General features: G+C 35.3%; 4 protein-coding genes across 10 annotated transcripts; all 4 read right to left on the reverse strand.

Annotated features, from left to right (window-relative positions):
* Nucleotides 1-8324: 8324 nt before the first annotated feature.
* LOC136224850 (putative glucose-6-phosphate 1-epimerase) lies at nt 8325-12106 on the reverse strand. 2 transcript variants are annotated; one of them, XM_066013282.1, is made up of 10 exons: nt 12031-12106; nt 11840-11948; nt 11010-11084; nt 10632-10688; nt 10395-10552; nt 10026-10166; nt 9812-9914; nt 9596-9695; nt 9050-9287; nt 8325-8622 (listed from the first exon to the last, which is right to left on the reverse strand). In XM_066013282.1, the coding sequence occupies exons 2-9, from the start codon at nt 11930-11932 to the stop codon at nt 9076-9078; spliced, it is 939 nt and encodes a 312-aa protein (XP_065869354.1). In that variant the 5' UTR covers nt 11933-11948; nt 12031-12106; the 3' UTR covers nt 8325-8622; nt 9050-9075. The 2 variants fall into 2 exon arrangements, with proteins under 2 accessions (XP_065869354.1, XP_065869353.1); XM_066013281.1 differs by having other exon boundaries at nt 8332-8616; nt 11840-12101.
* A 4826-nt stretch (nt 12107-16932) lies between these two features.
* LOC136224153 (fasciclin-like arabinogalactan protein 14) lies at nt 16933-18024 on the reverse strand. Its single transcript, XM_066012417.1, has one exon. The coding sequence runs from the start codon at nt 17885-17887 to the stop codon at nt 17060-17062; it is 828 nt and encodes a 275-aa protein (XP_065868489.1). The 5' UTR covers nt 17888-18024; the 3' UTR covers nt 16933-17059.
* Nucleotides 18025-24268: 6244 nt separating this feature from the next.
* On the reverse strand, nt 24269-35460 carry LOC136223123 (serine/threonine-protein kinase BLUS1). 5 transcript variants are annotated; one of them, XM_066010949.1, is made up of 22 exons: nt 35240-35460; nt 34887-35134; nt 33605-33859; nt 32642-32766; nt 31814-31858; nt 31637-31718; nt 31462-31530; nt 31209-31379; nt 31041-31106; nt 30247-30315; nt 30036-30155; nt 29865-29932; nt 29072-29311; nt 27733-27824; nt 27493-27587; nt 27385-27426; nt 25838-25873; nt 25684-25726; nt 25488-25549; nt 24862-24923; nt 24723-24774; nt 24269-24567 (listed from the first exon to the last, which is right to left on the reverse strand). In XM_066010949.1, exons 2-22 carry the CDS (start codon nt 35043-35045, stop codon nt 24523-24525), a joined length of 1998 nt encoding a protein of 665 aa, XP_065867021.1. In that variant the 5' UTR covers nt 35046-35134; nt 35240-35460; the 3' UTR covers nt 24269-24522. The 5 variants fall into 5 exon arrangements, with proteins under 5 accessions (XP_065867021.1, XP_065867017.1, XP_065867018.1 ...); XM_066010945.1 differs by having other exon boundaries at nt 25838-25960; XM_066010946.1 differs by having other exon boundaries at nt 24269-24341; nt 25838-25960; nt 35240-35459.
* A 10806-nt stretch (nt 35461-46266) lies between these two features.
* Nucleotides 46267-52040, reverse strand: LOC136223733 (probable ubiquitin receptor RAD23a). 2 transcript variants are annotated; one of them, XM_066011876.1, is made up of 12 exons: nt 51829-52040; nt 51399-51560; nt 50668-50703; nt 50513-50580; nt 50398-50442; nt 47840-48017; nt 47617-47742; nt 47464-47535; nt 47026-47073; nt 46820-46929; nt 46664-46742; nt 46267-46570 (listed from the first exon to the last, which is right to left on the reverse strand). In XM_066011876.1, the coding sequence occupies exons 1-12, from the start codon at nt 51892-51894 to the stop codon at nt 46454-46456; spliced, it is 1107 nt and encodes a 368-aa protein (XP_065867948.1). In that variant the 5' UTR covers nt 51895-52040; the 3' UTR covers nt 46267-46453. The 2 variants fall into 2 exon arrangements, with proteins under 2 accessions (XP_065867948.1, XP_065867949.1); XM_066011877.1 differs by lacking the exon at nt 50668-50703.
* Between the last annotated feature and the right edge of the window lie 20049 nt (nt 52041-72089).

A 72089-nucleotide genomic window follows, 5' to 3' on the forward strand; every position in this document is an offset into this window, starting at 1 on the left:
GATTTTGATTTTGTATTTTGAGAGAGAGAGGGGAGAAAGAAAGAAGAAGAAAAAAAATTAGAGAGAAATGGAGAAGAAGGTGTATTTGATTTTTATTTTTAATTTTAGGGTTTATTTGTGATAATTAAATAATTAGATGGGTTAATTTATAAAATACATAAATATAAGAACCAAATTAACTCTTGTCCCTTCGATTTTTAACACCGTTAGTCAATTTGGTATCTGTTTGCTAACAGAATGAACCTCAATGTACCATTTTGTAAATTTTTAAACCACAAGACTGCAATCGAAAACCGGTGTAACCACAAGATTTATTTTTATACTTTTCCCTATGAAATTTAGTGAGAGCATATCCACTTTCCTAGTATTGTATGTCGATGAGATACTGCTCATTGGAGACGATATACCAACACTGCAAAATCAAAGCAGTGGTTAAGTAAATCCTTCGCAATGAAAGACTTAGGAGAAGCTGAATCGATCTTGGGGATCAAGATCTACATAGATAGATCCAACCAACTTCTAAGCTTGAGTCAGGCGTGGTACATAGACAAAGTTCTTAAAAGGTTCAGTATGGACCAGGATAAGAAAGGTTTCTTGCCTATGCGACATGGGTTGAAACTTGATAAGGAATATTGTCCTCAGACAAAGTAGGACATAGAGTAGGACATAGAGAACATGATGAAGATTCTTTATGCATTAACTATAAATCTCTCATATACTCCATGTTATGTACAAGGCCAGATGTTGCGTGTTGCACCAAACATGACTAGTCGGTACCAATCAGATCCCAACAAGGAACACTAGAAGGCAGTCAATGAAATCCTGAAGTACCTTAACTGTACCAAGGATGTTTTTCTTAATATTTGATGGTTAGGAGGAATGGAAATATCAGGTTACACTAATCAGGGTTTTAAGGATGATAACCAGCCACAATATGGTTATGGTTTTTCTCCTAAATGGCGGTGCCATTAGTTAGAGGTTCTCAAAGCAGTCAACCATTGCCGATTCTACAAAGGAAGCTCAGTACATCGTTGCATGCGATGCTGCAAAGGAAGCAGTGTGGATCAAAAAGTACATAACCAATTTAGGATTAGGTAAAACTATCCTAAGCTTAGTTGATGTTTTATGTGACAATAACAGGACCATAGCACAAGCACTGGAGCCCTAGTCAGACAAGAGATCCAAACATGTACTTAGAAAGTTTTCATGTTACTCTGAAAATCCAGAGTAGAGTTGACATTACATTGTAGAGGGTTGACATCGAAAACAATGTCGCAGATCAATTTATCAAGGCACTTGCATAATGCCTACATGATGGTCATACTAGATCTATAGTGATTAGGGAAATGCCCGCTTGGAACTAGTTCAAATGGGAGACTATTGGTGTGCCCTAATTCATAGGCATTGGTTCTTGTATTTTGTTTATATACACTATTTGTGTCGCATTTAATAAAGGCATTAATTTAGTTTATTTATATCTTATGCTATAATATGATTAGAAAATCCATTGATTAACAATCGTAAAACCATATCTCAAGTCTATTCTATCATGGGAATGATTATAACTATAACCTTATATATTCGATGACTGTATGGTAGTAATATATAAGCTTAATGCATCAATTGCCTCCTAAACTTATCCAAAAAGGTTGATTGGCCCCTGAACTTACATGATGTCTCATGAGCCCCCTAAACTTGCTTAAAGTGTCATGATTAAGTCCTTAAATCTATAAGAATGCCATAAAAATGTACAAAATAAAAAGTTAATTTATTTTAAAGACTTAAAATCACGAATTAAGCCTTTACTTTTTAAGGTTTGATTTTTTTTTTTGTTGGATTTAGACATTGCAATGTAGGTCACTTTAAATAAGTTTAAGGGAAAATTGATCACTATAAGCAAGTTCATGGGGCCAATAGGTCATTTTAAACAAATTCAGATGACCAATAGGTTACTTTAAGCAAGTTGAGAGGGCTAACGAGATATTATGTAAATTTAGGGGGTCAGTCTATCTTTTTGAACAAGTTCAGGGTGTTTTTGATGTATTAAGCCTAATATATACTAGCCATAGTACTTGTTAAGTCAGTTGTGAATATGGATACATGTTGCATACATATGACTTGATCGATCCGCCCGAGAAAACTACATGGTGGTTGTGTCATAAGTTTTCTTAAATAGATCTCTAATTGTCTTCAGACCAGATTTCATTATAATATCAATATGGAATCCGATTCACTTTGACATATGCTTAGAAGAATGCCAAATATGGGTATGATTAGGTGAATATGTGAAAACATTGGCATTTGATAGTGAAGTGATGGAATAACCACTCATGCAGAAGTGAGATGATATCACATGCAACTTGATAAGTGAGACTGAGAAGTGTATGGTCATACCATGATAAGTAGTTTACTTATCCAATTCATTAATCTACTTAAGATCAAGAAATATCATAAACTACAGAGAGGATAATATTCGTCATGCCTCTAGTTTATAATATATATATATCAAACGGTAAAAGAAATTAAGAGATAACTACGGGATTACTGCATCTTTAAACTGCTGATACTTTGTTTTGGTGAAGGAAAATAGACAAGTCTAGGTGCATCAGAAATATAAAATGTTATCTATTTTATCTATTTCCCTTTTCCTAAGATCCGTTAATCGTTATTTCATATAAAGAGTGATTAAACATATGTACTTTGGTTGACAAACTATCTGCCGTTGCAAACAAAGTGCCCACGTGGATATCACGTCGATCATGAACACAAACAAAAACTAAAACCACAAGTTGGTAATCAACCAAAATAATAATCAAGTATAGATTGCCTCTAATGGTATCTACATGAATTAAGAAACAAATGGAACAGAAGAAATAATTTGTCGAATGAGAGACGAGAAGAAATCCTATTTCTTTATATGTGTTGGCCAAATTCTATAGGTAAGGGGGTCTATTTATAACCTTTAATTTATCAATCCTAATCCCATTTGGTTTAGTTAATTAGAATCCTAATTATATTAGGTTTTCTAATTAGATAATAATATGTATTCATTAATTATTATCCATATAAAATATAATTATATTTAATAAATACTATCCTAATCTCATTAGAATAATTAATTAGTTTATTCTAACTCCAATGGTTATCTAAATTCTCTCTCAGCTGTAGAGTCCATGTCCATCAGAATTTCTCGCTATTGTCGAGCGGTCGTTTCTCCGTTTTGGTACTATTCCCGTCATCTGCTCCACCACCGATTTATCATTGTTATCATGTCTGACGTTGTTGATCAAGGCGCTTTGGTGACAGTTGAGGAAGAGGCTATCACTGGACTAGTTTTACAACCCAGCGCACTTGTCACACAAAACCGACCGCCATCCTAGAGTTTGCTAGGATCCTACATCACGGACCGTGCTGTTAAGGTCTCGTTTATGAAAAATACCATGGCTGATGTCTAGAGGCCCTCCAAAGGTATGTGTGTCAAAGAACTTGGCCCTAACTTATTTCGTTTCAAGTTTTTCCACCCGGTTGAGTGAGACAGGGTTCTAAAAGGTGGTCGTGGATGTTCGATCAACACCTCCTAATTTTGCAACGAATGGAGTGTGAGCAGAACCCGGTAGACGTTACACTATCACATGTTGAGTTTTAGGTGCATGTATTTGATCTTCCGCCAGGTTTTATGTCTGAATCTGTCGCGTTATGTATCGGGAATTGTTTGGGTTTGTTTGTGGAAACGGATCCTAATAACTTCAATGGTACTTCATGAACCTACATGAGGATTTAAGTATCGATCAATGTGTTCCAACCTTTGGAATGCAAGATGAAAATAAGTAAAGTAGGAGGAACCATCTCCTGGGTACTATTTAAATATGACAAGTTACAGAGCTTTTGCTTTGTGTGCGGATGTATCGGGCATGCCGACAAGTTTTGTCCTGCCTTGTTGGATATTGATCACCATGCCTCGGTGGAGAGGGTATACGAACCACAGATGCGTGCCTCGCTAAGACGTACGCCTACAGCCTCGACGTCTCGTTACCTATTGTCGGCCCCTCTAATATCAGGAAAAGAAGGTACAAAACTGGGAAGTGGATCGCGAGTGCCGATGACTAGTGCTAGACAACATTAGGTCCCTAAGATTGCTCAGGTTGTCCGTCAAATGGAAACGACTACTATAACAGAGCCGATTATAGCGCCCAGTACAGGTCAATCGGTAACGTCAGTAGAAGCATGTCATAAGGGTGATCTCACGGTTGCATCAATGAATGTGGAAGAGGATGGGGTGGAAATTGTTGATCTGAAACATCGTAGGCAGGATGGAGGAAAGGGTACAAGGTCCTAGGGATCTAATATTGATTTTGTTCAACGTCTGTCAGTGGGATGCCTACAATGGAAGTGGATAGTCTGACCAATGATTATGCGGGTACTGGGGTCCAGTCCCGCAAGGTACTATGAGTTATTTGAGCTGGAACTATAGAGGGTTAGGGAATGCCCTTACAGTTTGACATCTAAAGAGTTTTGTTTCCTATTTTTGTCCTATTATTCTTTTTTTGATGGAGGTTAAGTGTAATCGAACCAAAGTTGAATTAATAATAAAAAAAAGGTTATGATGGTTTGTTTATTGTCGAACCGGTTAATTTTGGGGGCGGTCTTGGTCTTTTTTGGAAATTTAAAGATTCTGTTAGACTACGTTCGTATGCCTGTAATTATATTGATGTGACTATTTTTCTTCAAGGTTTGTCGGAGTATCGATTAACCGATTTTTACGGGTTTCCTGAGAGGAACCAAAGGAGTGAGTCTTGGCGGCTACTCTGCTCTCTGTATGGAGTTTCTAATACCCCATGGGCTATTTTAGGAGATTTTAACGACTTATTATCTCAGGAGGAGAAAATGGGTGGTAACCGACAACCGACGTCGCTCTTAATGGGCTTCAATGAGGCAGTTAATTTTTGTGGGCTTTCTGAAGTTAAGATAATGGGTCATCCTTTTACCTGGGAAAGGGGCTGAGGTTCGGCAATGTGTATCGAAGAGAAATTAGACAGGGTATTAGCATCATCTCAGTGGTTGTCCCAATACCCAACGGCTTCGGTTCTAAATGAGGATGCAGTATGTTTGGGCCAGTCTGCGCTTATTTTCACACTTAGCGATGTCACAAGCCCGTCCCGTCATGGTTTAATTTTGAGAATGCGTGGTTGGGAGAGGCTGATTGTGGGTCGACGGTTAGGACTGCCTGGGGTATTTCGTTGAGTTCGGGTTTATTGCAGCGTCAACGTGAGTGTGGTGCGGCCTTATTCGAGTGGGGCTCCAAATACGGGCTAAATTCAATGTTCGGCTTCGGAATTGCAAAAATCGGATGTATAAATTTTAGCAGTGCACGGATTTATTCACATAGGAGTAGTTCAAATCGACGAGAGCTGAGTTTGATGAAGTTTTTTTCAGTAGGAAAAGTTCTGGCAACAGTGTGCGACGAAGATGTGGCTATAGGCGGGGGATCTAAACTCCCATATTTTCCATGTTGCGGCAAATAACAAACGGAAAAACCATCTCTCACCTAGAGAATGAGAACGGGGAATATGTCGATGGTCCACAGGTTTGAGCCCGCTTCTTTTTAGTTATTTCCCAGACATTTTTACTGCTGGTAGTTGTTCTGCTGAGAGTATATTCTAGAGAATGTTCAAACCAAAGTTACTACAGAAATTAATAATGAACTTCTCAAACCTTTGGAGGCATGTGAGATTCGAGAGGTGGTCCTCTCTATGCACCCGGATAAAAGCCCGGGCCTTGACGGCTTTAATCCTTGCTTCGATCAGCATTACTGGGACCTGGTGGGTCCTGATGTGGTCACATCATGTCTACATTGGCTAAATGAAGGTGTTTTCCCTTCTGACATCCATGAAATACACTTAATCCTCATCCCAAAAAAGGCTAAACCGGAACAGGTTACTAATCTTCGACCTATTGCATTGTGCAATGTGATTTACAAGATTTTGGCAAAGGTTATCACTAATAGACTGAAGGGCATACTGGAGCTTGTTATCTCCCCTTACCAGAGCGCTTTTGTTCTAGGCCAGCTCATTATGAAAAACATCATGCTGGCATATAAGATTAACCATTTTCTTCAGCGCAAAACCCAGGGTCAGAACGGGTTTGCTTCACTAAAGTTAGAATGGCTAAAGCATACGATAGGGTTGAGTGGGACTTTCTGAGATTGATGATGAGGAAATTGGGTTTTGCAGATCCATGGATTGCTTTGGTAATGCAGTGTGTTACACAGGCATCGTACCGTATTGTGAGCGGTTGTCATTCTGTGGGCCCAATTCAGCCATCAAAAGGATTACGCTAAGGTGACCCGCTCTCTCCATATCTATTTCTCATATTTGCAGATGGTCTCTCGGTGTCACTTTAAAAATTAGAAGAGCGGGGTTTAGTACACGAATGCAGGGTTGCACGTCTAGCCCCGCCTATATCCCATCTCTTCTTTGCAGATGATAGCTATCTGTTCTTCAGAGCGACTATTGAGGAGGGTTCACATGTGAAGAATTGTCTGATTAGCTATGAGCTTGCATCAGGCCAAAAGGTTAGTTATGAGAAAAGCTCTATCTCTTTCAGTAAGAACTGCTCGGCTAGTACTCGTGCCTCTGTTGGTGCATTGTTTGGTGTGACTATTGCTACTTGTCCAGGGAAGTAACTGGGGTTACTAATGCACGTTTTACGTATACGTGAATGTGAAGGCAAGTGTACCTTAGTTGTGTATCAAGTAACAAAGTGAAAGTAGAGTATCATTCCCACAAGGATAGTGACTATAAGTACTAATCTCTTTACTTACTATCTATTATTTAAACAATCAAAATGTAGAGTTTGTTGGACAACCAAGCTAAGACTTAAGCAAGAAATGAAATGAAAATTATAGAAATTAGGTGAGAGATTAGTTATATTGAAAGAAACTAAGGCTTCTAGCTTCACTTAACCTCTTTGCTTGGTAATAAAACTTAACCCCTTTTAAGTTGTTTTATCCTTTTTAAGATGACGATTTTTCTTATTAACTAATAGATTCTCTAGATTGGCTCTAAACTCTCGATTAATTACTTTCCCTTGGTCCGGCTCAAGTAATTAATCTAGAGAAGCATTAAGTTAAATAATCTAAACCTTTTTAACCTACTTTACCTTAGTCCGGCTAAAGTGATTACTTAAGATTCAAGAAAAACCGCTCGAGTAATTAGTTCTAAACTTTCGATTAGTTACTTTCCTTTGGTCCGGCTCAAGTAAATAATCCAAATAAGCATTAAGTTTTTTTATTTCCAAACCTTCGATTTATTACTTTCCCTTGGTCCGGCTCAAGTAATAAATCTAAGGTTTGTAATAAGATTCATGAAAAACCATGGAAAACCAATAAGCCACACTAAATGGTCATTAAGTCCAACTTATGAATTTCGATTAATCAATTTAATCACGGTCAATATAAACGATTAATTATATTCAAGTAGGAAGTTGACCCATCTCCTACAAGCATTAAAAAACATAAGTTAGTTCTCAAAAAGGATAAACATAACTTAAATAGGTTAAACGTAATTACCATGTAATTAAGGTTAAGATCCGCTTTAGCTTTAGTTAAAGGGGTTTTAGCCCATGATTAGATTAAAACATACCTTACAAAGATAGATAATGGAGTTCATAGTAATAAAAGAGATTGAAGTTTAGAAGAAACCGTAATGACGATTGCCGAACGAACTTCTTCGGTAACTTAAAACTTACTTTTATTGGATGAACTTTTGCACAAACAACAACTTGAGCACAACAACATCAATCACAGCAACAAATACAACTGATCTTTGAAGAGAAAAATCAACAAAATAACATTATAGAAGGAGGAATTTAGCCTAAGCTTGGTGTGTCTTCAAATGGCTCCCAATATCTCATTTTATAGTAAAACGGCACACATAATTCCAAAGACCAAGTCTCCTTATGGCCTCCCAATCCTTAATCTTCTGAATTCAGCTTTTAAGAGAAGGTGGTGGAAGACTTTGACAATTTAGAAATTGAAATGTGTAAAGATGGAAAAGGAATCACAGGTTTCAACATATTCAGCAACTTGGGATAATTGTCTGGGTCATATATATTTTTAAAATTTTAGAATGCATGCATAAAGAGTCCAAATTTATTATTTTACCCGGACCTATAGACGTAAGTACACTGGGTGAGCATCCAGCACAAAATCATAGTGATTCAAAGGTATGAAAAAGTATTTTATATATATAACATAAGAAGAAACTTTCAGAAGGTACGAAATATAAGGGAAACTAAGTCGAATACTTCTCTTCTATATAAAACAACTAATGATAAAAGAAAGAAAGAATCTAAGGAATTTGAAGAAACATGAGCGAAAGAAACAGAATAAACGGAGAAAAGAAAATTAAAAAATAGAAAGTGAAAGAAACAAAATAAATAAATAAATAAATAAATAGATGTTTTCTTTATGTCCTTCCTTCTTAGAAGTCATTAAATGACAAATTAATCTCTATACATCATCTTTCTCTTACTTTTCCTCTTGAAGCTTCCCTCCAAAATATCCAGGCAAAGAATAATCAATCTCATGGAACCAAAATCACAATGCTAAATCAACACCTGCAACTATTTATTTATAATCATTATACTGGTAGTTGTTGCACAAATAATCAGCACAAGCTCAGATTTTTTTTTTTAGACCTTAAACTTATTATGATAATGAATTAAAGCATCCGGAGGTCCTTGACCTTTGTTGCTTTTACAGTTTAAGCTTCTGATCTTTTATTTTCACAACATATTGAGCCCTTGATTAAAAGGTCAGTTAAGATTTCTAAGGATTCAATGTGTAGATTTATAAATGATCAAAGGATCAATGTGTACAATAGAAGAAAGGATGGGTTTAATGACAAGTTAATAAATGATTAAGGTCCCATCATTTTCACAGGACCAAAGATGCACTTAAACTTGTACAACTAATTCCTACCACCTAAAAGAGTCAATGTATAGAATAGTAAATGTTTCAATTTAAAAGTTGTTATTTTGAGTGCATTACCTGTAAATGAGATGCAACAGAATGATCTAAAAATTTAGTGCTATTCGTGGATCAAGTTGTCCACTGCAATAACTGGATGGAACAACAGAAAGCTCTTGTCTTCCTTTCCATTCTTCGCCAGGTTTTAAAGTAATAGGCTTTTCTATACAAGCTGCCTCTACGCAGAGCATATGCTTGTAATCACCATCACCAAGATCAGACATGGTCTTTGCTTTCTTATCCCAAGGATTCCAGACCACTGCACAGTAAAACAACTGAACTCATAATTATTGCATGCTATCAAGTTTTCTACACAAAACCTGTGTTCCATATCCCAATGATGCTTCATGTTCAACCATATGTGACCAATAGGGATATGATTAAGACCAAAATCAGTAGAGAACATAACCAGTAGAGAACATTGTTTACGACGACATACTTTGCCAATATATTTCCTATGTAGTTACTATCTCATTACGAGCATAAAATAACACATATTACTCACAGAATCATACTTGTTTAGCATGAACACATGAACGGAAAATTAAATAAGCCAAACTCACAGACCAGCATCAGGAAGTCCATCTTTCCGCAACACAAACGTTCTTTTCCTTTCATGGTCCAATATAGCAATTTTGGTAGGTGTACTGAGATATACTTTATCTACCTTCACCGTTCAAAAGAAAAGATGAAAATAAATGGTGAATATTGGCATGAACGGAAGCAGAAGTAACAGTGAAAGAAAGAGGAAAACAAAATTGATTCATGAATATAGATACTAACTTCTGATTCAAATGTTATTGCATCCCCCTGTTCAGTGAAACGCTCTCTATCCCTCAAGTTATCTAGATAATCCAATGTTTCAAGTCCTTCTACGCGTACTTCACTAGACACAAGAAACATGAGACCAAATGATCCAGAAGCAAAGTTTAGGAAGACCAAATCAATCATACATAAACATAAAACATGGTTGAACAAATTGATCTCATCAAAGAACCTGATATCCGTGACATTAAAATAGGTGTTGTAGGCAAATGCAAACGTGAATGACTTCCCATCAGTATTTGTATTTCGAATGCGTGAGGTCAACATTAAATCTCCTGCTGGCCCTAGAGTTATCCTAAGACGAAACTCATAGCTGCAAATGATAATAGCAAGCATTCTATCACTGCATTGGTTAACGAAAATAAGAGAATCCAACATACTACTAGAGTGTGTTTCTGTAATGTTAAGTGGACATATATGTACATGAAAAGTAGAGGAATTTGATTAACTTGTCTAATTATTTTGCTGCTGACATTTCATTTAAGAAATGAAAGAAAAATTGATCCCTATCAAGAATTAAATCCCAACTTGAGTTGTGCACCTGTGAGGCCAAGTCTTAACTTCTTCTTCAGTCTGCTTAAGTATTAAGTCAACGAATGCCCTATGGGAAGAGCTTGTTTGAAAAGGAGGGGGATCTTTATCAATCGTCCACAACCTGTTCCTAGCAAATCCATGTCGATCAAGTGGACCAATACCAAACTGCATATGACAAACAAAATATATTGTAAAGGTAATTTAAATATACAAATGATATGATAGAGAAAAGTTAAGCACATACTTGAGGAAAACAGATTGGAATACCACCACGTATCGCCTTGGGAGGCTTAAATATTGCCTGTAAAAAACACCAACCTTTTAAAATATATGATAGGCATGGCATGTTAAGGAATAACCATTGTACTTCCAAAAAAGCAACTTCATCAAGAATAGCGACACTGAAAAAACAAACTAATTGCAAAAAAGTAGAACCAAATTGAATCCTCCTAGATATAAATGCAATCAATATATAGACAAAGTACTTTTTACTTGTAGCCAACACAACCGAATAAATGATCTATTACAAATATAAAATTAATGTTTTCAAAGTTTCTTACATTGAATTGATGAATTACTCCACTACATACCTTGTTGAAACAATATCAATTAAACTACATACCTTGCTACTGACAAAAAGCAATTCTTCTCGATGCTCATTCTTCCAAGATGTGACTTGACCTCCATATAAGTACACCTGTTTGGTAACATATATTTTAAAGTTATAAGCCTTGTAGCCAACATAGTTTCTAAATCAATTTATACTCTCTTTCTTGGCCCAATACATGAATTCCACCTCCAAACATGTTCTCAAAATTCATTCCTAAAAATGAACCATCAACCAGGACAACTAAACTTTTAGATTCTATAATTTTGAACTCTTTATAATATCATAAGTGTACAAGGTGTCATTTTCAAAATTGCCAGGTAGTCATTTTCAAAATTTGAGGGCTATTTAGGTTTTGAAAACATATTTGATTGTCAATTCAAATTATCAGGTCTTTTTTCGTTAAATGATTAAGTAGGGATCAGCATATAGGGAGATATTTAATCATTGAGGTGAGGTTTTTGAATGTTAATATAATGAACCACGAAGCTCATCAGTCCCATAAAGAACTGTTAAGGAAAAATTTGACTCGAAATAAGATCCATAGGTAATCTTGCTATATGTTGAAATGTTCTTCAAGTCTATTTAAAGCAAGCATGAAAGGCAAACTAGAAAAATAAGTCTTTAAGATATGTCCTGGTTTGGAATTCTTATATGTTTCAGATTTCTTGTTTTGTGAAATGAACAATTTGATGAAAAAAAAAAGAAAGAAATATTTATCGGAGATAAGGGAGAAATTGACAAGGCATGCATAAATCCTAATCTCAAAAAAAGAAAACAGATCTAAGATAGAGGCAAAATTTGGTTGATGAAACAAGATTATTTAGAGTGAAGGAAATACATACCTCAGCAGAGCAACCACGAACCTCACGCAAGATTATCTTGTCAAGACCATTAATGCCCTTTATTTGCTCCACAAACCTGTTGTCGCTAGACATTTCTTCTTTACACACTCTATAATTGTAATAAAAGAATCAGAAATTGGAAACAGAAAAAGAAAAAGAATAAAAAAGATGGTTGAAGGTAGAAAGTCTACAAGGGATTTTCAATCAAAGCAATGAAGAGAATGGAGGAGTGAGTGCGATCATCGCACTTTTCTGTGTCATCTTTTATATTTCTCAATTTGATTGTATTGTTACGTGCTATTTATATGCCAAAAGGCTTAAATTCAAGGGTTAATTACAAAAATGGGTCAAATGGGTGTGACTTTTCCATAATACCCTCAATATTTACGCACGGCTGTCTTCCTTCCGTCTGATTTCGCAGAGGTTAACATATGCGAACCCTGCGAAGCTAATGTTTTCGTTTGGTTTAGTTGATGATTTTAGTTAGCATATGCGAAGCCTGCGAAACGAATGTTTGGTTTAGTTGATGATTTTAGTTAGCATATGCGAAGTCTGGATATGTTTTTAACAAAATTCGCTAAGTGGTATATAATAAAAAATGGCAAACAACAACGGATTCTAACATTATTTAATAAAAAAAATCAGAACATTGCAAATAAATACACCAACAATAATTCAGTGAGATTTATAAATTAGGTATTTTCTCTACGTTTCCCAATCTTCCGCCTCACAGAACGAGGTTGTCGTTCGCTCTAAAATCACCCTCCTTTTTCCCTTTTTTCTGTTGTTCGTCTTCTTCCTCATCTTTTCTCTCACTGTTCATCTTCTTCTACCGTCTGTTCGCATTCTTCCTCTTCTTTGCTCTCACTGTTCACCTTCTTCTACCGTCGTTCATCTTCTCTCAACGTCGTTCGCCCTAAAATCGCCCTCTCGTTTTTCCTCTACCGCCGTTCGCTTCCCTTTTCTCTCACTGGAGTAGGAGTTGCTAGAGAACGCCGTCAAACAACAACGGATTTTGCAGGTTAGATCCATGTGGAATGAGGATGAGCCATTTTGGGTGAAGAGGAAACCGTAAGGAAGAGGAAGATGAAAGATTGGAGGTATTATGAGAAAGTCACACAAAAACAGTCTAGATATATAGTAGGTTGAGTAAATGGGTTAAATATGTAAATGAGCTTCCCATTTGACCTAGTTTTGTAATTTACCCTAAATTCAATTATTTAACTCCTCGCCTATCAAAAATATTATGTTTTGATTCTTAATTTTTCAAAATTAATAAATATCAATTAATTTACACATAATTATTACACAACTGCAAAATTAAATTTTTAAATGTAAATAGTGAAACCAAACAAATGTGTATTATGTGTGTAAAAATATTTCACATTTAGATTTTATTTGTAACGTAATTTTTTTTTAATTTGTAAATTATTAAATTATTAAACTTTATTTTTTTTACATATTTTGTAATTTTTTTATTATACGGTCCTAAAACAAGCTCAATTTCACTCTTGATAATGAACTTTTCTAAATTGATTTATATTTTATTAATTTTGATAGGTGATATATAAATAATTTGGCATAATATTCCTTTGTCTCTCCAAACTAAAGCTTGGAAATCAATTAAAATTTTAAACTATCAAAATCATTAATCAGGTCATTGAACTAAGTAAAAGTTATTAATTGAGTCTCTATTTTAAATAAAAATCATCAATTGAGGTTTAATCGAAAATCATTCGGTTGAACAATTTCACACTTTCTTCTCCAGACTCATTTTGAACCAACACAAATATTATTACAGTCTATATCAAATAGTCACGGTTTCTGATTTTAGGGTAGGATGATGATTCAATTGTTAATTTTTACTTAATTCAATAATTTGATTGATGATTTTAATAGTTTAGGATGATTATTAACTTTAAAGTTTTAATTTTGGAACTAAATGAGTGTAATGCCAAATATTTTATTAATGATTCAAAATTCTAATTAGAATAACAATCATCAGTTGCGTTCACATGGACCCTGATGACCACGGAAATTTGGTCATTCACTGTTAGATCTAGGCGGATTAAAATCCTAAGGTGGAAATTCAAAATATCCTAAGGCTTATATTTAATCCGTCTAGATCTAACGGTGAATTATCAAATTTTCGTGGTCATCAGGGTCCATGTGAACGATCTGTAACAATGATAACTATAAATGATATGTCATTAAATGGGTATATGCATAATTAAGTTTTGAACTTTGAGATTTTAAAAATTAAGCTTCTAGATTAAAATTTTAAAATTTTAAAGTTTAAAAACTTAACCGTTTTTCCACCTCAACATGTTGTTTTTCAAGCTTTGGAATCTCTCTATGGCTAATTACGCACCAAACACCTAAAGTGTGTTGTCCATCCCCTATCCAATTCAAGGAGCGGGACTACTACCAATTCTATGCCAATCTCACACAAGTACCAAGTTCCAACCGAAGACCCATGTTCACATGGTGGCCATTTTTCACTGGGAAATTGATCTAGTAAGGTCATTTCCAGAAAGCAAAAGTACCTAGTGATGGTTGTAGGTCATTTCATAAGTGGGTGTACGTACTGTCGAATCCTTCTCATCCATAAGAGCATCTCTAGTGGAAGTAACAAACTATTGTTACTTCCACTTGCCACATAGGCAAAAACACATCCAATAAATAACATCTCACTATAATCTCTCTTACTTTCCAATTTTTATAGGACATACTTATCATAAAATATTATATTCATCCAATTACTATACAATTAATCATTTTAACCCAATATAATAATTTATTCAATATTTATTATAAATTTCATATAAACATATTTCTCCAACAAAATAATTAATTTAATACTTAATACATTTTCATAAAATTAAATAATTATTATAAATTAAAAAAATAATGAATAATTAATCTGGATGTGGACATGATTTAAAGGTATCATCGCGGTGGTGCGAACTCTCCAGGATTACCTCGTGATTTGATCGAAATAAGAGTAACGAGTAATTAATTAATTTTTTGTAATATTTATTTTTTAGTTTTCAAGTATTTGTAATGTTTAATTGTTAATTTCCATTCTTCAAAAAAAATTGTTAATTTCCAATGTTTAATTGCTGATGTTTAGTTTTTAATTATTATTTTTAATTTTTCAAGTATTTTGTAATGTTTCAGTATATTAATTTGTGAAGTTTTAATATAAGTATTTGTTTTAAAGTTAATAGGCTCAGAAATGTATATCCAAATTTTGTAAATTAAAAAAAAGTAAAAAAAGAAGATAATAGAGACAGAGAGCAGCAGGTACTAGCTGAGGGTTTAGACGCGCCTAATTTTGAGTTTGTGCTACACATGCAGGATTTGGGCCAATTGGTGCTCCCGTGAGTCTGACGCCTCTTTTTCTTTTTTCAATATATCCAATCCTCTCTCCAGTAACTGTTTGTAAACAAAATCAATAACAAACTAATATTCGTAATATGGTCTCTAATGGTTGTGTACAACCAATTCTTCAAAGTAACAAAGAAGTTACATCCACTAAAGTTGCTCTAGTGCTGGAAAGGATGATTGAGCTTATGATCGAGACTCAACATCATCTCAAGCTTCAAAATTCCCCAATCTATTGTATCAAACAATGGAAAGTCGTTCAATGAAGAAATGTTTTGCATCTATTGTATTGGTCTCTACACCACCAATCATTTTTTCGATGGCGAATCCACAATCCAACACCATAATAACTGAGGTAACGAAAAAAATTGTATTGGGATTTAAGAAGAGTCTAGAAGAGCACAAAAAAATATTGGGTTGATGAATTATACGATGTCTTATGAAGTTATCAAACAACCCTTTAAGCAACAACGTGTGAGACTCTCTTTGAGTCGACATATTTTTTATTTTATTTTATTTTTATTATATTGCTTTATTACTCTAGATTTCAGTAAATTATTAAGAATAATAATAATAATGCACAATAATAAGAAAAATAAACATAAATATCCAACATATTGGCGATAATTAATTATCTTTAGTTAGTTAATTGAAGTGTCATGCGATTGTTAAATTGAGAGGATATATTAATATTTGTGTGGCTATTTAGAGACAGGTTTTTGTAGCTAAAAATGCCATTTCATTTGATCATAATAACTTTTTAATGTAGCTAAATGTAGATGTTTGTATAATTATATATATGTCATAAACTTGGAGATGTTTTTAAATTAAAGGGCCGTGGTGTCTAAATCGCTATGAATATTTTCTGAAGCTTAAGAACTACGTAACAAAAATTGTGTCATCAACTTATTGTGACATTTAATTAAAATGTAGTGAAAATTTTAAAAATTAAAAGTAAAAATAAAATGAAAATTATGACGCTGAAAATATATTGTTGGCATATATGTGGAATGTCTACAGATCGAATTTACCAACCATAAAATTACCGATGCGAAATTTAATAACGTTTGCGATGACGTTTTGAAAAATATGGGTAACGCATAGAAACAACGAAAACTATTGTTAAACCATAAATTTTAACGTCGTAATAGACTTGTTTTTTTTTGTGTGTGTGTGTGTTATCAATTCCATAATCTCTAAAAGTTGTTAAAATGCCTTGTATTTCTATATATTTTTTTTTTTTGAAGTTGTTCAGTATGTTAATGTTATTTTTAAAATAGTTGCTAGTTGGTTTACCTGTTTGCTGTTTGCTGTTTGTTATTGCTGATAGGCAGTAGATATTAACTTTTATGTTAAAAACTGTTGTTTCGAAATTTGAACACATATTTTTATATCTCGTGTTCAAATTTAAAAGGCAAAAAGTAGTTCCGAAAAATGGAAACAAAACGACACTAACAATTATTACGTACCTACCACAAACAGCAAAAAGTAAATAACAAACGGGAATGTGTGAACTAGATGGACTCTTAAACTACATTCGTAAACAAAATATTGGTTAAAATATAAAGTAATGTTATACCTTCGCACTAAAGATTAACTTGTCTATCTAGATAGGGATTGAGAATAAAGCTTTTAATGCTTTAATCAACGGAAATTAACAGTTTTTGCTATCTATTATTATTGTTAAGCTAGTAGAAGAATCAAATAAATCATTTCTCATTTATGATTCCAATTGTTTGAAAAAAGCTTATTACAAAGAGAAATAAGATGAAGAGCAATTGTTGGAAATGAAGAAGTAATTTATTTCCCTAGGCCTATCAAAATCAAATCAAATCAAATCGTCTTGGCCACAACCCAAGCTGAAGAGATAGCAACAAGCAGCATAGTAAGACTAGTGTCCTTTCCAACAATAGCCCAACTCTTGGCGGAAGGAGAATCCGCCGCAGGACCATCTGCTAACGGCCCCGGAGGAGATGCTATTGGAGAATCTAGAGATCCTGGTGCCATAGCAGGAGCAGGAGGAGATCCTGCGGGTGTGTCCGCGGCTTCTGGTGACTCAGCACTAGCAGGAGCCGGACCACTAGCCGGAGCCTTTGATTTGGAGGGCGAAGGTGCCTTAGCGGGTGCTTTGGATGGCGAAGAACTTATTGGTGGAAGAATAGCGTCGCTAATCTGCAAAACGGAAATATTAAAGGGTTGGGCAAAGACAGATTTAACGACGGTAATATCGATATTTGATCCTTTAACGGCGGAACCCAAAAGAACTTTGCCGTCCTTTTCGGTGACATTGACGAAGCCTTCTTGACCCTTGGCTAAGCCACTGGATTGGAAAAGAGTGGTAAGAGTAGAGGTTTTGTTAGGCAAACTTTTGAACCTATCTGCATCAAAATAATCCAAAATGACATGGACACTCAGTATCTTTCTCATCATTTCTGTTGATTTTCCTGAAAGAGCCGATAATTTGCTGTTGGCAACAACAAGAACAGTGATTGTTTGGCGGTTATTGATGTCGGCTGCTAATCTGGTTTGTGCTAACGCAGCATTGAAGCTGCTGAAATCTGAATCATCACCTAAGATCTTACTGATATCAAAGGCTGTAACAGTAGAGAATAGAAGAAAGAATGAGAAAAATAGAATTAAAAGCGAACACAAAGAAGACATTTTTCTTTTTTCTTTTTTAGTGACAACACAATTAAGAGAAGAGGAAGATGATGATGATGATGGTGATTAACTGATTTGGAAAACAAACCTTTATATGGAAATGAGTGGACAAGAAAAGGTTTCTATATTTGTCAGAAGAGCTGGTCTAGCTACTTGTCCGATTTTTTGGGAAGTTTTGGTCATCAATTTATTTTTATTTATTTATTACCAATATGATATATATGATATATGGTCAGGACGTGTTTTTATTTCTTTCTGAAATTACTTTTTTAGTGCCGCCTGCTAAGTTTATATAGTGGAGTTCACGGGTTTTCCAAGTAGGGCTCTCTTTTTTGAAAAATCATATAACATTGCCTTGCTAATTTATTTCATGTTCTATAACTTTGTTTGAACTACACTTGGAAGACAACTTTTTATTCATTTGATGAAATACTATTATTAATTAAATTCTCTAATCATTTTATTTGAATCAAAATGGCGACTTATGTTCAATACAGGATTGAAGAGGAATAACTAGAAAATGTTAATTTGCGTTTTGTTTTAATTTCATGGCATGTTAAACAAAGTTTGTAACTTTAATTAAATGGAGGTAAATCCTTTACCAAATTGTTCTTAAGTCTCCAACTTGAAATAACTCAAATGAGCAGACTCCAGATTACAATTTGATGTGATGTAATCTGAAGGGGACGTCTATTGAATGTCTGAAAGAAATGTCTGAAATAAGATAGAAAAATGATTAAGGAGGGCCGGGGACTGGCGACCCTACTCAAATGTCTAAGTTAGTGATGAGAATAAATATTGAGTACGAAGTTTATGTGAGCAATAGAAATAAAATAATGTACCTTTTATATAGTGTGTATATTGTATTTATAGGAGAATTAGGTTATGTGCCCTAAATGACACATGTAATTCTGCAAATCACGGTGTCGGATGCGGGTAGGAGCATGTGTGATATTAAGGTCTCATTTGACTAGTCCATATGGCTCCAACTGTTAAATTTTGGGGAAAATATGTCTTGTAGGTCCATGTGTATTTACAATAAATTGTGTAACGCCAGGTGTCCCCCCATCTGAAGCCTCTAGACCGAAGTGATTGAGGGCTTCATTGTACCGGATGACCGCATTTCAAATCCTTTTGGTTGTTGTCTTATGTGAGGATTGAAGGCAGCATTTGATTGACAATGAGGTAATAGGTGAAAATGTATTACAGTGGCATTAATTACTGACAAGTCATGCGTGACTCAAATGTGACGTGGTTTTATTGCTTTTATAGCGGACGCTCTAAATTCATGATATGTGTCACTTTAACATGTCGTTTCTCGTCAATCGATGTCATTATTACTGTCGTTTTAGACTTTTCAACTTCTTTGGGATAATGTAATGATTAAAAATCCAATTATTAATTTTGTTGCCTCATCATCTTCCATTGGTAGCCTATAAAAGAACAACCATCATAGGATTTTTTTTCTGCTTTTCCATGCCAATTTCTCCAATATTTGAAATAGTAAGTTTTCGTGCTTTCTTCTCTCTTTTATTTTTGTTGTGTGAGACGAAAGAACTCTTAAAATCTCCCTTTTTGGAAAAACTTGAACATTCGACCATGTTCTCAAACATACAAAACACGATAATGGCTCCTCAAAATTCCAAATCCACTAAACATGTTGAAAAAACTCAAAACATAGAAAAATAAACCTCATTGAAGCAAGTAAACCAATTTTTTTACGATCAAACTTCAATCTTGATTGCAAAGGAACCGATAAGGGTTGTGGCTTCTTATTCCAAGCTAAATAAGATGGAAGACAATCTTCCCTCTATGGAGCAGAGAGCGATTGATCATCCAAGTGTACTTGTGGTTTTTTACCCAACTTTTAAAGTGGGGGTTGTGTTTTCCTCTTTCCAATGATGTGTTGAAGGACTTCAACCTCTGTCCGTATCAAATCTCTTTGAACGCTTTGTTGGAGTATCTTGCCTTTGCCAAGATTTACGAATATCTAGACATTAACCTCACCATGCCCTTATTGCGGCCTTGTGGGAAGCTCGTAAAGAAGATAATAGATGATATGGAAAATGAGCATAGACCAAAGGGCTTTTCTAGTGGGTAAGACGCACTGTGTGAAAGACTTCAAGCCAAAGTGGTTTTGGCTGAAGGGTGACTGTCATTCCCGAAGGTGTCTATGCCAGTGCTTTTCCTTTTCAAACCACTTGGAACAAAGATCCTTGTAACTCGGGAACTTAGGAGCAATGTTTTCAGAACCGGACCGGACATCGAACCGGATTTATATTTGGGTCAGGGGTCACTTGGTTCAACCAAATGACTCGGAATGGTCGAACCGGATGACGTAATAAATAATTAAATAAAAAAATAATATTTATTAATTATATATATATATTAATTATATAAAAAATACTCTAAAAACCTTAGCAAAAAAAATTCATTATCTAATGTATGCATACTTCAACAACAGTAGCAGCACCAAAAATTTACTTCAACAACACAAAAGCACCATCAACAAAAAAAAATTTATGTAATATGCTGCACTTCAACAACATTAGTTTTTGTCTTTTTTTTTCATATGATTTGTTTCTTTGGAATTGGAAGAGTTTATTACGTTTAATTAGTTTTTGTCTTTTTTTTTCATATATAATTAAAAAACCGGAGTCAATCCGGTTCCCGGTCCGACCGCCGGTTCCCGGGTTGACACCGGTTTTACACGGGCTGTTGTAATTTCATAAACCCACATCCACCCAACCCGGATGGCAATCCGGTTCCCGGTCTGTCCGGTTCGACCGGCCGGTCCGGTCCGGTTCTGAAAACATTGCTTAGGAGTTAGTACAAGATTTGACTGAAGAGGAAGAAGCCGGTTGTAAGCTTCTAACCAAAAATTATGTCCAGTAGGATTATCTTACCATGATGGAGCTGGTCCAGACGAATATTCCCTCGGCCGTTCGTAATAGAAATAGGAAGATTGTCTACGGGCTACTAAAATCTCTATGGATGTGAGTGGTTTCTTAACTTCCTTTATGTTTTTGGTTTTGGATGCGGGTACTTCTGGTAACATGTTTGTTTGTGCCATCATGCTAACGCACCTTCGTGCTTTGGAAGAGGCCAATCCAGAGGAAGTGAACGTTAGAGTTGAACCTCTAATGTTTCTTTATTTTCTTTTATTGTTACTCACATGTCTAATTCCATTACGTATTTTTTGTTTCTTTCTCCCACTTTTTCTATTTGGATTATTGACGGGCTACATCACATATGAGTTGATAGTTTGCTTGTTTAACTTCTTATAAATTTGTCTTTGTTAATAATTGGGCTCATTTACTTTGTGGTTCTGAAAAATGTCAATGATAATGTAGGTACAGTACATGTTAGATCTAATTTTGTTCTCCAAAATGTACTTCACATATCTACTTTTACATATAATTTGTTATAAGTGGAAAGTTAATTTAAGATTCACATTTAGAGATTAAATTCTTTCATGATGTTTGTTTATTTCAGAGCCCACATTCTGTTATTGCTATCGTCATTGGCTTCTTTCATATACCTTACATCACGATCTTTCACATCTACTATTCTAGCTCAATATTCATGTAATAGTGTAAAGATTCTTTACATTTTACTTCCTTACAAACTTCCAATGTTGTACTTAGTGATAATTCTGCCCAATTATGGCACCATACATTAGGGCACGCTTCTATTTCTAAGTTGCAACATACATTTGTTATCTCTCAAACTAAATAAGTTTTTCATCAAAAGCTTTGTGCTCACACGCCTCAATAAAATGACATTGTTTAGCGTAAGCATAAGCATTTACTTGAAATTACATGTGCTCTTTTGTTTCATGCTTCCATACCTAAATTTTTTGTAAGGATTAAGTTATTTATCTTATAATATTTTACCCACTCCTTGTTAAAATGTTACATGATAAAGTTCCAAATTACAATTTTCTTAAAGTGTTTGGGGGTATAAATTACACCAATGGCTACTGAATTTCACTCATTTTCATATTATGACCATTAAACTTCAAAATGTGACATAAAGTTCACTTAACTTTACATTTTCTAACATTATAGCCACTAAACTTTAATTAACACCTCAAAATAATTTATGATTTCAAACTATAATTGTCCAACTATTGATGATATATATTCTAAGCAACTTTAATTCTTCAACCTTTTTGTTTTGAGGTCATTTAGGCGTTTTCTGGTTAGGAGAAAGAAAATGAATGTTTAGAGAGAGAAAGCTCCAGAAATTGTGATTTTGGAAAATAAAAATTTTGGTTCCATGGAAAATGTGGTTCTAAAAACTTTAATTCTTGGAAGTTTAAATTTGAAATCATTAACTGTCATTTTAAGGCGTTAAAATGTGAGTGACTTTTATGTTATGTTTTGAAATTTAGTAGTTATAAGTGGCCATAAGTGTCACTGTTATTTTTGTGAATCTTGTATAGTCTTTGTAGCAATAAAATAATTTTGACAGTTGATGTTGTATTCCATGAATATATATTTCCTTATTCTTGCTCTAACCCTAAATGATTTCTTGTTCCCATACCTAGTGCTCTTATTACTTCTCCTTGGCCTCCTACAGATCCTGCTTTATCCTCTAACTCTACTAATGAGCATTCCTATCCCAATTCGTCTCCTTGTTTCACACAATCTTGTTTTAGCTTTGACCAAGATTCGTACTCCTTTAGCTTCGCTCGATCAATATCATCGATTGATTGGATGTGTATTATATTTAATTTTACTCAAATCCTATTGATTGGATGTGTATTATATTTAATTTTATTCATATTGGATTTGTTGTTCAACAGCTTAGTCAATTTATGCCAAATCCTTGCTTTCATTACCTTGATGTTATTTATTATCTTCTTCGTTATCTTAAAGGTACCCCTTCATTACGGTCTTTTCTACATCGCTTCTATTACCCTTTTGCCTCTCCACTTATTGTGACGTTGATTGAGATCATTGTAAAAGAAACCTCCTGCTCCGTTAGTGGCTATTGTATTTAGGAACTTGCTTAATCTCTTGGAGCAACTCACTGTTAGCAAATCTTCTACTGAAGCGGAGTATGGTAACATGACTAGTACGTGTTGTGAACTCAAATGGATTTTTTATTTATCACTTGAACTTCATATTCCCTTTTTTTTTTACTATACCACTTTATTGTGATAATAAGATCGCTGTTTATATTGCTTTCAACCCCATTTTATGAATGCACTAAATATTTTACTTATCAATTGTCATATTGTTTGTGAGCATCTTTATTCGGGTTTCTTTACAAACCACACATGTCTATCAAACTTCAACTTATCGATCTTGTCACCAAACTGTTATCCTCACCTTCTCTTCGATTTTTTCTCTCCAATATGGGTCAGTTTCATCTTCACCTCTATCTTGAAGAGGGTATTAAAGTATATAGCTTTAGGGTATTATTGTAAATTCAATAGTATAAAATGGTCTTTAAATAATTTCTCTTGTAGTCCTATAAATAGTCCTTGACATCATTTAATAACGTATTGAAAATTAATTTTAATTTGTTTCTCCCTGAGACCTCTGGATAACAATAAAATATGAATTGAAACTGTCTGTACAATTTTGGGAAGATGAGATTTTGCTATTTGTATATTTTGATCTATGTTTTAATGCTTCATGATATTGCTATTTGCAATGGGTGAAATCCTGCAGCTGCTTCTGTATATAATTGAAAAAGATCAAAAATTTCATCAATTCTCACATTATTGTATTCGGAATCATATGAAATGGGAAATGATTTGTAGATACAATTTAAAAAAATAAAACAGAAATGAAATAATTTGAAGTTTGTGGGTTTAAATTTGAATAATTGGTTGACGGTGATTATTAGGTGCAAAATGTCTATAATAAAAAAAATACAAATAAATCACAAATAGCAGCAGTTTAAATCAACCGCCGCTGAAAATATAGGGGCTGTTTAAACCATGGCATCATTGGTATACCTCTACCATCGACAATGAACTTCGTCCCTAATCTATAAGTGTGGTTCCTGCTTTTGGCGACAGATTTGGATTGGGGACAGTTTTAAACCACCCCTAGATATCGGTCGTAAAAGGATTTTTTTTATTATTGCCACACGGGTCCACTATTAGTATAGAAAGCGCATTTTAAAACACAAACTGATAAAATCGGAGATTTATTTGATTTAGTGACAATTGTTACATGGACAAATTATATTAACCACAAATTTTAAACTAATTTATAGAGAAACCGACCATCTCAATTTTATCTAGTACTTGAGTTGAGACCTAAGTAAAGGGAAAAAGATTTAAACTATATACTATATTTGTCTCTGCGTTTATGAATTAATATCATGTTGAGTTGACAACAAATTCAAAATAGAGTAACATTTTCTCTAAATATCATTTTAAAAAAGAAAAGGTAGAAGAGTTGATTGAGACCACCATATACATTTACAAAACCTGCACAAGTAAATAAGTTTCTAATGCCTACAACGTACCAAAATAAACCTATGCTACAATAAATTCTATATTTTCTTTTTCTGGTCTCTTTGAACTTCATGCGGTTTGGAATTTTTTATACATCCATCCATCCAGCTGCAATTCAATGCTGAAATCACAACTGAAATTCAAATATCATACTTTAACCGTTGCCTCCCTGTAGTTGGCCAAATTTTGAGATGTGACCCTGAATTTTGATTTTTCTTATAATGTTGTACCCAGCATTTGACAATATCATTACAATTAATGTCCAGAGGGTCTAAGTCAAGATTTTGCCAAGCAAAGAGGACAAAAATATTGCTTTGCTGATAAACCAGTGCATATAGTATATTAAATATTTACCTGAGCATTTTCTGCCTTGTATTTTTGCAGTTCCTCTTGGGAACGAATGAGCCTGAAAATTTTAGAACATGACAAATTTAAGAGTTGGTAGAACATTGATAGAATTTCTGTGCAAGTAGAGATGCATTTGCTTGTATACCTCCACTGCAAATCAGTTATTTCATTAAGCATCTCTTTCTCCCTTTCACTAGACGCTTCTAGCTGCAAAATTTCACACAACATATGCAGCTCAATGATTAAAATTCGACTTTGTCAAAGATTTTTTTCATGTAAGATGCAAGTCATAAATCACAACTCTAGTAAAACTGGTAAAACCACCTTAAACTAATTCAAAATAGGGGAGGAGGAAAGAGTAAGAAAATTTGCAGGGTAATTGATTGCAAAGGCTGTTATGAACTTAGCCATATATCTTCAACAAGAAAATCCCATTTTTTGCTGATCCTTCATTACTTTATATAACTTTCAAAAAGAATTAATAAATGCACAAATAAGAAATGATCAACTTCTGCCATCAGAAATCAAAGCATTATCATGTACAAACTTAAACGTATGTCTATATCATATTATCTATAACTAACATATGCAATATCAACTCTTTCTATTAAATGATATACTCTTTTTTACTAATGCTTTAATACTTAAACTCATTTGTAGAAAGCAGACTATAGCTTTTCTTATATTTACCAGAACTAATAGCATTTGGAGTTGCATCATAATTTGGTTGGAAATTCTCTAAAGACAATATGAAGTGCTAATGTTACATACCAAGGATCTCTCTGTGAAACACAATTGTGCCTGTGCGTTTCCTCCATCAATGCTACGGTTGGCTGGATTGACAGAAGAAGAAGAAAATCAGACTAGGATTCCAATTTCTAATACAACAAAATCAAACTTTCAAACAAAAAAAAAAATTAAGTGAAAAGAAAAACAAAAAGGAAAAGAAAAAGAGAATTAATTGTACTTGAAGTGTCACAGAGTTGCCTCATTAGATTAAGGATATTATCCTGTTTAAGGGAAGAAGACCGAGTAGCAGCACAAAAACATCAACAAAAGAGCAAAATCAATTACTAAATACAGAAAGAGCAATTCATAAAACTACATTGGATGATACCTACCCTTTGGACAATATTTGTCTGCAGAAGAGCATTCAACTGTGTATATAGAGAAAGACCGTTAAGAATTGATGAAGAAATATCAGGTGATGGTGATATAGAAAGTCCAGGAGATTGGTGAAGCACCTACATAACCAAGCATAGTCATAAGAGAATGAAAACTAAGGTTTGAATAAAAAATTTATTTCAAGCATGTATCTGTACATGTTTTTTCGTCAAACCTTAGTTTTTCTTTAGTGAATTAATATTTACACAATTTTAAGTTGCATTCTTCAGCCCCATCTGATTGTGGAGCTAAATTGATAAAAGACAAACAGCTAATCATGAAATACTATTCCAGATGAACTCGAACTAAATTCAATATTTAAACTCAAAATTGGTGAAAGAAGCCAAAACACCTCCTTTAAAATACAAAAAAGTCTACCAGAATTTTGAATCCTTGTTCCCTACGAATTCATTCAAGAACAGAAAAATATTTGGTAGCATGGAAGGGAGGTGGAGGAGAGGAAGCAACAGGGCTACATAATCCTCCATTCATCCGATTCCTTAGAGCAGAAAGAAACCATAGTTCGATGGGGGAGAAAAGCATTGGTGATGTAGAACCTTAGGTTCTCACGTGAAAAATACTTCAATTCAACATAAAAAGGTAACCCTAATAGAAAGAAACAAAATAGAAAAAATCATAAATGGTCCCACAAAAAATACTAGCTATGAAGATTCCTGTTACTACAATTGTTGAAGGGGGAATGATAGTTGCGCATGTCTTTTTCTCCCAGATGGAGTTGGGTCACAATCAGGTCCAAGCTATGCCAATGGAGCCCGAAGTAAACAGCATCAATTGGTCATAGAATTGAGAGCGTGGACCACTTCAATGAAATTTACTGAAGGTAGGATTCATGACTTCAAATGGCTGTTCTATTTAAGGGTGGAAAAAAGAAAAGAAAAGAAATAATAATAAAATAAAATAAAATAAAAAGCAAAACATATATAGCAGAAAGTGGAAGGAGAAAATGAAAAGGAGTTTGAAGTGAAAAAACGCCCAACTATCTGAACTTATTTGAGGCCTTCTTGGAAAACTTGCACTTAATTGCTAGACGTTTTGTATTGCTATTCCAAAGAGAAAAGGCAACTTATCTCAAATTGTTTGATCTTCCTAGAACTACATTTTTGTGAGATCAATATTCATGTGTTCTTCTTAAATAAAAGGCAGAAAAATTGAAAGGTAACCGAGAGCTGGAGGAGAGATATGAGAAGCTCGATTATTTGGTTTGGTTTTATTTTGCTAGATAATTATGAACTTCTCACCAAAATTGGCAAGAAATATTGGGGAACATTTTATCGAAGTAGAGCATGCAAAAACGTGCTGAGAAAGAGAAGGTAAGAGTAAAGTGTTTCGAATTTACTTTAGCTTAGAAACAAGGAGGACCAAAGGCAATCAGCTATTCTAGGTTTCAAGAAAATGGAAGATCATATTAAATCTTTTTAATTGACTGAAAAACAGAAAATGTAATGTAGACACGGATTTGTCACAAATATGCTGAAATACGAACCTGCATACTATGACTCTTTTGCAGTACAGGCAATGGAGGCACCTGAAAAGGAAAGGTAGTTATATCCTGTCAAGACAAAAGAATGAAGGCTAGAATCCTTCAAGTCACCTTTTCTATACCAACATTCTCCGAAGTAACTTTGAAACGGCCTCTTTGCTGAACTATTGGTGGTTTTGTTTTCTCATCCTCATCATTGTTTGGTGCTGCAATTATACTTTGATTAAATGGGAAATGAAGAATTGCCTTGTCAGAGTTAAAATTAAAGTTATAAAGAGTTCAGATCAATGAAAAGCTTCGAGTTGCACATTAAAATAAATCATAAAGAGTGAAGACAGTTCATATACTCGCCTGCTAATTTAGGTGCTCTAGGTTGAATTTCAGAAAGTACATCATCATCTTCTGGACTTGCATTATTTTGTGATTGGTTTTGAACCTTATCACTGTAATCCAAGAAATTTTGGTCAGTACAAGCAAAGGAGCATATTAGTATAGGTGCATAATAAGACAATAAGATCACATAATAATAATAATACTAAGTGGAGGATTCTCTCCCCCTTCCGTCCCTTTCTTGCTCCAAATTTCATCATGAAAATAAATATTTTAATATTCCAAATCAACAGGGAAAAGATTAAAATCTGCTTTTAGTAGCCTAAGAAAAACTACCAGAATAACTTAGGTTAATTATTTTGGCCAAGTGGTCCCACACAAAGAGCCAGCGGAAGTTATGTTTGTTGGATCTCCAAAGTATTTCTCAAAGTAAAGTAGCATACCCATGCTTGAGTTAACATGAGAACTATTATAATTGAAGATGACAAGACCGATTAACATTGGTGGTCACAGTCAATCACGCAATCTGCCAGTAGAGCGTTGTTATAAGAAACATCTTCTCCCAAGATTCTCATGAATGATTGATGATAAAGTAGAGGTTAGGACACTGTTTTGTCTTTTACATTCTTCACTAGATAGAACAAGCATAAAAGTAGATGTGACTTAGAGGTCCCAGATGCGTCTTTTCCTCCTAGAAGGGAGAGGAACAAACAAAAACTGACAAGGGAGGTTCATTTCCCGCACTAGTCATGTCAAAGTCAATTTGCGGATTGATTATGTTCTTACACGTCTAGTATTAATCAAAATTGTTACTGATATTTGAGAAGACTATATATATATATTATCATTGTGACAGTCATTCTAATTATTGTCATCTGTGTCCATATCACACATTACATCAATATTCTCTTTGTCAGCATTTATATAAACTTCTCATTCTATTTTTGAATTTTTTTTTTCTTGAAAAAAATTATGATAAACATTTAAATTAGTAAGAGACAATCCAACTCTAACCCCAAAACTCAAGCTCCATTCATTCAACTCTTGGGCATGGTTCCACAAGAGTTGACATGTATTGTTGACAGGGAAAAAAAACACCATGTTTATGATTAACATTAACCACTGTAGTTAGATGTTGATATCCATTTGTCAACATCCATTAGTTGCAGTGCACATTAAACAACTTGAAAGACCCAATAGTACAGACACCATAGCATATACAAGAATCTTATATTCAATAACTAGATAAACATCTGATTAGTAATGGCAAGTACTTCATATAATCAATTCAAGCAGCTGTCAACAAATTTTATGCAATGAGTCTTAAAACACAATTATTGTAGAAGATTCAATGTCTAACCTTTCCTCTTTGATAGGAGGAACTGCATTCTCTGGTAAGTTAGACCCACCCATTTGACCTCCCGTTTTGTGTTGACAAGCAATAGAATCCAATTGTTTACCATTGATCTCAAAAATAGGTTTTTCAGTTACACTGCTATCCACGCTAAAATCAGGACGGGGTGAAGGATTAGATGAACTAAGTTGTTCGTAGCATGGACTCGCAAGAGAGAAGTCATCATCGGATTTTTCACCTCTAATTCTGGAAAGCAAAATGTGATGGTACTACGTCAATGTAATGAAAAGCACTTCCCATAACAATCGATTGAAAACAAAAGACATTCATCTTAAACTCTAAGGCATTTTAACTTTTTCCTTGTGGATGCACTGTTATTCTAGATTCTGACCCCTCCCACGATGAAACAACAACAGAATCCAATTGTTTTCCATTGATCTCAAAAATAGGCTTTTCAGTTACACTGGTATCCACGCTAAAATCAGGACGGGGTGAAGGATTATATGAACTAAGTTGTTCGAAGCATGGACTCGCAAGAGAGAAGTCATCATCAGATTTTTTCACCTCTAATTCTGGAAAGCAAAATGTGATGGTACTAAGTCAATGTAATGAAAACCACTTCCCATAACAATCGATTGAAAACAAAAAGAGATAACATTCATCTTAAACTTAAGGCGTTAATTTTTTCCTTGTGGATGCACTGTTATTCTAGATTCTGACCCCGCCCATGATGAAACAACAATAATAATTAAAAAAAAAAAAAAAAAAAACTGTGTGTTAAACATCGGTTGGAACATACTTTATATTTACAAATGAGTTGATCATTTGAAGAGGAGCAGGTCTGCTTCGGGTCATACCATTACCATCCTGTTGAGTTTACGACCAGAAGGAACCCACAGAACCCATTAAATCAAATAAAGATCATAACTCAAATATATTACAAGATTCCAGAGCAAGAATGCCAAAATACCACTTCTGGAACTTGTCCCAGCAACTGAGCCTCTAATTGCTTTTCAGGAGCATCAAGTGTACACAATGAACTTGAGCTTCCTCCCAGGGTGTCAGATGCAGAATCCTCAACATCTTGAATCTGATTGGAAAAACAAAATTTGATCTAGGAAAATCTACTCATAGTTTCAACTTGACAGTTTAACCAGAAAAAAAAAGGATATTCTACGTACCAGAGAAGCTTGAGCTTTCATGTCATCGAGATTAAAATTCCAACCACTGATTCCTCGCTTGTACTCATTCTTCACAAGTTCAATAAGAAAAAATATTAAAAGCTTGGTACTAAAGAAAGATGAAACACTAACAAGCAATACAATAACATAAAAAAGGAATTCTGATGGAGTAAAATATTATTCTACTTGGAAATAAATAAGGTTATCCATAAGAAAAAACTAAGATGATCTTATTAAAATAAGCATATAGAAAAAGTGCACAAACTATAACCAAAAACAAATTAACCATTAAATACACAACCGCATACCAACTTGTAATACAATCATGAACAACACTAAATTGTATAGAGTAGCTGTTATTTATTTGCCAGAAGACCAAATTTCTACATAAAATCATATATGTTGATCTAAAACTTGAAAGGTTCACAGGAATTCAACAATATACCAGAATACAGGGAGGAAAACTTATACTACATTTTCATTCTTCCTATTGTATGGTCACAATTATCTTGCAAGGGAAGATACATTTCACATTCATTTTTATACAACATAAATGATTGCTAATGACAGCACAAGACTTGGGTAGAAAAGAGCGAGAAGGGTTCTATCTATATTTGATATTTCAGAAATAAAAAAAATGTAAAATACAAACCAGAACCAAATGTAAGCAATTTATGGAAAAACACTAACTTCATAAAAAGGTTCAGTTTCTTTACATAATCAATTAAGGGAAAAAGGAAAGAGATGAAACAATTTTAATTTTCATCATGTGATCAAGATTGAAAGTTCCAAACCTGTGATATTTCCTCCTTTTGCCCATCCGGCATCTTCTTTTGTGCAAGCATATCCTCTTCCTTCCTCTATATGCCAAATGACACAGGTGTTATGTTTGCAATGCAAATCAAAAGAGCTTATAAAAAGCAATTCTATTTGAAAGACCATCCCCATAATTAGATAGAAACCTTCAATGCCTGTATACGATCGCCAAGAGCAGGCAATCCTTCCAAAAGCGTCCTTGCTATGTAATCATTTGACCTTGCTTGCTTAAAAAAGGAGTGCTTTAACAACTTCTTTGCTGAAGGCCTTTTTGACGGATCTTTTACCAAGCAACTAGCTATCATCTGCTTAAAAGACTGAAGAGGAAAAACCAAAAAAGAAATACATGAATACAAAAGATACACCAAAAGATGATCAACTTGCTTGCAGAAACCACACCTTAGAAAACTTCTTGTCCCTTTCATAGTCCAAGCTAGGGGGTGCATTTTGCAAAGTCATAAGCAACACCTTTTAAGAGAAATTTACTTCAGACTGTAACTAGACTAAGAAAGCTTACGGAAAAAGCTGCTATAATGTCCAAATATAATATAATATAATATAATTATTCAAAAACCTTCATTGGAGGATATTTTGAGAAAGGAGCATGCCCATGAGCAAGTTCCAGACCAGTTATCCCAAAGGACCAAATATCAGCCCTGCAGGAAATTTCCGAACAGAACATCACAAACATGCTAACAAACTAGTAATGACATGGAGGGGGGGAAGAAAGAAAAAAAAAAGGTAAACTAACTTGAAGTCATATCCATGCAACTGCTCCATGACCTCAGGGGCCATCCTGCAAAACAAAGACAAAATGAAAAATCCAGCTGAAATAAACCTTGAAAACAGATGTTTATAGATTAAGCAACCAAATAACTGAAACTGATTTAGCTTCCAAGAATTCTTCTAATATCTTCTGTACAAAATAAAATGGAGACCCGAAAGTCATATTCTAAGAAAGATACCCCCGAAAGACAACAGGCTTCCACATCGTAGTGGGGAAAAGAACGATTCTAAGAGGAAAATTTCTATTATAATTCTGAACCATAAAAATGATAAAGTTAGACTCTTAAATTTGGATGTGAATGAATTACTTCAGTAATTCTTGCTTTTTTATAGCTGCTATTTTGTAAGATAGGTTGATTCTGATCGCATCTCTTCTCAGTAATACATACTCCTATATTCTGTTCTGCAATACTAAATAAACTTTACAAAAGTTTATAATCTCTTCTCAATGATATTGTGAGATTCTGATCACATCACTTCTCAGTTATACATTCTCCTACATTCTGCAAAACTAAATAAACTTCACAAAAGTTTATAATTTCTTCCCAATGATATCATGAGGGTAACCTACTACTAATTTTGTTGCTGCTACAACTATAATCTTGGAATATAGAATTTAGGATGTGCATATAATGCTACAGTTTAGATGCCTGCAGAATTCAGCTTTAAGCATGATAAACAATAACTATAAAATGAGTCTGGTTGATTTATAATAAAACTCAAGTTACATTTTTATTAAGAAGAAAACAATTCAACTTGTTAATGTTTGTGAATTCTTAAGGTAGAATCATACCAACAAGGGGTTCCGACAAATGTATTCCTCATACGTTGCCTATCGCCCGAATCAAAAAGGCAAGCAGACACGCCAAAATCTCCTAACTTGACTGCACCACGTGCATCCATGAGAATGTTTCCTGCCTTTGAAAACCAAATATTAACAAAAAAAAAAATTAGTTAATTAATATTTTTGCAATATATTAACAGTTAGCAACCTCATAATTCATTCAATTGATATGACAGTATTTAGGCTTTCTGATAATACTAGACCAAGCAAACTTTTGATCCAGTAGTAGAACTTATTAACATAACGTACTTCCTGACTAACCAACTAATTTATAATAGTTTTCTACAAGTTTACCCTAGCCACCAGTCATCGAAATATATTCCAATCAGCTTGCATGCATGTTCATGTAGAAATATGTGATCCTATCTGGATCAGGAAAATGATTTATAACATCACCTCCTTTTACAATTGCATCCTTAATAAAATATCCCTCTCCTACCATGGTTCATCTTAAACATAACCTATTAAATTTGAAGTTCAAAACTATAACAATCAAACTGAACAATTGCACACCTTAAGCTCCTTAGAGCATCTCCAATGCAAGCAACCTCAAAAGTCGCCAAAATTTAACACATCATTCCAAAATATGGTATTTTATTTTCTCTCTCATCCACATCACTTTAACCAACTTTTATTTAAAAAAATTGCTCCAATGCTAAGCAACTCCAAAAGTTGCCACTATGGTCCCACAAATCATTATTTTATTGTTTAAAATTATATTTTTTATTGAAAAAAAAAAAAAAAAAAGAGATGGCAAAGATGCCAAAAAGTGGCAACATTGCCATAAAAAAGCAAGCACCCCTTATCTCTCCAATGCATGACTACTCCAAGCACCCTCCACCTCACCAAGCACTTTTCTAAGCACTCCCCATTGGAGATTCTTTTGTGGATAATTACAAATCAATAACTCACCTTAACATCTCGATGTATCTGCCCATGATGATGAAGATACTCTAAGCCCTTCAATACCTCACGGAGTATTGTTGCTATCACCATCTCCTCAAATCCATCCGGATGAGCAGCCTTCAATATGTGAAGACAAGAACCCCCAGACATGAATGGCATAACAACCCATAGATTATGATCAGAAACAAAGGAGCAGTGTGATTTGAGAACATTGGGATGATCAACCAAGATCATTGTTTGTACTTCACGAGAAATATTACTCTGTGGCCAGCAGATTTGAAAAGAAAAAAAAAAAGAAATGAGCATCAGAAACAACTTATGTGGATTCAACTATGAACAAATATGCAAAATAAAAATTAAGCATTTTAGAACCAACATAACAGATACAGAACAATCCAGATGCATAACTAATTCACATGAAAAAATCCGTGACTTGCAATTTAGAGCTAACAAAACCGTGTAGTACTTACTACAGAAAACATCAAATTAGAACAACATTGGATGAAGGAAAACACTACTAACATGCTTAAACATGTAAAATATGAGAAGCTCCATCTCTCTTGACAACCGTTTTATGTATTGCTTGTCATTAACGTACATAGTAGTACAAACTTGAGATGCAGAATCTTTTCATAATTCTATAAATTTGGGTTTTCTTGCAGCTCTAGTTTTTCTTGATAGCCCAATTCAAGATGTAATTATATATTATAGGTTAGTAACGCCAAGCCATTCAGCAAAATTTGATGGACCCATTGCTTTAGCATTTAATAAAAAAAAATAAAAAATAATAATTAAAAAGATTGCAAATAGCTAACCCTGCCTTCACAAAATCCCATTTAAGTTTAATGGCACTGCTAAAATACTTTTCATCACTATACTATTTAGCAGAATCACGATCACCGAAATAAACTGATGCATACTTCCTCTTTTGTACAGTAGAGAACTTTTCAAAAAAAATTAAAAATTAAAAAAGAAGAAAAAAAAAAACTGTCATTAAGTTATTAGTTTCCATGCGATGCGGTCCCCTAGCTGAAAATATAAATGTAAATCTGTACAATGCTAGTCTCCTCACTCTCCCACTCCTCCCAGTTCTTCCCATAAATTGAAATCTATTTCCCCTATTTCAGTACAATACCCGTGCATGCTATTGTTTCACCACCATAACTTTATACCTTTATAAAAAACTTTAAAACAAAAATGAAACTTTTTGAAAGTTCCAATGCGAAAGGTGATTCATAAAATGAGAAGGAACCAAATTATCCAAGAGACAAAAAGAAAAGGGAATTACCAGATCAATATTATCGCGTTCGAAGTCGAGAATTTTGATTGCAACAATCTCAGCGAAGGGAATACATAAAGCCCGATGCACAGCGGCGCTTACGCCCTGGCCAACTTCTTCGTAGAGAACATAAAACTCCGCTCCAATCGGATATTTCTTCTTCTCCATTGTTAACTAGAAATCACGAAATCTCCCTACAAAAAACCTCAAACCTTCCAGCTGAAAAACGGCAGGCAAATCCCAAAGTCGACCAAATTCTGGTTATAATCACATAAATCGATTTAAACAGCGAGTTAGAAAGCAAAAATGGAATGAAAAAAAAAAAGGAATAAGAAGAAGAAAGAAATGAATGGTGGTGTTACCGTTGATGTAGTGGGTACTATTATATCCATTGACTGGAATGCAATGAAAAGAAAAAGTAACGGCGAAGATATGTATAATGGAAGGTCTCACATGAAGGAAAGGAAAAAAGAAAAGAAAAAAAGAAGAGAAGAGAAGAGGATCAGGATCAAGGATGTTGGTGTTCCCCGTGAAATGTGAGAAAAAGCGAAGATATCGGATAGCCGCTCAACTTTTGCGTCATGTCTATATGTATCATTAAATTCTTTCTTTATATAATTATACGTATCCATGGATCCCGCCACCTTTTCTTTCATCATTGTCTTCACTTTTTTAGTCTTTATCATCCTTTTTTTTATTTTATTTAGGGTAGGGAACTTCAACCTAAATAAAAATTAGCAAAGAGAATGTATTTAACTAACCCCTTTTCATATCAAACCAAATCAATATTTTACCTCATTAAAAGGAGAATTCCCCGTCTAATATACCCAACCAAAAATAAATAAACATCAATTTATGAAGATTATTGGTATTGACAAATAATTATATTTAAATGGTCTCTTTTAATTATTCGAATAAATTGCACCGAAAATATAATAAAATTTCTCTATTAGAAGTTACGGATTAATTTCTTCCAAAAAAAATATTAATAATTAATTTTTCAAAACGAAAAGTAACCATTAAATGTATTTTTTTCTCATCAGAATTTATGCCAAAAAATGATTTTTTTACAAAAACAATTAAATATATTAATGCCATAAAAAAAAATCAACAACTCGATAACACAATTTTGATCGCATGGATTTTAATAACTATATAGTATTAGAATTTTAAGATGGAGATTCAAAACAGTTTAAAGCTTAAATTTAATAAATCTAGATCTAAGGGTTTGGTCATTAAAGTTTATGTGAATACTACTGTTGAATAATATACATAAAAAAACACCATTAGAAATGTTTCGGCCACTAAAAAATAATAACATGCATTAAAAAATTATTAAATTTTATAAAAACTATTATAAAAATAAAATAAAAATAAATTACTTGCATGACCGTTGAGGTTCGTATAGTCAAATTCTAACTGAAGAAGTTATTAGACAGATTCAATCACAATTATAACAGATTTAGGTTATCGGATTACCTCTTGTAACGCAGATATCCGTAGATGTATTAAAAAGCAAAAGATATGATCACCATGATCTTGTATTACTAGTGACGTTCAACTACACCGATTAACGGGAGAAAAAACGATTAATCTACGATCTAGATGCGTTGAACAGAGAGATTGCGAGGGGGTGACGGCTCACTCAAAGGGAGAGAAAGGCTAGGTTAATTTCTTATTCTCTTCTGATGTAACAATTGCTGGTCCCGTGTAACGTAATAGGATTATGATAACAACCCGAATTATTCTTGAATAAGGAATAAGGAAAAATTAATAGAAATAATGGCAAACCATTAATTATTCCTTCTAAAAGAGATATTTATGCATGATTAATATAGAATTAATGACAATTATTGCAGAATTAATGCAGGGTTGAATATATAAATAATGAAGAAAATGAAGGAGTTTCTAGCATTATGCCACATCACGTGGACCATGGCGAGATACGCCATAACAAGATACGCCCGATGAGAGCGAGTAGTGGAGACCCACCATAGCTCTCAAGGAGAGCGTACATACGCCTTGACGGATCAAAGAATACGAAAAGGCGCCTTTATTACCATCCATGAATGGGAATAAATACAATTAAATGGCAATGAATAGCCATTAAAGGGGAATAAAGACTTGACTGTTCGAATACCTCAACTCTGAGGGTTTTGATACTAAATGCTGGGATTAATGGAGAATTGATAGCAATTAAAGATGAGTAATGACCTGACTCTTCACCTGCTTCCCCATTAATGCTGAAGGTTACAGAAACCTATATAAATACCCCAGCTTCCTAGGATCAAAGGTACACTTACTGATTCTCTACTTTTGTACTTATATTTTATTCTCAGAAATATTACTGACTTTGGCATCGGAGTGTCCCCGGCCGATCCCAACGGCGCCTCACAGGGAAGTGCTCCGATCAAGGATTTTTCCACAAGTTATCAGATTAGTTCCAAGGGGGGGTTAGGAACTAATATAACTTTTTCGCTTAATAATGCTGACTTAATTGAATGTCTGATAGTTTAACTCAGTTTTGGGTCAGCAAGGTTGAGTGTGATGTGAGACAGCTTTAATCAGATGCTGACTAGAGCTATTTCAGTTGTGAGTTGGGAAGTAACACTTAAGTCAGTTTCCAACTCAGCACTCAGATTACTCAGCTTCAGCTTGTAAAGATTATTTACTGAGTAATTTTAAGCAAGCAACACATACACATATATATATATATATATATATATATCAAGAGAAAGGGTTAGAGTTTACTAAGCAGACTTATCCTGGTTCGGCCTCTCCGCCTACGTCCAGTCCCCGGAATCCTTCCGAGCTTTTTCAATCCTCTACTGATCTCTTTAAAGGTAGAGCACAAACCGTTTACAATAGCAACTGGGTATGCAAGAGTACCATCCTCTATTCGTCTGCTCAATCCTATCTACCACTGAATACTATAACCGAGTACTCAGCTTCTCTCTACCACTGAGTACTATAACCGAGTACTCAGCTTCACTCTTCTAACCTTTTACAAATGATAAGAAATTGTTCTTAATACAACAAAGAACACTTTAGATGACAGAATCAATCTAGACTTTTACACAATGATTGGAGGTTGGTGTAAGAGCTTGCTTTTTCTATTCAGACATCTTCTATTTTGGATTATCACTTCGTGAAGATTTTGCTTGTCTGTATGTATATCTCTTGTATATGTCTTTTTTATCCAAGTGATGATTTGGCCTATTTATAGCAATCTTTGGGGTGCCAATGATTTGAATTCTGACATAGCCGTTGTGGGAAGAACGGTCTTCTTCGTCATCACGTGGTCAGCTTCCAGAGCTGCAGGTCAATCCTGTCTTCTGTTTTTACCAGACGCCAGGTTTGCCAGATTTGTCTTCTTTCGCCAGGTTTGTCTTCTTGCACCAGGTTTGTCTTCTTGCCAAAAGCCAGATGGTCCATGCGTCTCAAAAAGGTCCTTAATACGGATTTCCAAGACTTCTGATTTGTGTCAGACCTTGTCTGCCAAGTTGACGGATTATTGACGCTGACTTGATTATTACTCAGCTTGACTCAGCGGCTTCGCCTTCAAGCTTTTCTGAAGAAGACATTTCTTTTCTTAAAGCTGAGTTGCGTTCTTACTCAGCTTCTGTAGTTTGACTTGCTTATGCTGACTTTGTTCTGTCTTTCTTTTATAGACTTTCAGTTCATGTTCTCGTTAGTTAACTTACTCAACATTGAACAAACTCATTAGTACAATTAAATCAAAGCACTTAGATTTAATTGTTTTAATCATGGGAATAATTTTGTCAAATCAAAATCATGTGGAAATGTGTTTCAACAACAATAAGCTACTACGCTAATCCTTAAATATAGGTAGTAATTAGGGTGCAACCCTAATCACTCCTTATAAGAATCTGGCCATGTCCATTAATGGGCAGACCCTAATATTCTATCCATTAACGAATATAATTCTAACATCCCCCCACTTGCATATAACTGAACTCATTCCTTATTTTCCAATGGAGCTCGTTGCTATCTCCTTTTGCCTCTCATTCCCAATCTCTTTCTCAATCATTTTCATACTCGTGAACTCGTAAATAGCTCGTACGACCGACATACACTCGAGTGTTCTAGTGTTATATACTCATTAGAGACATATAATGGCTCGATAAACAAGTGTCAAACTCGGAACTATACACTCGTTGGAGATATATAGCATTCACGTTTGAAAATGTGCAGCTTCAGATGTGATGCCTTCTCCTAGAATCAATCTCACATCCACATGTACTTCTAATGATCTCATTTACAATTTTATATTTTCACAAATATGCAAAAATGCATAAATTTCTGACTAATGACAAATACAAAACTCTTAGATTTCATCAAATGGAGTTATTTCCCTCCTGCTCGGTTCCTTCCATCATGATTTAATTCACTTAAATGATCGGGTCCTTTTACAGTACGAATTATCTCACGACCTTTAGGTGTTTCCTTCCAAGATAAGCAAGACCATATCGTAATTTCAAAATGAGTTCGGGGTCCTAAGGATAGATAAAGGGAAAGAAACCATGGTTTCGGGTTGTGAGTCTCACATTAGAAAAAGTCGAGATCCATTATGTATAATACTTTTCCATCTCATGGTCGTAAAGTAAACATGGTATAAAATTCATGTGTCATGGTGTTCAATCCTTTTGTTGCAAATGAGAGCATGTCTTTCTCAAAAACACTATGCAGAAGTTTTAATTGAGATGTGTCTAAACATCTAATCTCACTCTACTACCTATCAGCAATAGCAAATAGCTAACAAAAACATCAATACCAAACGTGTCCTTATCCATAATTGGTCGAGGAGCCAAGTAAGAACCCAACAACCCAATAGAAGATTTATGGGATTACGTGGACACTAAATCGGTTATTATGAATTTATTGTGGCCAGAGCAAAACTTCAATGACTTTATTGTCACATTTTAAAGTTTTATGATCATGTTGTGACAATGGCCAAACTTGAATGACCATGGGCACTTTTTTCACGAAGATTTATATGGCTCAGGCCACATTAGACTAAATAAATGCCTCCAATGGTATTTTAGACCTTCAACACTCCTCCATAACTTATCAATAGAAGGTTTAAGTTCTCTTCAAGGGGATATGATGTTCATAATATACAACCTATCTCTCTAGACTTGTATGCATATTTACTTAACTTAATCTTCGAAGTGTGTTCAAGTGACCATCCTTAGTCTAGGTCAAAAGTTCTCATCGCAACAGATCATTCAAAATTATTGATTCGTCATCATTTGGTGCGGTGAGCGTGGATCAAATAGAAAAGTTGAGTTCATCTCCTAAAAAAAGTATAAAAACACATAATCATGATGGGGAAATCCTCCTCCTATTGGGACCTACATGCATGAAACAAGTGATAAAAAATACTAAAGTTATTAAAAAAAAAAGGATGGCACTTCGTTGAACAACGAGTTTGACGACACCATACATATTACAGGTGAAAATGACCCAGACATCACAAATCCAGTGATACTGATTAAGACCTTTCGAAGTTTCCCAGCCACCCAATGCTAATATGTGGAGGCATAAAGATAGATAATCGAGCCCCAAAGGTGATTCAGGATGATAATCGAAAGCTCTAGGCATTCCTCAGGAGAAAAACTCCACAAATACTTGATCGGCATCCTACAGATGAAGTCTGAATGGCTTAGCATAATGATGGAATGTCTACTGGAATTCAGCCCCAATTGGTTACCGATAGGAATGCGGTTATAACCATTCCCCAAGTTTCAAAAGCATAAAAAAAGATTTTTACCGAGGATAATGATATATGAGAAGCAAATTTTTAGATATTTGTAGACAAAAAAAAATTGGGTGGAGTTGTCATATATCAGGTCTCAAGAAAAACACCTCTGATGTAGTGAATCATCCAATCGAATTTTCCTCCTACCTGGAAAAAACCTAAGCTTCTCGCCTATACGTGCGTGGAAGATCCTAATGAAAATTGTGCTACATTTATGATTATGATCAAACTATACTCCAAAGATGATTACTTTATATGCAAAGTCTTCCCAATGGCATTGGTAGGGGTGGCACATGAATGGTACAAGGGGCTAGAGGCTGAATCGATCGAATCTTTCGACCTACTCAATGATTTGCCATTGTCAGGTTTGTGGGCGTTGCCAAAGATAAGAGGATTCAAATCTAAACAATGTTCAACAATGTAAAACTAAATTGTTTGTGGGATTTTCTAGCTCGTTTCCATAAAATTTCATCACGAGTTAAGCCCGTGGAACTAATTGTGAACCACTGCGAAACAAATGTTATACAGATCCTCCTCGCACCTTTGAAGAGTTGATGGAAATTGGACAAAGCTTTGTCAGATAATAACAAAAGTCATATGGATTATATGGAATGCGAAAAGGAAAAAGGCCGAAGAGACCAAGCTAGCGAAGATAAGGGTAAACAAATAATTGATTACACAGACTATAGTGCTCGACACGGTGATGTACCACTCCCATATCCAACCAAAAGAGATGACACAAAATGAGCATAATATGACAATTACAGACCATGACGCCTCCCTAGCAAGGAACTTCACTATTCTGAAAATCCTCGTCTATTAGCTCTTATTCAAAGCCATGATCGTTCCTCTAGAAGCAACAGATTTTACATGCCATCGAGAACCGAACAATCCCTATAGCAAGTTCCTACAAAATACAAGTATACAAGTTCTAAAATAAAAATGGTCATGCTACACATGAATGTAAACAATTCTCTCAAGAAGTCAATAGGCTGCTCAACCGAGCCCAAGTCCAAAACCAAAGACACGACAAGATAATGATCGTCACAACATGGAGCAGACCCATTGCCACGATGAGCCTAAATGTGTTCGATATCAACCCTAGAAGGTGCACCCACTTTTACTGAAAGCTCTAGTCACCATAAAAATATAAAAGGCTTGGCTGGAGAATCCCTTATAGTGCACGCACCATTTCGAACACCCCACAATGAATTTTTGGTTGACTCGTTAGTGATTACCAACTTTAAAGTATATTGAATCCTTGTCGATGCACGTAACTTAGTGATTCTCGTATATTCTAAACAGCATCATTAGAGATAAAAAAAAATATAAAAAAAAGTGGTTATGGGAGGGAACTTTTCCCTTAATCAGTCTGTCGTATTGAAGTTTCACTATTACGACTCATCACACTGTTAATCATCTTCAAGGAAAAGCCACGAAGGATTAAGGTGAAAAATGAGTTTGTGGTGGTTGATATTATTTTTACTTACAATGCCATTATGGGGTGGCCTTTGATTTTAGCCGTAAAAGCCACTAGCAACATCAGTAGTCTCACATTTTGCTTCCTAATGTGTAGGCCTCAATAACTGTTTTTGGAAATCGAAAATTGGCCAAGGAGATACATTGGGCATTCATTAATACCTCTTCGTCTGCATTGATGACGAATACTTTACAAGTGTAGGACTACATGTGCGGATACACTCCACAATCGCTAGAGCCATTAGTTTTTTTCTTCTTCAATGACAACCACGCCTTGCAGCTCAAAATGTTGTTCCCCCACTTTGGCTGATGATATCAAGAATACTCAGGCTCAACATGATGATGTATTTGCTTGGACTAGATTTGGCATAATTGGGGTCTCGTCATGTAATATTGAACAGTCTCAGGTGTCAGTTAAACAAAAAAGAACACATTCACTCTCGAGGGGAACAAATGGCAATCAAATCAGAGATAGACAAATTGCTCGTTGCATGGCTTATTATAGAATTGTATTACCCAAACTAGCTTTTTAATGTAGTTCTTATTAAAAAAATAACAAAACGTACTGTGTGCGTAAATTTCACCGATCTTAATAAAAAAAATGTCATGAAGATTGTTATTTTCTGTCTAACATTGATCAGCTTGTTGATCAGACAACTAGTCACAAAAGTATATCTATTTTCAATGCCATAACAAGTTACCAACAAATTCACATGCATCCTGATGATGCCAAAAAGACCTATTTTATTATCCATGAGGGAACATTTTGTCACCATAATAACATTTCTAAAACCTGATGGTGCCACTTATCGACAAATTATCAACAAGATGTTCAAAGAGCACATCAAAAGTAATATGCAAGTCTATGTGGATGATACAGTTGTAATGAGCACGCGAGAAGATCGCCCTGGAGATGTGGCAAATGCTTTCGTCATATTTAAGAAAATATTAGTTGAAATTTAACCCGAAAATGTGTATGTTTGGTATTTGATCCTAAATTTTTTGGGGGTATGTGGTATCTATTGATTGAGCCGAATTCTGACAAAGTTCATGTTGTCTTCAACATCGCCTAAGGCCAAACTTATTGATTTAGGACGCTTTATTTCTTATCCGACATAGTGATGCCTTCCATTCTACAAACATCTGAAATAGGATCATCCTTTGCATTGGGACATAAACTGCTAAGAAGCTTTTGAGGCCATCAAAATTTTGTTAATTAGCCTTCCTTTGCCGACAACCCCCAAGTGAGCAACATTCTCAATGTGTACTTTACAGTAGCCGAAGAGACAATGACAATAGTATTAACTCGTACCGAGGATCCAAATTCTCCCCATTTGTTATCTCAATGCAATATTGCACGATATTCTACAATCGAGAAAGCAATTTTAGCAATTGTACATGTTATTTTATCTCTTCGCTCATATTTTCAAGCCACACTATTTTTCCTTAAAAAAGCTATTCAAAGACCCAATGTTTCCCCTAAAAAGTAGAAGTCACTGTTGCATAACAGATTAGGCTATTTGAACCACGAACTGCAATCAAACAAAGCACATGATGAATTCTCTGATTTGGTATCATATAGCCCACACAATATAAGTCTATATACTTTGTTAGACAAGTCGCCAATATTAGAATGATTAGATCCTGTCGATAAAAAGAGTGTATTTGCTTCCTAACTCATAATTAGTTGTATAAGAAATTTGAATAGCCAAATATAATCCAATGAAAACTTCAATTAGTCCTCAACTCAGAAGACTGATACTACCACCGGAACAAATAATATTAAGGTGACTTCTGTGCTGGGCATGCAATCAAATCCGTTGACGTTTGGCAAAACAAAAGTGAAGTGCACCAGTTTAAGAAATTACCATCCACTACTCTCAAAATATAGGAAAAATTACAAAACTAGGTCAAATGGAAGACTCATTTACATATTTAACCCATTTACTCAACCTACTACATATCTAGACTGATTTTGTGTGACTTTTCCATAATACCCCTAACCTTCCCACTTCCCACCACAACGCGAACGGACGCTCCCCCCATCTCCTTGGTTACGCAAAAAGTTGGCTCCTCCATTAATGATTTCAAGACTTTTGATCTTCCTTTCTTCCTTTAAATTGCACGAAATCTGCACCATTTCGCCAAATCACAATGAATTTCTCTTTTTCCTCTCTTCATCTCTTGATTCTGTAACTTCCTAATTCTAGAAAACGAAGCCATGGTTCTTCATCTTCCTGTTCGTTACTTGGTTTCTTTCTTCTTGTTACCATCAAAGAAATGGTTATTCTACGTTATTTCCCAGTTTATCATATTGTTATTGTCGCTTTTAAGGGTCAAAGGCGCGAAAAATGTAAGTATCTGTTGTTTTTTCTGCGTTTTTTCATGAATACACTTCGTGAATCGATGATTTCGCGAAACTTTGCAAAGAGAAAGAGCCTGAAACGTGACGATCTACTTCGTGAATCTATGATTTTGGGAAGATCTGCGAAGAGAAAGAGCCTGAAAGGTGTGGATCTACTTCGCGAATCGGTTATTTCGCGAAGTCTACAAGTTGAAAAGTTCATGATTTGACTCGTAGACTTCGCGAAAGCATTGATATGCGACGTAGATCGTCACGTTTCAGACCTCGCATACCTCACGAAAACATCGTTATCACCTCTTTCCCTGCACATTTACATTCGCATGCTTCGCTAATCCTCATTTCGCGAAGTCAAAATCGTCTTTTTCCTTGCCTAACACGATTAATTTTTTCTGAAGGTGGTTGAATACGTAACATCCCTTTCTGGAAGGCGGCGTACTAGGCCGCAGGGGAGATGACTTTCCTTCCTGTATAGGGATTAACTTCCCTCAAGATTGGCACATTCACTCCTAAAATAGTTGGTTAGGAGAGATTGTGCCAATCTTGGTGTGCACCATGGGACACGTCCATCCCAACAAAGCACTTCAAAGTGAACCTAACTACAGACCTTTTGGGATAAGAAGTGGAAGTCCAGACCTTTTGGGATGGATGTGTCTCACGGTGCACACCAAGATTACTCATCCGCTTCAAAATTGGTATCAGATTAGTTAGGTTCACTTTGAAGTGCTTTGTTAGGAGTTTATTATGGCAATCTTGTTGTAAATTTTGATAATGTTATGATTTTAATGTTGTTATTGTGGCAATCTTGTTGTAAATTTTGATAATGTTATGATTTTAATGTTGTTATTGTGACAATCTTGTTGTAAATTTTGATAATGTCATGATTTTAATGTTAGAATCCGTTGTTGTTTGTCATATTTTGTTATATACCACTTCGCGAATAAGCTACAAAACACATCCAGACTTCGCATATGGGAATTAAATTCATCAAGTAAACCAAACTTTAGCTTCGCATATGCGAATTTCATCAAATAAACTCAAACATTTAGCTTCGCAGGCTTCGCATAATATGAAATCTGCAAAGTCAGACGGGAGAGGGCAAGACGCGCGTAAATATTGAGGGTATTATGGAAAGTCACACAAAATCAGTCTAGATAGGTAGTAAGTTGAGTAAATGGGTTAAAAATGTAAATAGACCTCCCATTTGATCCATTTTTGTAATTAACCCAATATATATATATATATATATATATATGACCGAAGTACAAATCAAGATACTTTTAAGATATTATATTGGATCATAAAAGGTCAGTTTGATCCCTGAAGAATTAATTTGATCTAAAATTAAATTTAAATATCAATTTGACCCTTAAAAAAGGAGCTTTATAAGATGTCACATTATTTTAGACTAATTTAACACCAAATACCAAGTCGAAAATTAATATTCAATCTTAATTTTGGAATTAACAATGCAAAATCATACAACTAATTCGTTTGCCCGCTTTGAAGTTCAAATATTAGTTTGATCAATGGCCTTGGCACTTTAATTGGTAAGAAATGACACTATCAACATTAAAAAAAAAAAAAAAAAAAAAAGACATGTAAAAAATATGTCAACACGTATCATTTCAGACCAATTTGATCCCAAAATTCCAGGTTGAAAGACCATATTTTTTTTTATAGAAGGTTGAAAGACCATATTAATACCCAAATAACCTTCATTTGTAATTTCAGAATAGAGGTCATGATTCGACGTGGCACCTATATCAAACAAAGCATCTCAAAATTACTTTTTTCAAGGATTCGTCTTCAGGTTTTACAAAGAAATGTAATTTAAACATTGCCAACGTTGCTGATGACAACAAATCCATCTATAGAATAATTAACAAAAATAAATAAATAAAAATAAGAAAAAACCTATGGATCCAATCAGGTAAGGTAAGGTTCCTCGGCTCAATCCTCAAACTCTCCGCCATTTTCCAATAGGTAGTTAGCTGCCAACTCCTCATTGCGATCGCAAGCCAAAAAAGCCTCAATCACATGGGCTCTATCAAATCCCATTGCCTGAAGCTATAAATATGAAAAACATAATTTATAAGATTTAAATGAAAATTATATTCACAGTGAACAAGTAAATATATATAATAATCAACAATGTCATACCCGGTCAATAGCCTCCTGTTCGTCAGGGGTCACGTGAACAGAATGATGCATCTCTGCATCACCCTGATCAAATAAATCCCTGAAATAAGTAACAAATGGGTCATTTTGCGTTGCCATAGTCAAACTATTTAGAAAATGCACAAATATAGCTCTCACCCTTCAGAACCTTCGACAGGCTCATTTAATAAATGAAGAAATTCTGTATGATGTTCTTGAATCATTCTTAACAGATTTGGATTTTGCTTTCCAAGCTCCTGAAGCATCGGCTGTAATCAAAGCAGCAAGATAGTAAATTCCTTGATAAAAAGAAAAAGACAAATGATTGTGACGATAACAAAAATATAGTAACCATACATACTAACCTGTAAAATTTGAGGATTGGCTTGGACCATTGACCGCAATGTTTGAAACTAAAAGTTGGGGGAGAAAAAAGAAAAATAAAAGGTTACAGCTACCATACAACTTCAATTTCAATATGCATTGTGTTAAAATGGATCAAATACGATTCGAGATTGAGCAGCAGATATTAAACTAAACTTTAAGGTTTAAGACTCCGAAGCTGTGCACTTAAATTTGTTCATCACAAACTGGCAATTTGCTTATCTAACATAAGTTCTCAGTTTCACCTTTGACATAATAGGCTATTTATTTTTTCTCACCCCTCGAGCTAGAAGGTGCAAGGTCAGGAGTTGATAAAAGAAAAATGAGATACTTGCACAAAGTGAAACGGGTGTTGGCATGGAGCATGATTTTTATTTGTTCAAATCTTGGACAGCTGAAATGCTGATTAGAAACCGCACCTGTGAATTGTTTCTAAGAAAATCGAGGGATCCAATTCCTTCGCCGCCACCAGCACTAGCAGAAAGTGCTTCCTGCAAAGTTTTACATAACTAAATAAGACACTAAATATATGCAAGAAATCATGGAAGTCCTCTTAAAAGTTTAAGTAAAACCTGAGGAAACATATTCAAGGGAGATGTATTTGGTGCTCCAGATACCGGAGCTGTAAAAGTTTCAGTTGCTTGACCAGCAGGTAAACGAGCCACAGGGACAGCAACTTCTGCAGTTTCTGGAATACCCTGAGAACCAAACAATATAAATAAATGAATGAAAGATATGCTAAAATGTAAAACACAAGTTGAAGCTTGCATCAGAAAATATTCCGAACCAACATACAGAGTACAAGTATTCCACTGCTCTTTCTGGATTGTTGTAGGCAGCTCGAAGAGCACGATTGACTGTTTCTTTATCCCAGCTGCCACCTCCCATATCCATTATTTGTTGAACAATCTGATCTAGATCAGTACCAGCAACCAAATTTGAAGCAGCTTGACCATAGGTATCAGTTTGTGCACTGCAACAAAGATGAACACTTCTAAGATCCCAATTACAATACTACCATAAATTGCTGTTTTGCATATGATCACAGAGGACAAGGAATCATATACTTACAGGATCATCATCAACAATACCTACACATTGTGTGCTAAAATAAAAATAAAGAATAGATATAAAAATGCAAATTATGTATTTACAACTTAGCACGTAAAAGAACGATTTTATTCATAGAAAGTCGACAGACATCTTTAGAGTATACGATGGAACGGGAATGAGTTTGGAATCATGTTATGAGACCTTGTACCCTAATCTACCTTCTGACAGTTTCCTACCTTGTTTGCCTATTTTAATGAATAGCTAGGGCTCATTTCTAGACAACAGTATGTTCTCTGAAATTACTTTTCTGGAAAATTTTCCTTGTTTATTTTCATAATAATCTGTACCTTGACTACAAGCTGAAAATATACATAGCCAATTCTAACTTAAACAGAATTCTAATATAATCACATAAACTAAGTAAAATAGAATTTTAGTTTAATAAAATAAGCTAAGCAAAATAAATCTAATTACAGGTAGATCGGTCTCCAGCAGGGATACACACGGATGGACTCTAGACTAAGCCTAATTGCCTAACATTACCCTCCGGCCCTCCCCATGAAAAATGGGCATGATCTCATGCGCAAAGGTAGGATTACTGCTTATCCCCTTCCCTGACTAAATGGAAGTTCTTCTTCCCACCAAAAACAATAGTTTACACTAGCATTGTGGAGTATAAATGTCATCATAGTTGTAGCAGAGACGCTTAGCTCTTCTCTCCTCCATCTCAGCTTTATTTAGTTTTTTATGCAAGGAGGTTTGGTTGCTGACATGACGCTCTCTCCCATTGTTCATCACTGATCGCTCATACAGCCTCGTGAGACTCACGGCAGTAGTTAAATCTGTGGATTGTCAAATTTTGACCTCAACTACATAGCCTCATTTAATCAACTAATAAAAATCTCTACCACTTGTCAATTTTCAAGGATCTTGCATGTGCAGACTGCTCAAATTTTCATTGATATTCTTCTACAATTTCCATTTGTAGGAGCTCCAATAGTTCCCCCAAACTGTTGTTCCAAGGTACAAGATGCCTCTATGACTCTTCCGTTGATACCAAGTAGTTATGAGCCAACTTTGGAAGATATGGGACCTTGTGCCCTAAAATCCCTAGGAAGATTGTCCAGTTTTCCTAAAGTGTGGGCCTATTTTGATGAATAGATAGGGCTCGTTCAAAAGAACCCTATGATAGTCTGAAATTATTTTTCTGGAAATTTTTGCTTATTCTATTTCAGAATAAGCTATCCCTTAAATAGGACTACAGGTAATTAAAACAGAACTATAATCTAATCAAATAAGCTAATTAGAGAAATAAGCTAGGCAAATAAATCCAATTACAAGTAACAAAAATAGTTGATGATGCTCCTAAATTTTATTCAAATGATTGGATCAAATCCTAACGTCTTCTGCTCAGATAGCAAATCTGCCAGATTACAAATTTTTTGAAACAGGTTAATTAGGTCGTCACCACAACATGATTTTAAACATGCAGTTGAATTAAATAGAATTAGATTCCTCAGTTTTAGAGGCTTTAAGCAACCTTAGAAATTTGCGTGAGGTTGTATTCTACACTAGACTTGAGATTTGAGAAGTGCATGAAACAAAAACAGAGATATCAACTAGACAAGGTTGTTTCCGAGAGAAAAATATAGCTGCAGATCTAACAGGAAAAAAAAACATATATATATATATATACAAAACATATATATATATATTTTTCTACTCTTAAAAAAACAATCTACAAGAACATCACGTTCAAAGTAAACTTCTATTTTATTTTATTCATCTTCCCAATAATAGCAGTACAAGAAAATTAATGCAGAATGCAGCAAGAGACTAGATTCCAAAAGCAGGAACTGTATTTTGAATGCATGATTAAGCCCTTGTTTGGGAGGGAGTTAATAGAGGTAAATTGGAGTAATGGAAGGTTAAAAATCACATTAACCTTGTTTGGCAGTTGTTTTTGGAGAGTAAATGAAGGTTAATGGAAGTTAAATGTCTACTTTCTTTAACCTCCAAATTGGGGGTTAATGGAAGTAATGGAAAGTTCATTAAAAAAATTTTATCTCTGCAGAGTAAATTTAACTTTCCTTCCACTTTTAACCTCATCTACATTCTATGAACTCCCAAAAAAGATTAACTTTTAACTTTCATTTCCATCAGTTCCCTTTCCTTTCCAATACCTTCTTTAACTCTCACCCCCATTAACCGCCAAACTCCCAAACAAAGGCTAGATATCCTTTTTCATATGAATTCCTAACATGCAAAAAGATGCATAATGCTAGAAGACAGAGCCATACGTAGATGTTACTGTGCTCGAAGCAGATGTTTGACTTCTTGAAATCCTGCAATAAATATGATAGCAATATAGTTAATGGTAAAACATTAAAGCAAACAACGACAACTCAAACTTACGGTGCTTTAACTTCAACTGGTGGAGATGGATCTGAAGATGGTACAGATGTTACTGTGCTGGAAACTGGCTGTTACAAACAAAAGCATGTAGGTTAACCAAAAGAGATAGAAAAAATATGCTGTCCAAGAACAGATAAAAATGAGAACTAATTTACTTGGACTGACGAGCTCCCAGCTCCTGAAGCTTTATTCTGTATATAAATAGAATATGATTGCAAAAACAAGTTAAGGACCAAATACTTTTAAATTGATCAAGTATTTGATATAGAGGGTGCACGGTGTGAGTTTAATCACAAACCTAACAAAAAGAAATAGTTAGGACTAGAACAAATCTAGTAACCACTTAGACAAAAACCAAGAGAATTGACATGAAACCTTAAATTAATTTTATTGATTAATTATTAAAGCCTTTATAGATTTCCTCTCAATTCTCTTGGTTTCTGTCCAAGTGGGTGGCGCGGCGCACCGACCATATCAACATTACTTTTGTTAAGTTGTGCCCATAGATAATGGGCAGTGGTTTAGTATTATAATCATAAGCTGAGAGTAAAATGCTTTCAATGAGAGGTAACATGAATTGATATTGAGAAAAATCATTTGATAATCCATGCACATGAAATATATATATATGGGGCAGGCTTAGATTTTAAACATGATCCTAAGCCTAGCCCATTGGACACCCTCAGTCAAAGTCAATACATGATTCTGACTGGATCCAAGCAAATATTTTAGAAACCTTTGAGAAAGCTAAATTTTGACAAATTCATTTCATCAACAACACATGAATTCGTATGTGCCAAACCAATAATTGCACTGCCACTACAACATTTAAAAAACAAAATTGATAACCACCATAATGGTACCAAAGCCAGTATAGAAAGATTACCTTGCTAAGCATTACCACGAGAAAACCATCTTCAGTAACATTATTTTGAGATAAAGTAGTCTCGTCTTTCAATACTTTCCCATTGTATATCAATAACTGCTGCCCGCACGGGTAATTGTCTTTTCCTTGGGCGTCTTCAATATTCTTCTTAACAGCCATTACCTTTAACAAAATGTTCCAATTAAACACCATAAAAAGAAAAATAGAAAAACAAAACGAGCTATGATTTGCGGATTAATTACTAAGATAACAGACATTAGAGAGACGAAGACGCGATTAAAATTCGAAAACTAGTCGGTCCACACTTATTTTCCCTCGTTTACATACTATTTGTACAGACTTGAGAAGAAAGAGATCAAATCAAGTGAGGCATTGGGAATAATAATGGAGTCATTGAAAATAATGAATGAAATACAGAAAAGCAACTCACAGTATCGGTGGGCTGAACCCTAATTTCAAAATGGCTGCCTTTAAGAGTCTTGACAGTGAGCTTCATATCGGCGAAAGGGGGGAGAAAAGGAAGAGTTGAGAAGAAGGTGGAGAAACCCTAGAGAGGCTGCTCTGACTCTGTAAATAAAAGAGAGGAAGAAAACGGTGCTGCTGAAAGGAATGAAAGGGGCACACCGAAAAAGGCAAAACTGAGTTGGAATTTCAATTTTATATGGAGACTGGGACACGTGACCCTACCACAGACTTTCCATTTCTGTTGTACTCCTCCTTCCGATCTATTCATTCCAATGTTAATTAAATTTAAATTTAATACATTCTGTCTTTTAGATAGTATAGTATGTATGTTGCATCCTCATTTTATTTTATTTTTTCACTTTTTTTTATGAAAGCATCATCAAATTTACTTCTTACAATTGAATTTTTGACAAATTTACAATTCTTTTACAAAGTTCAAATAAAAAGGAGATTCAATCCATTTATTATCTATCTATAATAATATATGGGATAAGATACCAAAATAGACATAAGGTTTTCGGGTAAGTACCAATTTAGGTTCGACGTTTAAAATAGCACCAATATAGGCTTAACGTTTACAACATAATATCACTTTAGACTTAACGTTTACAATATAACATCAATTTAGGTCTCACGTACAAAATAGCACCAATATAGACTTAACGTTTACAAAATAATACGAATTTAAGCTTAATGTTTACAAAATATATCTAATTTAAGCTAAACGTCACAATTAAATTAAGGGAAAATTACAAAACTGGGTCAAATGGGAGGCCCATTTACATATTTAACCCATTTACTCAACCTACTACATATCTAGACTGATTTTGCGTGTTCCCATAATACCCTCAATATTTACGCGTGTCTGTCTCCATCCCGTCTGACTTCGCATATTCGATCATATGCGAAGCCTGCGAAGCTAATGTTTGGATTTACTTAATGAATTTAGTTTGCATATGCGAAGCCTGCGAAGCTGAAGTTTGTTTTGCTTGATGAATTTAGTTCGCATATGCGAATGCTGGATATGTTTTGAAGCTAATTTGCGAAGTGGTATATAACAAAAAATGGAAAACAACAACGGATTCTAATCGATTCGCGAGGTAGATCCATACGTTTCAGACTCTTTCTCTTCGCATATCTTCGCGAATCATCAATTAACGAAGTAGATCGTCACTTTACAGGCTCGTTCTCTTCGCAAAGCTTCGCGAAACCATCGATTGCGAAGTGAATTCATGAAAACGCAGAAGAAAAAACAGATACTTACATTTTTCGCTCCTTTCACCCCCAAAAGCGACAATAACAATATGATAATATGGAAAGAATGAAGGAAATAACGTAGAAAAACCATTTCTTTAATGGTAATAAGAAGAAAGAAACCAAGCAACGAACAGGAAGATGAAAAACCATGGCTTCGTTTTCTATGGTTGGGAAGTTGCAGAATCAAGAGATGAAGAGAGAAAAAAGAGAAATTCATTGTGATTTTGACTAAATGGTGCAGATTTCGTGCAATTTAAAGGAAGAAAGGAAGATCGAAAGTCTTGAAATCATTAGGAGCAACTTTTCGCATAACCAAGGAGATAAGGGGAGCGGCGGTTCGCGAGTGGTGGAAGTGGGAAGGTTAGGGGTATTATGAGAAAGTCACACAAAATCAGTCTAGATATGTAGTAGGATGAGTAAATGGGTTAAATATGTAAATGAGCCTCCCATTTGACCCAGTTTTGTTATTTTTCCTTAAATTAATCATATTATATTCTTTTCCTATTAACTTTACATGTTATCTTTTTATTTAGTTCTATTTTCTTATTTATTATAATACAATTAATTAGTATTTTTGTCAATTAAAAACTTATATTTGTTTTTCATCAACCATTCCATGATATTCAATTACTTTTAGTTTGCATATATTACATGAGCAATGAAATTTAGTAGTCATGAAATTATTGATGAAAAACAAATATAAGATCTTAATGGGCAAGAATACTAATTAATTGTATTATAATAAATAAGAATATAGAACTAAATAAAAAGATAACATAGAGCAATGAAATTTAGTAGTCATGGAATTATTAATGAAAAACAAATATAAGATCTTAATGGGCAAGAATACTAATTAATTGTATTATAATAAATAAGAATATAAACTAAATAAAAAGATAACATGTAAAGTTAATAGGGAAAGAATATAATATGATTAATTTAATTGTGACGTTTAGCTTAGATTGTATATATTTTGTAAACGTTAAGCTTAAATTTGTATTATTTTGTAAACGTTAAGCCTATATTGGTGCTATTTTGATGCTATATTGTAAACGTTAAGCCCAAATTGATATTATGTTGTAAACGTTAAGCCTATATTGGTGCTATTTTGAACGTTGAGTCTAAATTGGTACTTTTCCAAAAACTTTAGGCCTATTTTGGAACATTATCCCATAATATAAAGAAAGTCTAAAAAAGGCAATAAACACACTTTTATTAAGAAGAAATAAGCCAAATAGTAGCATCAACATTAGAGTGGGAGCAAAACATTCCTCAATAAGACAATTAGGCATGTTTGTTTCGGGGAAAATATTTTATTCTGGAAAATTTTATGCAGGAAAAATATTGTGCGGAAATAAAATATTTTCTTGTGTTTGGCAATAACACTGGAAAATACTTTTCGTGTTTTGGAAAATATTTTCTAACCACTAAGTTTAGATTTTCTGTATTTATTTTTTCAATTGTATATATAAAATACAAAAATAAAAATGTCTCATACATAAATAATATTCATCATAAAATTCATACCATATTTTGATAAAAAAAAATCTTCCAAACACAAAATAAAATAGAAATATGTCATCCATACATAAAGTTCATACCGTAAATAAAACTATATCCTAATTACATAATAGAATAAATAAAGGCATTAAATTTTCTTCCTCCACAACCTATTTGAATATGAAATCTTCAATCCATTTTTTCTTCAAGTCTAAAGGCTTAGCAAGAAAGTACACTTATAATATTGTACGAAGCAACTTGAGACAAAAGGAATAGTGTGGAGAAATAGGTCTTTACCGTTTCATGCTTTGTTAACCTCATCATAGTGCTCCTCATGATTCTCATCCATAAGCCTTTCAATTGTATTCTTCCTTCTTCTCACAGTGACACAAGTATGAAAAAACTTTGAATTGATATCACATTCTTTTAGCCAGATTTTTTTGCATACTGCCTCCAATGTAGATCCTCCTACTCCAGTAATTGGTTAAGCAGTGTTTTATTGCTAAACAACGAGTCACCGCCATTTGATCCTCCAAGTCTGCTAATATGGACAATGTCTTCTTATAGTCTGTAATTTTGCACATGAAAACATTATCTTGAAATTGTGTCCCCATATATCCATCGCTTCGTTGAACGAAGACAATTTGAAGATTATTGATCTGCTTCTAAAATTCACCCAACTCAATTTAACAAGATTCTTGAAACCTTGCTCCATAATCCATGCTTGTTAGAACCTAAATTTAAGAACTTTCCTCATGGGCTGCTGATGTTCTAAGACCAGCAAAATTGGGGAATGATCTAAATATGTTGTGACCAAATTAGTAAGCATGTAATGTTCGAATCTCCTACACCATTTTGATGAACCCAAACAGTGATCCAAATTTTCACGAACTCAATGGTCTACCTTTACCCATATCCCAAGTAAACAGACTCCCCCTCATGCATAGGTCATACAATAAGAGCGATGACATAGCTATACAAAAATGCTCCACGAGTGGAGGGAAAATTGGCCCACCTTTCTTCTTGCCTTGATCTAAAATACAATTTTAAGTCGCCAATGACCTTTCATTGGAGCAGGAAATTCACCGCAACAGATGAAAGCAGCTTCCAAGAATCACAATGTCTGCCCCGATCCGTATACTCGTAGAATAACTGTTGGGGTTTAGTGTCCTATAGACAATTGTTCTAGGATACAAACTTAATATAAATGAATTGTTCTTTATATCATTTGTTTTAATGAGATATATGTTTTATAACTATATAAAGGCAATCCCTTTTAAGCACTAAATAAAGTCTAATAAAAGGAAATCCGTAAGTTTGTTTAAAGTGATTATAAAGTGTTCATACAAGCATGAAGTGAGACAAAACTTTATAATAAACTAATAAACTTAAAACCACCCCAAGTCAAGTGATATGTTTAGGATTGATATATCAATGTTGAGACTTGCATGTAACAATGTCTTCTGTCCGACAAAAAGGTGATCTCACAAGCTTCATATATACAGATATCTGGACAGTTACATGGATCCGATGAAAAGTAGTTCATTGGGATTGGGGATCCGATTTGAGATAACAGGATGGGTAGATTCATCCTTGTCACCTGTTCATCTCATTGGTATTAATAGGTATAACTAATCCTCAGACTCAAAGGAATATTAATTGGTATTCTGGATTACGGAATGTGACGCTTTGACTCTGGTGTAACACGATCCTTAACAGAGATGACTCTAGGGTGTGAACAGTAGACGTTGGGTATCACAGGAAGTGATTGCGGGATCGTTATATATTGGATTGAGCATTTATCACTCCCGATAAATGGGAGATACATCCAAGGATCGCTTGTGGAAGACTCGACTCTAAATCCTTGCAAGGTGATAGCTTAAGACTTGAAATACAGATTTCACTTAACCTATCTATTTGAGTTGACTCGGCATGTACAAGTAAAACGAACGTCTTGCTATATGTGACTTGACATCATCCATAGTCATAAGATTCAGTTCAAGGATGTAGTTGATAAAGGATCGAATTATACTGTAACTAATACGGAAAGGTTAACGACAGAATCAACCTGTCTTCTTATGGCTCTGGGGGAATGATTACGGACTTGCTAATCACATACTCTGTACATCATTCCGTTATGCAAAGATTAAATATAATTCTTTGAAAATTAATTTAATAGTTGCATACGGCCAGTAGTAATAGAAACCTAATTGGTCACACATAAGACTTGGAACCGAAAAGAGAGATAGATGTTAATTAATTGATGGAAGCCCAATTGAGCCCAATAAGGCCCATGGACCAAAGGGGGGGGTCGAAATTCATGTAGTATGTACATGAATAATTAATTTGATTTTTATCAATCCTAATTAGATTAGGATTATGAATTAAATTAATTAAGAGATAAATAAGTTAGGAGTTTTAATTAGATTATAATACTCCTATTATTATCCAATAAGGTTATTATTATTATCCTTAATATGTTAGATATATAATGAGATAATAATTAGGAATTCTATTCCGAATTGAATTCCCATTCAGTAACCTAATTCTATCTAACTAGGGATTAGATACAAGAGATTATAAATACCCCCCACTATGTGATTTTTGAAATGCTTAAACCCTAATCCAAGGCTAGTGATTTTCGAAACCTACCCTAAAGAAAGAAAGAGAATTTTCGACCCCGAGTTCGAGGACGAGATTTTCTACGGCTTCCTTCCGATCAATTGATTTCATCTATTTCTTTTATCCTTGATCTTGTGTTGATTAATTAGAGGCAATCTATTTTGGTTGCTATTCAACGGTTGATTCTAACTTAATCTTCCCGTGTTTTATTTCATGCTTGGGAACTCGGAGAAGAGTTGTGGGCACTTCATTAACAACGGTAGATTGATCATCAAAAGGTAATTCTTCTTATCCCTCTTTATATGAAATAACGATTAACGGATCCTAGGGTTAATGGAAATAGGTTAAAAAATTTATATTTCCACTGCTATACCTTAGCCTAATTTCCAACAGTGGTATCAGAGCCATCGTTAAATCCGTTATTTCATATATGAAAATTTAGAAGTTTTTCAATAGGATTGAATAAATATTTATAGTTAGGATTAATTAACAAATTGTTTTGATTAATTGATTCTAAAGATAAATAAGTTTTAATTAATTGTTAATAAAATAGATTATGCGTAATGTTCCTAATTATTTTGGTTGATAATCATCATAACAAAATCTATTAGTTTTATAGTTAGATTGATAAAATCAGTTTTATTAATTCTAAAGATAAAACGGAAATCTATTGTAGTTTTTCCTATTTTATGAAAATCGTTTTAAAACCGTTTTAGAACTGATATATATATATTTAAAATTATTATAAAAAAACAAAAAAATTGCGACAGCGGCTCGAGTCGCGCCTCGCCGCCGCTGCCGCAAGGCAGCGGCGGTTCAGCCGTCCTAGGGCTGCTGCCAATCGGCAGCAGCCCACTCTCGGGCCCGGCCCGAGACCCACTTGAATTTTAAATTGTTGAAAATCGGTTTTTATATATATTTGAATATATATGTTTCAGAAATTGATAGTTTTCTGTTTTGATTACCGAATGAAAATTTGTTTAAAAGTTTGTTTTACCAATTTGTAAATCAAAATGTTAAATGAATTGAAATCAAAATAATTGGGACATGCATAATTGATACGAAACTATAAAGATAATTTAATAAGTTAATGTGATTAACCTAAATATTACATAAAATAGTTATGTAATCAACCAATTAAATTTATTTAATTGAGTCTATGCATGTTTGGAGTTATGGACATATTTGGACCCTCTTTTAGGCCCTGTTTGAGAATTAGCTGTTAGCTATTAGCTGATTACATTAGCTGTTAGCTGATTTGACTAGCTGTTTGTGTAGACCTGTTTGGTAAAAATTAGCTGATTGATAATAGCAGTTTGTGCAAAAAGACGAATAAGGGCATTAATTTTGGCGTAGGAGAAAAGGGAGTCTATCTATTAGGATTAAAGAAGTCCATTAATTTTAATATTCCAAAACGCTAATTGAAAAAACTCCTTTTAAGAGCTTTTTCTAAATTAGCGTTTTCATCCCAAAACTCTCTCCCAAACCTCTCTCCACCAAACACTCCAATCAGCGGTTTCAGTGGTCAAACCTCTAAAATTGGTCAAAACCGCTCTTTTTATCCCAAAACGCTCTTTACCAAACAGGGCCTTAGTTTTTTGGTATTTTTGAAATAGGGCCTGCGAGTCCTGCCTTTCTACTATCTATTGTAATTTCTCCTCTCATCTAATTCCCTTCAATTCAATTGAAGTTTTCTTTAGTGGTATAGAAATTAATATGTAATTTCAAGGTGCCATGGAGAAGACGGAGGACCTAAAGAGAAATATGTAATAGTTAGTATTTCCTTAGGTTTGCCCTTTTATTCCGTCTCTGGCTCGACGGAATAATTTAGATGATATGTCCATAACGTCAATTTATGTGAATGTATGTGTCTGATGTATGCTAAAGCAAATCAAGACTAAGTTAGATTAAGAGACCTAAAATAAAATCCCTCATTAAAAAGTTAAGTAAATAAACAAGTTATTAAAATCGGTTGCCCCTCCCTAATATTATAATTCAGCCGGCAGTACTGGGGGCCTTTGGGTTGTTGAGCAAACTCAAGCTCGGGGTCTTACGGTAACACCTGAATTATCGAAAATTACTTTTCATGAATATGGGGTAATACTTAAATTACATTATGATAATTGGATGAGCAAACTCATGTTGTCATAAACTAATGGGCAATATGGTTGGGATTAATGTGAATAGCATATTAGTTACTAATGTGGTTAGTAACCCAATAACCTAGGAATCACATTAAAGATGTGATTGATTACATGAATCTACCTAACGAATGAGACTAGCTTGTTGAGCAAACTCAAGGCGAAATCTCAGGAGTTAGGATCCTAGCTCACTAAAGGATTTGTGAAATTCTTCGAATTAATATGGAGGGCTATTAATTTGGCAAAATAGTGGGAGCAATCTAAAATAAACTAAAAGGCCTATAATTTTAGATTGATATACTTTAAGCAAATGAATGACATACGTTTACTCCTTCTCACTCTCAAGTTTAATTAAACACACTCTTAAAATCATGACTAACACCAATCTACAAAACATTCTTACCGATAACAAATTGAATGGTTCAAACTTCACCGACTGGCATCGCAACCTCAAAATTGTTTTGAAGTTCGAGAGGAAAGGGTATGTACTTGATACACCGATACCCCCTTACCCAATGGATGATGTTGTTGAAACACCTTTCCACAAGATTTTGATTTGACAAAATCATCCATGATTAAGAGGCAATTAAATTTAAATGCTTTGATTTAATTATACTAATCTGTTTGTTCAATATTGAGTGCAAAAATGTATATAAAGTTAAACAGGACAAAAGTCAGCATAAGCCAAGCTAAGTTGAATGGAACTCAGCATGAAAGAACAGAAGCTGAGTGGAGTAGAACTTAGCATCAGAAGCTTCCTTCAAAGTTGCCAGAACAAAGCTGACTAAATTAAGAAGACTCCTTCAGAATTATACAAATAGAACGAAGCTGGCTAAGAAGGAACTCAGCATGGAAGTTGAACATTCGAAGATAACGAATGAAGCTAAGTAACAGTCAGGATAACATGAAAGATCCGTTCACTAAAGGACAAAGTCTGCCAATCTTCTGCACCAATAATTGAAGCCTCGAAAATACACAGAAGACTAATTCCAAGAATCATGGGTCAATGGATTATTGGTAAAAGACAACTGGCACAAAAAGACAAGTCTGATGCAAGAAGACAAAACCTGACGCCTGAAGAAAACAGAGGAAGGGAATGTCGGAACAGTCTGAAGTTGACCAGAAGATGTCCCCTAAAAGAGCCGTTTTGGACACAACGGCTAAAACAATTCAAAATGATCCAGGATGAGATTTCCATCTATAAAAGGACAATCAAGAACCTTGGATCATTTGCTGAAGTATCAAAAGAAAAATACAAGAGAGAAAATCTTCAAAGCACTCAAATACAAAAAGATCTTACACCAACGTTTCTATTCTCTGTGTAAATGCTAGATTGATTGTGTTGTAATCATCTAAGGTGTTCTTTACTTGAAAAAGAACAAGTGTGTAATCAATAGGAATATTGAGGGTGTTGAGCTGAGTACTTGGTTGTAAGTATTCAGTGGTAGAAAAATCTAAGTGCTGGGTTATAGTACTTAGTAGGAGCTGAGTAGACGAATAGAGGACGTACTCTTGCATACTCACTGCCTTGTAAAGGGTTTGTGCTCTACCTTGAAAGAGCTCAGTATTGGATTGAAATTCCCAGGAGGAACTGGGGACTGGACGTAGGCAGAGAGGCCGAACCAGGATAAGTCGTGCTGAGTAACTTCTAAACTCTTTCTCTCAATATATATATATATATATATATATATATATATATGTGTGTGTGTGTGTGTGTGTGTGTGTGTGCATGTGTTGCTTGTTGTATTTACTCAGCTTATAAATTGTTAAAACTTAAACTGAGTAAATCTGAGTGCTGAGTTGGAGGCTGACCTTTCAAGTGTCAATTCCCAACTCTCAGGTCAAGCAGTCTTAGTCAGCATAGAACTAAAACTGTCTGACCAAGAAATCGGCCGTGCTGACCAACACGCTGAGTTATCAAACTCTTAAAATAACATTAAGTCAACATAATTAAAAGCTAAAAAGTTACATTAGTTCCTAACCCCCCCCCCCCCTTGGAACTAATTACTAGGGACCAACAAGTGGTATCAGAGCCTAAGCTCACTACTCAAAGATCTAACAATCTTGAGCTGATCCCGAAAAATGGGTGAGAATAGCACTCGTTTCCTACCAGGAAACCAAACAACACAGATACTCCCTGAGGGATTATCAATCACTAGACCTCTCCTATTCTTTGGGTCAAATTATACATTCTGGAAGAACATGATGAAGAACTTTATACAAGCCACAAACATGAGTGCATGGCTTGCAATTGTTCAAGGTCCACATGTGCCATACAAAACTGTTAACAATGAGAAAATTGTTAAAAGCGAAGCTGAGTGGACAGAGGATGACCTCAGAAAATTACAAAATAATGCTTCGGCTATCAATATGCTTCACTATGCTCTAGATGCTGCAGAATACAATAAGATTTCAGGTTGTGAGTCAGCACAGGAGATCTGGAAAAAGCTGAAAGTAACTTATGAAGGCACCAGCAAGGTCAAGGAATCCAAAGTGAACCAACACATGCGATTGAATGCCAGGTTCACCAACATAATAAATGAGCTTAAAAGACTCGGTAAGAATTTCACTGAAGAAGAACAAGTGAAGAAGATCTTACGAAGTCTTCCCAAAAGCTGGCAAGCCAAGAAGACAGCTGTAGAGGAAGCTCAGGACCTGACCACATACAAATATGATGAGCTGATCGGTTCCTTGCTGACCCATGAAATCTCCATGAAAAACTTTGAAGCTAAAGAAAAATCTGAGGACAAGAAACAGAAATCACTAGTGATGAAAGCTGACTCCGCAGAAGCTGAGTCAACTGATGATGAGGAAATGGCCATGTTTACTAGAAAAATGAAAAAGCTGTTCAGAAGAAATGAAAGAAATAGTAAGCGGCCATACAAGAGAGGAGATGGATATAAAGCTGAGTCTAGTGACACCATATACAAAAAGGACAGCTCCAAGTCTGTCACATGTTATGAGTGCCATCAAACTGGGCATATTAAGTCAAGTTGTCCTAATCTAAAGAAAGATAAGAATGGAAGCAAAAAGGCAATGGTGGCCACGTGGAGTGACAGTGATGAGTCGACATCATCTGAAGCTGAGCAAAATGAAACAGCCAACATATGTTTCATGGCAGATGATGGAGCTGACCAATCTCAATCTGAGCAAGCTGGCCTCTCTGGAGATTCTGAGCAGGAGGAAAACAACAATGAGGTAACATCCTTACTTCTGCTTAGAAATGAAATGGTAAATGCCCTGAGTGACTTATATACACTAACTAAGAAGTGTAACAAAAAGATTAAGGCACTCAACAGGCGCTACGACGAGATTGAGGAGGTCAAGCTGAGTGACCTCCGATATCTCCTCCAGGACAACTCAGATTTACATACCAACATGCAAATCTTACATAAGTTTGTCACGGAGGTTCAAACTGAGTCAGAGAAACTTAGAAAGGATGTCACAACTTTACAGAACCAAATAAAAGGTTCAACTAAGAATAAACCCCATGCTGAGTACTCAAGTACTGGTCAGCATAGACAGTTTACTCAATGTAGCTGTTGTGGGAAGAAAGGACACACAAAAGCTGTGTGCTGGTATAACAAACAGACTGTCCAATGTGACTTCTGTGGTAAGAAAGGTCATACTACCAAGGTATGCTGGCATGCTCAGCACAACAATGCTGACCACACTCAACATCACCCTCAAAGGGTAACTATGTGTGGCTTTTGTGGTAAAAGTGGCCATACTATAAAAGTATGTCGTCACAAGTTAAAATATGACTTTGCACCTGTTTACACTAACAAGAAAGGACCCAAAAAGAATTGGGTACCTAAAAACGAATAGTTTAAAATGCAGGTCAGCTTGACATGCGTGGAGAAATCAAAACTCTGGTATATAGACAGCGCATACTCAAGACACATGACAGGTGATGAAACTCAGTTCATCACACTAGAGCTCAAACGAGGAGGTAGTGTAAGCTTTGGAGACAACAAGAAGGGCAAGATAGTTGGCTCAAGAACTATCGGAGGTAACCCTAAAATTGAGTCAGTCTCCTTATTTAAAGGTCTCAAATATAATCTTCTAAGCGTAGCTCAGCTTTGCAAGAGTGGAAGGAAGGTTATATTTGATGATACTAAGTGTCAGATACTCGAGGGAAAAACAAATGATTTGATTTTAATAGCCCCTCGTGTAGAAAATGTTTACATGTTGAGTTTGGAAAAACAATTTTCAAAAAGTATATGCTTAGTGTCTAAAGAGGACAACTCCTGGCTATGGCATAGGAGACTTGGGCATGTCAGCATGGACCTCCTTGCCAAACTAGCTAGAAAGCAATTAGTTGAGGGATTACCCAAATTAAAGTATGAAAAAGATCAACTTTGTAATGCTTGTCAGCAAGGTAAACAAACCAAAAAGTCTTTTTATAGTAAAAAGGTTGTCTCAACTAAAAGACCATTGGAATTACTACATTTGGATCTTTTCGGACCTATCCAGCCACTCGGCATGGGAGGTAAGAAATTTTCCTTAGTTATTGTGGATGATTTCTCTAGGTATATTTGGGTCATCTTGCTGAGTAGCAAAGATGAGACATTTGAGATGTTTACCACATTAGTCAAAAAGCTTGAAAATGACAAAGACCTAAGAGTAGCTCACATTAGAAGTGATAATGGTGGAGAATTCAAAAACCAATTGTTTGATGAATTCTGTGAAACTAATGGTATTGACCACAATTTCTCTGCCCATAGAACTCCTCAACAGAATGGAGTTGTTGAAAGGAAGAATAGGACAATAGTAGAAATTGCTAGGACAATGCTGAGTGAAAATAGGCTTCCAAAGTATTTTTGGGGAGAAGCTGTCAATACAGCATGTTACATATTGAATAGGGCCTTGGTAAGACCCATATTAAAGAAAACTCCTTATGAACTTTGGAAAGGACGAAAGCCCAATATTGGATACTTTCGTGCCGTTGGGTGTAAATGTTTTATACTCAACACTAAGGATAATCTGGCAAAGTTTGATGCCAAAGCTGACGAAGCGATCTTTTTGGGATACTCAACAAATAGTAAAGCATATAGAATTTATAATAAAAGGACTCAGGTTGTAGAAGAGTCAGTCCATGTAGATTTCGATGAAACTGACCCTGCAGGAAGAACAACTCAACACACAGAGGAAGAACCCAACTCAGCTTCTGCTGACCAGAATGGACATGCTGAGTCACCAGCACAAGAACTGACCAAAGGTAAAATCAAAACTGAAATTACCTTTGCTGACCAATCTGTCCCTGCAGAGATTGTAGAAACACCTGTTCCAAACAACTCAACATTACCCAAGGAGATAAAAATTCTAAGAGGACATTCAGAAAAATCCATCATTGATGATGCCAACAACAAAGTAATGACTAGAGACCAACTTAGGAAATTCCTTAGCAACGTTGCTTTCGTATCAGTTCATGAACCAAAGAACTTTGCTGATGCTGAGCATGATGAGTATTGGATCAATGCCATGAAAGAGGAGCTTGACCAATTCACGAGAAATGAGGTATGGGATCTAGTACCTAAACCTAGGAATCAAAAATCCATAGGAACTAAGTGGGTTTTTAGAAACAAACTAGATGAGCATGGAAATGTAATTAGGAACAAAGCTCGACTTGTAGCCCAAGGCTATAGTCAGCAAGAGGGCATTGATTATGGTGAAACCTTTGCACCAGTTGCTAGGTTAGAAGCAATACGTATATTGTGTGCATATGCTAGTTTCATGAACTTTAAATTGTATCAAATGGATGTTAAAAGTGCATTTCTTAATGGTTTTATAAACGAAGAGGTATATGTTAATCAACCTCCCGGTTTTGAAGATCCAAAATTTCCAAACCACGTTTATAAACTCAAGAAGGCCTTATATGGCCTGAAGCAAGCTCCAAGAGCTTGGTATGAAAGGTTGACCAACTTCCTACTGACCATGAATTATGTCAGTGGAAAAGCTGACACAACCTTGTTCATTAAGAAAAAGGGTAAACATACCCTACTTGCACAAATCTATGTAGATGACATAATATTTGGTGCTACTGACGAATCCTTGTGTCAAGAGTTTAGCAAACAGATGCAGACTGAGTTCGAAATGTCTATGATGGGAGAACTCAGCTTCTTCCTTGGACTTCAGATCAAGCAAGGTAAGAATGGCATCTTCATTAGTCAGTCCAAGTACACCAAGGAGATGTTAAAGAAATTTGATATGGAAGATTGTAAACCCATATCAACCCCTATGGGTACTGATACTGTCATATGCAAAGATGAGAAAAGTAAGTCAATAGATAGTAAACTTTATCGAGGTATGATAGGTTCCTTACTTTATCTCACTGCTAGTAGACCTGATATACAGTACTCAGTATATTATTGTGCAAGATATCAAGCTGACCCAAGGGAATCTCACTTAATTGATGTGAAAAGAATTTTTAGATATTTGCATAGCTCAGTTGATGCAGGGTTGTGGTATCCAGCCTCAAATGACTTCACACTCATAGGATACACTGATGCTGACTATAGACGGGATAAGCTAGAACATAAGAGTACTTCAGGAGGATGCCATTTCCTTGGAAGCTGTCTAGTATCTTGGTTCAGCAAGAAGCAGTCATCAGTTGCTCTGTCTACAACTGAAGCTGAGTATGTTGCTGCTGGAAGCTGTGTAGCTCAAGTCCTATGGATAAAGCAGCAGCTTGAGGATTATGGAGTAAGAACTGAGACAATAGAGATCAAATGTGATAATAAAAGTGCCATTGATCTATCCAAGAATCCCATTCAACACAGCAGGATGAAGCATGTCAGCATAAGGCATCACTTCATCAGAGATCACGTACTAAAGAATGAGATCAAGCTGACCTATGTACCAACAAATGAACAGCTTGCAGATATCTTCACCAAGCCTTTGGCTCGAGAACAATTTAACATACTAAGGGAAGCTATCAGTATGTCTAATCCTCTTCAATAATTCTAAGTATTTGAATAAATGCTGAGTGATTGTCATGCTGACTGATATCAATCTAGTAACTACTGCACATTGTGCTTAATAGTCTATGCTGAGTAGATACAAATGCTGAGTAAATATTCTGTGCTGAGTAGATAGACATATTGAGTAATCACCTTATGCTGAGTGAATGTACATGTTGTGTGATGAACGTATGTTGAGTTACTAAGAGATAGGAAATCCACCTACGTAGAATTAAACACTCAGTATCATAAATGACTCATATTCTGGCAAACTGAGTAAATGCCCACTTGCACCAATAAACAATGACACGTGTAACAAATCATACCTAGAAAAACGCAAGTAATAATGAATACCCATGCGCCGAACCTATCATAAATGGCAGAATCTTTGTCGATTAAAGTCCCAAGATGAAAACGGCTAGTTCATTAATGACTCAAAACTCTATAAGTAGTGGAAGAATCCCCACTCATTACTCTTTACGCTTACGATCTTCTGTAATCGAATTCCTCTCTCTCCCTAAACCTCAAAACCTTCATCTGCAACAATGGCTTCCGGCAAAAATGAAATCCCTAACGTCACCACTCAGCCTGGCCAAACCTCTGGCAATCCCACTCAAGCTGACCCCGCCGGTTCTTCAAAGCAAATAGAAAGGAATATGATCAAGGTCCATAAAAAGGTCAATAACTTGGAGGTTCTGAAGTGCAGATGGTTTTCTCCAGGATTCGTCACTTCTGAGAAGCCATTCTGTAACTGGATCGAGAAGAACAAATGGACCGGTCTCTTCTCACTCGCCGGAAAAACATACCCCAGGCTGGTCAGAGAATTTTATTCTAACATGCTTGTTGATGAAGAAGATGCTGACTATTTGGAGACTACAGTCAAAGGTCAGAAAATCACCATAACCCCTGCCTATCTAGCTACTTTGCTTGATTTACCAGACGAAGGAATAGAATTCAGGACAACAAAAGAGAAGGTACCTAAGGAAAAGCTTGACAAAATCAAGGGGTTCTGCAAACCCAAAGATCACAAGGGAGAAATACCCAGCACGTGTATGGGGCAAGAACAGAAGATGGCTCACTACATGTTGACCAACTTTATCTTCCCCAAACTCAACTCAACCTCATCTGCCTCCAATTTTGAACAGTGCTTCATATGGCACATGTTGACCTACACTCCACTTAACATGCCCGTCTTTCTGGTTGGGGCTCTTCAACGCAGTGGAAAGAAGCTCAGGTTGGGTTCTCTGATCACTAAGATCATTGAGGACAAACAGATTGAGACAATCAATGAAACTGATACCTTGGGAAATGAGATCACAGCAGCTCTGCTGGTTGGGTTATTATACAATCAACCATTGAAAGGATATGAAGAAGTTGTAGATGCTGAGGAAAATGATGAAGCTGAGCTAGAAGTTGAGCCTGAAAATGAGCCTGAGAAAGAAGTGGAGGCTCCTGCTGAGTCACCTAAGGAAAAGAAGAAGAAGAAGAGAAAGGCCATTGACACATGCTCCAAAGACATCAATGCTGTCCCAAAGAAAGTGAGACTAGTGTCTCAAGAAAAGGTTAAAGCTGATAAGGCTAAGGAGAAAGCTGAGTCGGCATAGAAGAGAAAGAGGCCAGAAGAGCCTGAGGATGAAGAAGAGGGAACACCAGAATCCCCTTTGATGAAAAGGAAGAAGGTTAACACCTTAAAGACAGTTGAAGCTGATCCCCTAGATTGGGTTGTATCCTCCAAAGGTCATGGAACTGACCTAGAAAAGGAAACTGAGAAAGAAACTGAGCAAAGAGCTGAGAAAGCAAATGTTGAAAAAGAAAGGGAAGCTGAGAAAGAAACTCATGTTGAGGAAAACGTCCATACTGAGAAGGAAGAACATGCTGATGTTGAGCAACCTCATGGTGATGTTGAGCAAAGAGTTGAGGAAGAAGAAAATGTTGCTGTTGAGGATCATGTTGAGCAACATGAGCATCCAACTATGGTAGAAGAGACAGTTAATACTGATGAGGAGAACATTGATGCTGACCCTTCTCCTCCCAAGGAACAAAGATTCAAGCGACTTAAGAAGAAAGCCCATAAAACTCAAGTTATTGATCTCCTTGCAGACTCTCCTCCTCAAGATATTGATGCTGAAATGTCCAAAATTCAGTTCAAATATTTCTCTCATGATGCTGAGCCTGAGTCTCTTCAAACGGATCTTGTGCAAAACCAAGCCTCTGTTACTCATATTGAGGAACAAGCCAAGACTCCGGAGAATCCAAAGCATACTTAAGATGATACAAATCCTGCTTCAACTTCACCCACTCAGGATGAGCAGATCAACATGATTAATCAAACTCCACCTCCAACTCAGCATGTTGACAACTCAGCTCCTGAAGATAATCTGCATCAAAATCCAGTCACCAATCAGGGTAATCAATCTGGCAAACAGCCAACTCCTCCACCCTCAAGCTTAATTCCAGCCTCTGAGATAAATGCGGCTCAATTCACGTACTTGAATGCCACTGAGTCAGGCCGACGCATCATTGCCTCTGCTCAGTCCTTGCTTCAAGAATTGAACCCTCCTCAAGCTGATGCTGCTAGATCTTCTCATACTGAGTCCTCTCAACTGCCTGGAATCACTCAGCAACCAAGGCAAGACCAAATAACCAAGTTGACTGAATTGGTTCTCACAATGGTGAACCATCTGAACTCGCTTGAAGGCAAAATCCAACAACCATCAAAAGTTAATCTAGGGTATGCCACTTCCGCTGAACTTCAAGGATATTTTGCTAAGTTAACTGCAGAACTGACCAAATCAAGCGCACCTGGCAATGCTGAGTTTTCCACCTCTGCTGAACTTCAAGAATGCTTTACCAAGCTTAATGCTGAGCTGACAAGTACGCGTGACTTAGTATCCTCCTCCTCCCAGTGCACAATTGACCAACTGAGTGAAGCAGTAAGTTTACTCAACATCAACAAAGCACAAATGGATGTTGATCCAGTCTCCAACAGTCAACTCTTGAGCTTTTCCCAAGCAATTATGAAGGCAATGCGCATCAACAATGCCCAGCGCATATTTTATGACTCTGCCTTGCTCAAGATGTACCACCAATCTTTTGGTCAACTCACCAGCTCGCTCACCTGGCTTAGCAAATCTCATGAATGCCTGCTCAGCATGATTAGCAGCTCTCTTCGGGTTCCTCGCCATGTCCAAGATGACAGTGTTCCTATTATTGATGGCTTGCGAGAAATTACTAAGAGGCTCCAGCGTTACTCAACTCACCTCTCCTCTCATGCTCGCACCGACACATTCATTTATAAACCCGATGATGGCAAAACGGGGGAGACAAGTCAAGAAGGAACTCAGCTTGCAGGAAGTAAAGACAAAGGTAAAGGAATAGCTCAAGCTGATCATCAAGCTCATAAGAAGAAGAACTAGATGTAGTCTAGTCAATGTTTAGAACTTAGCATAGAATATTTCATATATGTTTTTGCCTTATCTTTTTGCTTAATCTATGTCAAGTACTATTTCCTCAATCTAGTCGATAACATTGAACAAACAAAATTAAGAAGTAAAACATACTAAGTATTTTAGTGTTGTTACTCGGATCCTAAAAAATCTAAACATTAAACTAAGTCAGTATACACAAATGTCTTAAGGTTAATTCAATTAAATCTTGGAAGGTTTAGAATTAAGTTAAGACAATATATGCAACCCTTACGGGAGAGTTATTTCAAAAATAAATCAATCATGGGGTAACTTATAACTGAGTTCCATAATTATGTATTTTGCCAACATCAAAATGGGGGAGTTTGTTGAAACACCTTTCCACAAGATTTTGATTTGACAAAATCATCCATGATTAAGAGGCAATTAAATTTAAATTCTTTGATTTAATTGTACTAATCTGTTTGTTCAATATTGAGTGCAAAAATATATATAAAGTTAAACAGGACAAAAGTCAGCATAAGCCAAGCTAAGTTGAATGGAACTCAGCATGAAAGAACAGAAGCTGAGTGGAGTAGAACTTAGCATCAGAAGCTTCCTTCAAAGTTGCCAGAACAAAGCTGACTAAATTAAGAAGACTCCTTCAGAATTATACAAACAGAACGAAGCTGACTAAGAAGGAACTCAGCATGGAAGTTGAACATTCGAAGATAACGAATGAAGCTGAGTAACAGTCAGGACAGCATGAAAGATCCGTTCACTAAAGGACAAAGTTTGCCAATCTTCTGCACCAATAATTGAAGCCTCGAAAATACACAGAAGACTAATTCCAAGAATCATGGGTCAATGGATTATTGGTAAAAGACAACTGGCACAAAAAGACAAGTCTGATGCAAGAAGACAAAACCTTACGCCTGAAGAAAACAGAGGAAGGGAATGGCGGAACAGTCTGAAGCTGACTAGAAGATGTCCCTTAAAAGAGCCGTTTTGGACACAACGACTAAAACAATTCAAAATGATCCAGGATGAGATTTTCATATATAAAAGGACAATCAAGAACCTTGGATCATTTGCCGAAGTATCAAAAGAAAAATACAAGAGAGAAAATCTTCAAAGCACTCAAATACAAAAAGATCTTACACCAACGTTTCTATTCTTTGTGTAAATGCTAGATTGATTGTGTTGTAATCATCTAAGGTGTTCTTTACTTGAAAAAGAACAAGTGTGTAATCAATAGGAATATTGAGGGTGTTGAGCTGAGTACTTGGTTGTAAGTATTCAGTGGTAGAAAAATCTAAGTGCTGGGTTGTAGTACTTAGTAGGAGCTGAGTAGACGAATAGAGGATGTACTCTTGCATACTCACTGCCTTGTAAAGGGTTTGTGCTCTACCTTGAAAGAGCTCAGTATTGGATTGAAAATCCCAGGAGGAACTGGGGACTGGACGTAGGCAGAGAGGCCGAACCAGGATAAGTCGTGCTGAGTAACTTCTAAACTCTTTCTCTCAATATATATATATATGTGTGTGTGTGCATGTGTTGCTTGTAGGGATGCAAATGGGGCGGGGAATACCGGTACCCGTCGGGGCCCCGCCCCGTTTTTTGGCAGGGACGGGGAACGGGGACCAATATGGTCCCCGTAGGCGGGTACGGGGCGGGGACGGAAAATGGTATCCCCGCCCCGCGGGGATCCCCGTACCCGTACCATTAATGCCCCGACGGGGATTCCCCGTTTAAACCCCGTTTAAATATGTTCTGGATTCATGATGTTTAATACTTCCTGCTCCCAATCTTAATATCCTTTGGATTTACTATTCCCACTGCTGTATGTTCTTCTTTTGTCCCCGCCACCTATAGTTTAACCTTCTGTTTGGATGGGTGTTATTACTGATATATACGGTAAAGCTGGCATGTGAGGTGAGGGATTGTAAATTTGTAATGAGCTTTACAGTATATTGCTCTGTTATTAGGCAAGGTAAAATTATGGCTTGTTGAATTTGGTCGTTTCTAGACTTTGAGCAACTGAAAGAAAGATCATTAGTAACTTTCTGTTTTAGTTGGTGCTTGGAATTAATATACGTAATACATACTCTTTTATAATTTCATTATGTTTTATCAATTAGTGGACTTGACTATTGCAAGTTTAAGCATCTTAATTGTTGAGACATGAAGATTTCAATATATTTCAAGTTGGTCAAACCATTTTTGTTTGGTGGTTTCCTTTCCTTCGGAAACCAGATTAAGGGTATTTTTAGGTGATGGTGTGATTTGGTATTTTTTTAAATGGAATTATGAACATGGTATTGGTACATTTCAATTTTT

This window comes from Euphorbia lathyris, chromosome 3, assembly GCF_963576675.1.
Source record: "Euphorbia lathyris chromosome 3, ddEupLath1.1, whole genome shotgun sequence".
In the NCBI taxonomy this organism is placed as follows: Eukaryota; Viridiplantae; Streptophyta; class Magnoliopsida; order Malpighiales; family Euphorbiaceae; genus Euphorbia; species Euphorbia lathyris.

What these genes read in the sequence shown, in the direction of transcription:
- LOC136224850 (XM_066013282.1), bottom strand. Translation starts at nt 11,932, where the DNA reads ATGTCTAGCGACAACAGGTTTGTGGAGCAAATAAAGGGCATTAATGGT. An exon ending in TGCTTTTTGTCAGTAGCAAG is followed by an intron (nt 10,689 to 11,009) that starts GTATGTAGTTTA and finishes TGTTTTTTACAG; the next exon opens with GCAATATTTAAGCCTCCCAA. An exon ending in TTTAATGTCACGGATATCAG is followed by an intron (nt 9,915 to 10,025) that starts GTTCTTTGATGA and finishes TCTTGTGTCTAG; the next exon opens with TGAAGTACGCGTAGAAGGAC.
- LOC136223733 (XM_066011876.1), bottom strand. Translation starts at nt 51,894, where the DNA reads ATGAAGCTCACTGTCAAGACTCTTAAAGGCAGCCATTTTGAAATTAGG. An exon ending in TCGTGGTAATGCTTAGCAAG is followed by an intron (nt 50,704 to 51,398) that starts GTAATCTTTCTA and finishes ATTTATATACAG; the next exon opens with AATAAAGCTTCAGGAGCTGG. An exon ending in AACAGGAGGCTATTGACCGG is followed by an intron (nt 46,571 to 46,663) that starts GTATGACATTGT and finishes TCATATTTATAG; the next exon opens with CTTCAGGCAATGGGATTTGA.
- LOC136223123 (XM_066010945.1), bottom strand. Translation starts at nt 35,045, where the DNA reads ATGGAGAAGAAGAAATATCCGATTGGAGCGGAGTTTTATGTTCTCTAC. An exon ending in TTGCATGGATATGACTTCAA is followed by an intron (nt 31,719 to 31,813) that starts GTTAGTTTACCT and finishes AATTTCCTGCAG; the next exon opens with GGCTGATATTTGGTCCTTTG. An exon ending in TGAAAGCTCAAGCTTCTCTG is followed by an intron (nt 30,156 to 30,246) that starts GTACGTAGAATA and finishes TTTTCCAATCAG; the next exon opens with ATTCAAGATGTTGAGGATTC.
- LOC136224153 (XM_066012417.1), bottom strand. Translation starts at nt 17,887, where the DNA reads ATGTCTTCTTTGTGTTCGCTTTTAATTCTATTTTTCTCATTCTTTCTT.